The sequence below is a fragment of the Lepeophtheirus salmonis genome, chromosome 5 (genome assembly GCF_016086655.4).
Source record: "Lepeophtheirus salmonis chromosome 5, UVic_Lsal_1.4, whole genome shotgun sequence".
Taxonomy (NCBI): Eukaryota; Metazoa; Arthropoda; class Copepoda; order Siphonostomatoida; family Caligidae; genus Lepeophtheirus; species Lepeophtheirus salmonis.
This window is the reverse complement of record NC_052135.2, coordinates 54,657,385-54,729,473: the sequence shown is the minus strand read 5'-3', so window position 1 is coordinate 54,729,473 and position 72,089 is coordinate 54,657,385. Positions and strand designations below refer to the sequence as shown.

Genomic DNA, 72,089 nt, shown 5'->3' with positions numbered 1-72,089 from the left:
ATATAAAGCGTCAAAAAGTATAAATACAAAATACACACTCAATTGTTAGAAAAAACCTTTTAAATTGCTTTTCTGTTGACGGTACATATACATATCTATACTCTGAACTTATTGACATGAAACAATAATAAAGGTTTCTGGAAAATTGGATGTGAAATCTTTGGCCCTTAATATGGAACTTAAAGTCGGTCCCGTCCTTGTTTTGGTGTTCGAAATACGTTTCAAATTTTTTAGCACTCTTTCTATACGCCAATGACTAGGGGATGCGGGATTGCCCCCCCCCCACTAAAAGCTTCTTACCAATTATCTTAATTATTTTTTGCAACTGTGACAATTGTTCATTCTGAAAAAAATCATCATCGTCTAATATTTTGACTTTTTATATTTTTCCTTTTAAATTATTGAGTTGAATCGAGTTATAGGATTTTTATAAAATTTAGTATTGTAGATTATAAGTAAATTTTTTCACAATATTTCCAAAAAAATTGCTCTAATTTGCCTCACGTTATTAAGTATTTTAGTCTTTTAGGACATCACAGGTTAATCTAAATATATATACACTTTTGATACTACTTCAATCTCGTTTTTTGATACAAAAGGTCTAATATATTTTTATCAAATATACTTCGGGGTTTGTTTATTCCAAATAAGGAGTCCCATTATACATATTTATCATTTTTAACTTTAAAAAAAACAACAACAATCTTTTAACCCGTTTCTAATTATATAAAAAATTACTTTTATAATATATATTATGTATTGACATTTTTTAAAGTCACTTATTTGTGAAATTTGTCAACTTTGTTATATATTCTAAAAGAACCTCCAAAGAAGAATGATTCTCATATAATATAATATACAATCATAGAACATTTTGTTAGGTGGAGTGATTTCATTATGAAGATGTTCGTAGTTATAATAATACAAATATTAATCCATTAGAATATGAAGACCACACAAGGGTTGAAAAAAAATAAACATCATTTATGTACTATTTTTGTTATTTAAATAATAAATCTACTTCTTTTATTCAAGTTGGGAAATCTCTATTGAAAAGTTGTTATTTTTAGAAATTTTAAATGTATATACACAATATATACAGGATGGAGAGAGAAACAGAAGGAACGTACATACTCACAGACACGAAAAATAGACTCGTCTAAGACCGAACTTATTTGCTGTTTGGTTTTAAGTGATTTTTTTTGTAGACTGCGATCTAAGATCGCATAGAACTTTTTTAATTTTATTGTATCTCAATACATTTATTCCGAATAGAAATTGAAAAAAGGACCAAAATCAATTGATAGTTAGCTAATTCTTCCTAACTTATAGATCACAGTCTAGTAACAGCTAATTTGAATACAAACAATCAACGTTCAAAAGACGTATTACGAGACAAAAAGCAGAAAACTTCTACACTTGACTATCAAATGCACTGAATTTTTTTGTTGCCATGATAGACCGAAAATTTTTCAAATTGTGGATCGATTTTTCCGGTCTCAATCTATTTATTTGATTTTTGAGTTGTAAAAATATGATTTATCCAATAGATTGAACTTCACATGGCGTTATTGTAGATAGAAGTTTACAATTTTGAAACAAAACTGACGTCATCCAAAAAAAATTATCCTTAGAATAGTATTGTGTTGGTCCTTATTCATTTGGGTAGGTCTAACAGGGACGTCCGCAGGGGTAGGCTGAAAGGGCTGTAGCCCCCTTCTAAATGAAGAAATTTTTTTCTTGGAATTGGAAAAATTATCCTCTGGCTGAAAAAAATTTAATGAGAAAACATTTGTAAAATTAGTGGACACAATACTATTATAGAATAGGTACTTTGTAAAACCGATACAAACATGATTTTTATTTGGGATCAATCTCACTGCGTTAATTCACTAATACAAAAATATACTTTTTTTTCCAGTTGAAGTTTTTGCTTCTCTTCTCCTTACCAGTGTTCTAAACGTTGATTGCTTAAATTTGAATTAGGTTTCTTCCTAGCTGTGAACAATTATTGAATAACAACTTCATAGTCGTAAATAATATGCTAACTACCAACCTATTTTGGGCCTTATTTCTACTTATTTTTAGGAGGAAAAGTTGTATCATACAATAAAGGTTACAGTGTAAATTTAATATGCGATTTTTTTTCCAAAATTGAATATTTTTTTGTGAACAACTATGGATTTTTGATTTTTCCCCCAAAAATTTAATATTTGAAATTTCTTCCAAAAAATTTAACTTAATTTTTGAATTTTTTTTTTTTTGAATAGCTTTCGATTTTTGAATTTTTTTGAGAATGGCTATGGATTTTTCAAATTTGATCATAAAAATTAATTTTTGGATTTTTTTACAACAAAATCCAAAAAACCTACCCGAAATATATATATATAGATATATATAATCCAGCAGACGCCCCTGTGATATTACCAATTTTGAAACACAGCTGACGCCATCAACAATTCATCTATGGGATCGATCTAGAGGGCATTTTAAATGAGACCGATACTGGGATTCTTAGAAGGAACCCCAATAACACTAATATAAACCAACAAAGAACTACAAATTCATTAGAAGTTGATTTATTGAGTTCTATGAATATCAAGATATAATACGTATTATGTAAATATAAACTTTTGTACTAAAGGATTCAACTCTTCTTTTGTTAGATATTTACGAACATACACACATCCTTTTTATGTCGTCGAACAATTATTCAAACATTTTCACAATTTTATAATTATTTAAATAATTATTATTGATATGAATTGTACAGAAAACAAGTCAATCACTCTTCCATGACAGTCTTGTTGCACAATTCTATTGTATGCAATAGAATTGGGTTGTAAATTGTAAGCATTTTCGGTTTTGTGTAAAAAAATATAACCAAAATTAACTTGGTAATTCTGGCAATTTGAAGAATGTTTCGGAGATTAGCAACATAGCTTTAATTCATTAACGTGTAAAATAGCATTTATAAATAAAGTTGTTTTGAAAAAAAAAAAAATCATAGCTGTCATGACATTTCATTAAATTACCTTAGAACATGATGAAGGATATAAGCCCCAATTAGGGTCTTACAATTATACCGGGTGGGCCATTAAAATCTGAAAAATTACTAATTCAATGATTAATGAAGGTTGAGTGATTGAAATTAATTCATATTTCGATATATTAAAGCATAAGCAATTAGTTACCCAACAAATCAAATCAGAGCTTAGCTTACGTACAAGTTGAGAAAATAGAGCTTGAACTTGATCTACGAATTTTCATTCGCCCACTCCAAGCAGTTGGGCGTCACAAGGAACACCGTCTACTCTGTCAACAAGTCTGAAACGTTAGAGAGGAAGAAGGTCTCTGTCAAAAGGCCAAACGGGAGCCTGATGAGTTAAGGAAAACAACACAGGCCATTCCCCTCATGTCTACGAGGGGGCATGAAAGACATATCGGGATTTCACACCAGACTCTTCAGACAGCTATAAAAAAATGGGTGGAATGCGCCTTGTGAGCGCGGAGAGGCCCCTTTTGACACAAGCAATTTAAGAAACTCGTCTCTTCCGTTGTAAGACTCTTTTAAATAAGTTTTCAATGAATCTTTTGAACTCTTTTTTGACACTTTTCTTTTGGCACCTCCTAAAGCCCTGATTCTAATCCACTCGACTACACCTTTTGGATGCATTCGAGGGGAAGGACTGTAGTATTTTTCAAATACATAGGTCCTCAAAACTACTTTCAGCCAGCACTGGGACGCCATGACAGTGGACGACGTCCACAGCGGGTACAAGACCTTCCAACACCACCTGGAAGCTATCATTGCCGCTAGGAGCGGATACATTAATGATTAAGGGAGCTCAGACACACATCTATTTATAGTTTTAATTTAGTTGAAATTATGTTGTTAATTTATAAATTATGTCTTGTTGAAATTTAAAATTCAAAGTTTTCAGTCTTTCATGCCACGCAAACTAGTGATTATCTTAAATGTTTGTATAACAAAGCCCTATCTTTTGCAACTAGCTTACTTTATATTAAATTTACCAACTATTATTTCCACGCAAAAGGCCTGACTTCATAATGCGTTGTTGTTGTTTTTTATCTGATTAAACCATATAAGTCCTCATAGTTTACAAATTAGAATGGCACAAGGTGTTTCTAAATGACCTACTTTCAAGTCCATCAAACACTATTTTTACATATGTGTTTTGTGTCAACATAAAAACAATTTTGAACAAAAATTATTAAAGGAGAAACTCCCAATTTTTTTTATTACTTAATATAGATATACAGCCCCATACTTCATTGACACATTCAGGTCAATTATGGGGGCTTTGTATTCAAATTAATTTTATTATTTGAGATAAACTAGAAAATTTTAACTATAGTTTGGAATCTTTATTGGATTAAAGAGAGACTTATATTGGCCCGATATAGTCTTGTTCAAGTAAAATCCATCAACTCCTCATTCTTTTATTTTAACAATCATTTTTGGTTGGTTTAAATGCAATTTGCGACATACTTAAAGGCTCAATAAGAATAAATTATTCAAAACCTGATTGAACATTCTCATATAAGCATAAAAGACGGAAAGTAACCCCAAAGATTTGTTGTGGAGTTATAATTTCAAGTCCTTGTTAGACTCAGAGTAGAATTGGGGATTGACATCAGATACAATGTCCTTGTTTATTTCCTTTTCCCTTCCTCCCTTGTCACAGCTGATTGTGGATGATTTCTTCCAAAATATTCTTCAAATTGTCAGAGTGACCATGTTGATTTTTGGTTTTTTAACATGCCCATTATACACAGGATTTTAATTACTATACGTAATTAATCTGATATAGACACAATAGTAAAGTTCGAACCGATAATTTAAAAACATAAAAGGTGGCGAATATGTCATGTTGCAAAATCTCCTAGAGGCAAAATTACCAAAACCTTTTTTTCATCGACTACAAATTTTACGCTCCACCCTGTAGACATATTATACAGTGTAAATACACATTTTGAAAGAGTTGGAAAATGAGTTTAGCAGAGCACTGATTTTGTACGAGTCATTATTTATAGATCCACACTCCTATTTGTTTATTTTCATATCTCTATAATGTATTTAAAATTAAATGAAGATTACGTTTCTCTCATTATGTTATATTCTCTCCAGCATTAATAGGTGAAAATATACATATTGTTGTTATTTTAAACAAGGAGTAAAATACTCATCATAGTACCTATTACGACTACCATGGTTGTCGTTTCTTTTCTCCCTTTGTGTTAGCTGTATTGAATAGAAGAAGTAATTTAGCATGGATATAATGAGTTTCATTTGGTAATATTATTTGTATGTGTATGTACATTTTCTCCCTCGGTTCATCGCCTTTTAACAATGGAATAGAACACGCACACCGTCATACAAAATAAGAAGAAGAAAAAAAAGAAAGAGACCTCCTACCTCATTCACTCACTACTACTGCAAGCTACTACCATTTTACGTCTAGTGACAGTTACACGGTGGTTATAATATGATATATCAACCCACATGATGATATATATGTACAATAGTACATGAAATGGCTTCCAAATCGTTTGGAAGGGAGGAAAGAACGGGCTATGATATGCTTTGGATAATGGTTTGTCCTCCGTTTAACTCATTCAATTAGTGGTGTTAACTAGTGTTGTCCCGGTCCTTATTTAAGACTGAGGACCGTCGTCCAGGCCAGTCCTTAAAGAAAGTAAAATATATCCCTCATGAGGTCAATGAGGGTGTTTTCCTCCTTTTAATTATTCTGTTATATAATATAATAAATTATATAACCAAATATCAATATAATATGTTTGTATTACCGTTGTAGGACCGATCCCAAAGACTGGGCTCGACTGGACCGAATAAATAAGGACCGACACAACACTAGTGTTAGTACTAATATTGAAAAAAATAATACATATTTAATATTAAAAGAGACTGTCATGCTAATCGATATCATTTTGCGCATGCTAATAATAAAGAAACCCAAAATCAACAAGAGAACCTTGAGAAATTGAAAAAATGTTTTAGAAGAGAGCAGCTTAGCTGCAGGGGCATCCGCAGGGGGTGGTTCAGAGTATCTGTAGCCCCCTCCCGAAATTTAATTTTTATGTCATTTTGGCAAAATTTGCAGTAGAGGAAAAAATTTAGTATTGAATTTTTTTCCAAAAATTTAATTTTCTGTGTATAGCTATGGACTTATGAATTTTTTTTCGAAAAAATTAATCTTTTTGGTGAATAGATATTTTTTTTTATAATTTTATATTTGAAATTTAATTTATTGTGAATAGTTATGGGGTTATGAAATTTTTTTGTAAAAAAATAAATTTCAAATATTAAATTAAAAAAAAAAAAAAATTATAGCTATTCACAGAAAAATTAATTTTTTTGTGCATAAAAAAATTGAAATTTTTGGAAAAAAGTTTGAAAAAATTAAATTTTTCGAAGAAAATTCAAATCTATAGCTATTTACAGAAAAATAATTTTTTTGGAAAAAAGTTTCAAATATTAAATATTTAGTAAGAAATATCAAATATTAAATTTCTAGGAAAAAATTTCAAATATTACTCTGCAACAAATATTCAGTCTCCGTCTTTTATGAACAGACACAAATGTTCATTGCGGTTTCATGTATGTAAATGATCAGTGACGATAATCAAAAGCATTTACGAAAATGAAAATGACAACCCTAACAATTTAAAGAATGTTTGTGAGCATTTTAGCTGTCATGACGTCTCATTAGATCAGCTACAAAAAAAAATATATTAATCTGGTCGATTATCATTTACATATCAACAAATGCAAACATCCTAAGGCTTATGTCTTTTAATAGCACACACAAAATTTAATCTGGGACTAATCATTTCATTTCTCATGAATTAAATGATAATGATAACAGCAGCTTAAGAAAATAAAATAAACGCTTATGTAGACAACTTAAAAAGAAAAAAAAAATAGGACAAACTAAAAATGCAACTGATTAGCCATCATCATTCATGTGGTTATACTTTATACTTCTATATTCTCTCCTCAAGAATGAAATAATGTTAACATTATTAATCATGACAATTTTCTAGAAAATTACTGAAACTGGTTCGAAGTTTTTTTTTTGTTTTTTTGTAGAAAATTAGACTTGACTTGAAATCCAAGAACAATAATTCGAAACATTTGAGAAAGGACCATTCAAGTTTTTACTATATCACTGTTTAAAAATGCATTAAGAAATGATTTATAGATGCTTCTTTCTTATTGGAAAAAGAGTTGAAGTAATTAAATAGAAAGTATTAAACTACATATTGTGTGAAAATTCTCAAAAAATTCTTACTTCAATGAAGTCGAAAATTGATATATTGTCTTACCTTTCTCCAAATTGAATGTGTACTAGAACTTTTATAGGGATCTTTCTCAGCAGATATGTCGTCTATCAAAATTACCAACATATACTTTTCTTTTTGATTTACACTCACAAAGAGTTAGACCATTATCACATCTCTTTTAAACAAAGAACTCTTGGCTAGTACAAAAAAAATATGTTAACCTCTTCTAAGGAACGCATTCTTCCTAGAATGAGTTCATAAATGAAGCTTTATCTCCTAATTAATCTGGTTTAATCGATACCCACCCAAATGTAAATTACAGTCATATTAAGTAAATGCCTGGTTTCATGTTAATTTGTCTAATCCTGATTTTAATTGCTTTTAGAGTGAGTTTGTTAATGCAGGGGAGGCATTTTGTCTGTGGACAGTCCTCTAGATAATAATTAGGATTAAGTATTATGCCATAATATCTGCTTCTTAAGATCCGGAAAATCCCTAGGATCATGTTTATGATCCGTAAAAGTTTGGCTACCCAAGCCGGTTTGCGTATCAATACTTTTTAGGTAATATAAGTTTACTTATAGCGTACCCGAGTACTTCGGATCCAAATCCAAGACCTCTAACCTAGATATACCTAATAGATATAAATCCACAGTTTATATGAGTTTTTCTTTATCAATAACAAGAAAAGAAAGAGACAGTAGCCTCCTATCTCATCAATTAGCCATTTAGGTTCACAAATATTATTGAGTTTATTGAAAAATAGGGAAGAAAGAGATGAACAAATCTCGGCACGCTTCAGTTTTCGTTTTATTGTTATTTTTTACATGTATTTATTTCTACCACTGTTTATTGGAGTATATATACTACAATATATTGAGTTGAAAATGTGACCATTCGCCTTCTCTCTATGTCTATCTTGAATTACTTTTACTACACAGAGTTATTGTTGGAAGGGAGTGATGATGAAAAATTGGGATCATCCCCAGGGGGTATTTCAGGGAAATCCTGACGACACATGTACTTTCAAGGTGGCATGGGGGACTCACATGGATCTGTTACATACAATGAAAGTACATTATATTTTAACCCTCCCCCCCCCCATGTAATTGATATTTAAAAGGTATCCTAAATACATAAATATGTGGCCCATCAGCACAAAAGTAAGCTCTGGAATTACTTTTCTCAAAATCGACTGTGGACTCCATTTGTATTCTGCAACGAATTATCGTCAACTTTTATGTGAACAAATTGTTCTTATTCACCCTTTGGGGGGTGTGCTCTAAATTCAATTTAAAGTATTTAAAATTGATTGTCATAATAAAGAATGATAAATTAATAAATTTTATTTGAAAGGGATATATTGGGGTCAATATAAGATTTTTAAATCAATTAAAGGTTTTAAAATATAGATAAAAGTATTGAGTATCTCAAATCATTCGATAAATTTGAGTACAATGTCTATAAGTGACTCAAATATGTTTATTATATACTGGGTAGTACGTTATCTATATATGAAGTAAAAAATAAAATGGGATTATTTCTCATGATGTTTCTTTAAGATTTTTTTATGTTGACGCATCACGTATGTAATTGTTGTTCATACGTTGTAATTTTTTTAAGCATTTTGTACAAATTGTAGCCAAAAAATGAGATAAATAATAATTTAATCCATTAACAACAACGATAAATATTTTTTTAAACTTTTTAATTTAGCTGATAATGATGAAAATCGATATTTTATTCCAAAATGGACGTCTTTTGTCTAAGAAAACAAACAAACCAATGTTCTCCAGTGCCAAAAACAAAACGCCTGCGAGAGTTAATTTGTTTTTACATAGCAGCGTTTATATTTCATTCAAATCTTAACATATACTACGAATTAGTTATGAATCATGATATACATTAGTTAGCAATAGAAAAAAACCAGAAACGGTGCTCTGGATATTCAATGCTTGCACACCCAGCAATATATCATATTTGATATAATATAAATCAGGGAGCACTATATGCAGTGCATCCCGTATACACGTTCGATGCTATATTCACACTCCCGCAATATGATATTAATTTCACTACATTGTCATTTCTTATATCAAAATATGTTAATTATTTAATTTAGGGAGCTCTATGTACTGTGCACCCTGTGACTGCTTTTCATGTATTATAAACTGTTAAAATGTATGATGGATACTTTTTAAAGAATATAAAGAATGATGAGTGGGGGCCATCCTTTCCCTAATAGATTTAATTATATTCAAAACCTGATTGAACATTTGTGTGTGCTCATAAAAGAAGCAGGATTTGTTGCAGAGTTATTTTTTGTAAGTCCTTGCTGGACGCGACACCGGAGTAATTATTGTCTAAATCCTTATTTATTTTCTCGTGACAGCTGCTTGAAGCTGGCCTAATTAAATGTCAAGGCAGCTACACTGCTTTTCTATAAAACATTCTTCAAATTTTGAGGGTTATCATGTTGTTTTTGGGTTTCTTTTTTTTAACATCGCCAAAATAAACGCTATTTTCATCACTAATTTTAACATACAGAGAACATTGTATAAAATGCATTAAATCTCGCAAATGTTTAGTTCAACTCATATTAAAAAAGGAAAGTACTTCAAATAAAATTTTACAGGCATAAGTAAGATTTTCCATGAGGTTTAGCAACGAGCTAAAATACTTGAATTATATTATTTTTTTTTTCTGAAGCTGTTATTATTTTTTTTTTCTTGAGGAGATAATGTCTAAGTGTGGACAAAGCTGCTACGTGAGGGTAACCCCAACATTTGTTTGGGGGTGTTATCTTCAATATTATTAAAGCAAAATGTATGTGTTTGTCGACACCTAATATCACCTGGCAACTACTGCGAGTCTCTTATAATATACTACGTCATTATAAAAATCCTGAAAAAATAAAAGCACCTTGATAAAAATATCATTTAATCTCAATTTTGTATTTTATTTTCATGGTTATCCGCAGGGGGTGGGCTAAAAGGACTGTAACCTCCTAAAATTGGTCAAATTATGCAGCAAAAGAAAGAATTTCATATTTGAAATGTAATTATTGAATTTTGTTTATACAAAAAATTTAATATTTTGAATTTTTTTTCAAAAAAATATATATTATTAGAAATTTTTTTCCTTAAAATTTTATTTTCCGTGAATAGCTATGAATTTTTGAAATTTTTAAAACCAAGCGTTTGCCCCTGATTTTTTTTCTTTTTTTTAAACCTTTATTTAGATGGCAAATAATTTATAAAAATTAGAATTATCTAAAAATTTTGGGTGAAGATGCAATTACAAAAATATATTTAAACATTATAGTTTAAAATTTCTTCACTAGATTAAGGCCTACAAACATAAAATATTCATATATCTGAACTAAAAACATTAGCATCTAAAATCAATAAAATACAAACATAATATTAATAGAAAATTTGCTTCTAAACCAACAACTACTTCGTTTTTTTTTTTTTTTTTTTTTGCTCTTTCTAAAAAGTTTGAGTATCTTCTGCAAAGTCCGAAAATATCTTGATGTGTTTTATGAATGATATTTTCTGTGAGTAGCTATGAATTTTTGAAATTTTTAAAACCAAGCCTCCCCCCCCCCAAAAAAAAAAAAAAAAAAATATATATATATATCTAATACTGCGTGTTTCCTGATTTTCATTAATTTTCTTTCAACATTGAATAATAAATATTTCTTATTTCCTACACCTATGGACATAATAACATAAAGAACCCAAGGATACGAATCAAAGACGTTCCCAATATTACATCATCTCACATTAAATTTATTGACCCAAACTAATCCTTTTTTGATGATGACTCTGTACGATAATTGATATTATAAAAAGTACCCTAAAGTGTATAATATTAAGAGAATGACTTTTACTCTATTGTATTGTTTGCTATATTGTCGGCCTTATTCTATCTCTGATTTTTCATTTACCCAAAAATAAGTACTTTGAATGTCGAGAAGATAGTCTACCTAAAAAGAAAAATTTACTATCAAAAAGGAAGAAATAAATGAAAAGGAGAAGAGGAAAAAAAGGAAAAGATGAAGGGAAAAAAAGGAGGAGCCAAGTCACACGGCCACTTGCTTCCCTCTCTTTCTCATTATTCTCTTGTTATATGCCTAGATCCAAGTTGTTTCGGCGTCTTCTTTAAAAATACAAATAAAAGACAATGCATCAATTTTTTTATTGCTTAAAAATATCAATATTCAGATTCAAAAAGAAAAAGAAAAGAAAAAAGAGTGGATTTTATATTTTATTGATCCAATTTGATTTTAATCACTAAATCTCATCAAATGTTTTGAGATTCGTGACGCTGTGTCAAACAGCGGTGTCGGGATGCATTTGCAAATTATATAATGTTGATGCTACCTGATAATTTTATTATATAACAGTTAGTCTAAAGAAATTGGAGGCCAATGGTTTCAATGTATCCCGCACCCGTTTGTCATTCACTAAGGGATTTTATAACCAATTACAATTCATCTTATTTATACGCTCAAATTAGATTATACAAATGTTTCTCAAGGATTTATATGACATTTTATATCAATTTTAAGGATTTCAACCAGAGATGTAAAAAAACATAGAGCGATGATGAGAAGAAGCTAGGGATTCCACATGGGGATGGGCTGTAGGGCTGTAACTCCTCTCCAAATTAAAGAATTTTAGTTTTTTCATAGAAAATCTAATATTTGAAAAAAAAAAATCAAAAAAATTTAATTTTTAATTAAAAAAAAAAAAAAATCCTCATTTTTGAAACAACGCAATTGAAAGCTTTTTTGGAGAAATTAGAAACATTTTTTGAAATAAAAACATAGATTTTTGGATTTTTTGTGAAAAATATGCTACCCCCAAATATAATCCAGTGACCGTCCCTGAAAAGAATTTGACACCGTTGTACTTGACAAAACAATTGTAGTAGTAATAAATAGGTATGTTAACAACTTAGAGAGCGCTTCAAATATTTTGATCTTCGATCCTTAATGTATTTTAAATTTGATTATATATTTTCAGCAAAGAATTTTATAAAATGAAGAGACAATCACATTCCTGAACAATTATTTTACAGAGAAAAAGGACATATACTATTTGGACGGGTTATAAAGATGGAAGCATCATTTGGAGAAGCGTGTACAGTTACAAGGAGACTATGTTAAAAAATAAAAATTCAGAAAATATGTCTTGAATCTTTGTTAGGTCGGAAACTTTTCAGACTACCATTGTATAAGTATAGAATGACTTTAATACAAGATCTGGAGTGATTGATGTATAAATAGCTAGTTTTTCAATCCTTGTTGATTCTTGAATTGAGTTATAGTCGGAGTAATCTCCCAAATTCATAATTAATTCTATACGAGACTAAATAAAATTAAACTTCAATTTAAAAATTGGAACTTCATAAATTAATCTCTTTAAATAAATTATATTAACCTATTAACATCTCTAAATTCATATAGTTATGGTGATAGAGAATGAAATAGATCTCTATGCTTATGGCAATATACATATTAATATTATTATAGTTGAAACACCCTGTATTTTTTTTATCATACTTAACTATTCCAATGTTTCTAATATTTCATTTTTTTGACGGCAAGAACTACTAATTCACATCAAAACTTTATTTATTTAATCTCTATGCTTATTAGTTAGTACCTATGTATATTCGGATTGTGAGGAGAGGTAAAGGAGTGAAAAAGGTATCAAATTCAGTGTTTTGAGCGTTTATTGTTTTAATTCGAATTAGTTTTTTTAAAGCTGTGAACAATTACCAAGAGTTATTGAATAATAATTCCATAGTTGGCAAGACTTGGCTGACTATCAAGTGAATTTTGGGCCTTTTTTCTCATTATTTTCAAAGAAATACAAAAAGGTAGCGATGTCCACAAGGAAATAAGAGGAAATATCGACAGCTGACAACACAATGCAGAGTACATTTTTGTGTTAGTGAATAGAATTCGTGTCAGGAGATGATTATTCCTTTTTCAGTTGGCATTACTGCGTGTGATTCTACTTATTAAGTAGGATTTTTTGATGTTGTCATCCATCCATTAAGTAAAACGTGTATAAATATATTATATTATATTTTAATGTATGTAGTAGAATACACAATAGGCAGACTATTATTTAATCAATAAAAGCAGTCTCTCTGTCTTCACTTTCCCCTCTTCCGAACCATTTTAGAACTCGCTTTCTCTCTCTCTCTTTATTACTAACAACAATTGAATAATAAAAAAAACACATATTAATTATGATAATGTCAACAATGATGAAGTTGGTGATGAAATAGGGGGAAAATTGAATAGCGATAACAATAATAAATATATGTGTACTCCCTGACTTCCAGGATTGTTTGTTTAGTCCTTTCCCACAATAAAAGATAGGGAGACGATAAAAGCATGCAAAGGAATCTAACTCAAATAAACTCTACGTATAGAAGATTTTCACGCGACTTGTTTGTTGAGGTATTAGTTACTTATTACATATTACTCTGTGGAAAAGTAATTTAGTTACATAACTTATTCCTTATAATCAAGAGTCATAACATTACTTTTCTTTAAATGTATATCTTATAATATCTCCTGAAATGATGAAAAATGCTGCATACAATCAATTCGTAGAGTTTTTTAATTTGAATAATGATGTAGTGAATATTTGTCAATTAATATACGGTCCTACCCTTCAAAAACTAATTAATACACCATTATTTTTCTAATTAGCATTGTTTATTTTTGTCACAGAATACGACTAAAAAGTATAGTTTCGGCCTCCAGGTAATTTTGCTACAGGACATTTTGTCTAAGACCATTTTGCATTAGGACATTTTGCCACAAGGATAAATAAATCAGATTTATAAGTCGTTTTTTGTTATTTTTGGTTAAAATGGATTTTCAATTTGGATTTCTTAAACAAATTATGTAATGTATCAGTATAAAATGCATAGAATTGTTGTTTTTTGTTGGAAAAATGATAGAGCAATTTCAATACATATACCACAAAAATCTCACTTTATAATGAATTCGAAACAGGAATAAAATTGGCAATAAAATTAGTACAACAAAAAAAAAGCAATAAACAAGGCCACGATTCGTACAGAACAATTGCTTATCACTTCTCTGTTATGTCATGGATAGACAAAGAATCATATTATGAGGGAAAAACATAATTCAATAATTATTCAAATAGAAAAAACAACAACTATTTAATGCATTTTAAAGTAATCTATATTACATATTTTGATTTAAAAAATTCAAAGGGAAATAAATTTCAAACAAAAATAGATAATAAAGACGTATAAACTTCATTTATCTATATATTAAGGCCAAATGGCTTAAAGTATACATGGTTTAAGGCAAAATGTACTATGAAAAAATAGTTTAATGCAAAATTACAGGCCCCTATAGTTTTGTACAAAATAACATTAATGAAGTGGTGGTTTCTAACTTTGCATCGTTGGATTTACAATTCTAACTCATTCTTCACCAAAATTCTAAGAGATACTTATCTTTCTCAATCACATACACTTTATAGTTTAGTTTTTGTAATAATATTAAAGCATAAAAACATGGTTTTTTTATTTTAACTTTTTTAGTTGAAAGAAAAACTCAAGACTTTCCAATAACCCCTAAATAGTAACGGTACTTGAATTTATGTTGCTTGAATTCCGATCGGAGTAAGACATTTTATTGATTAATTAAGTAGTGAAAGATTCAATGAAGTAATATAAAACAAATTATAAGATAATGATCAATTATGAAGTAATTTTGTTAAATTACTTAATAAATATATTTTTATCTAAGAAATATCGTTATACTATTGGTTACTAGAAAAGTAATATTATTATAGTAATAAATGTATTAGTAACTAATACGTTTTGACATAACACTGTATCTACTTTGAAGTCTAGGGCTGGTTTTAGGGTGAACAGATCATTTCTTTTTTAAATTTGATTTAAAAAATAAAAAAATTAAATGTGGGATGGTATTTTTCAAATGGTTTTTTTTTTTTTTTTGGTTACTTTGCTAGAAATAAAAAGAGATAACTCTTCTTCAGCCTTTTTTAATAATTGATGTCCATTATCCATATTTCATTTTTTTATTGGTCGTTTTAGAAATAGGCTAATTTTTTGAACAGTATCTATTTTTATATCCTTTTTATAAAGATTTATTCTTTGTGGATATATTTAAGAGTTCTATTTAGCCTGGGGTATGAAACAAGTGGCTTTAAACTGGTCCGGACTCATTTCAAAATAGCTTAAATGTAGGGATTGTAAAGTTTTAGTACTGTTAAAGTTAAAAAGTACATATCATATGTTGTTAAAAGGCATTATTTATTTGCTTTATTAATATGGAAAATAACTCATCAACAAATCATCCGTATTATTCATCAGGCCACTAAGAGTTACTTAATACTTAAAATTAAAGCCAACTACAACAAAATTCGCTCACTAATAAATGCTTTGGATTTACAAACCTACTCTAATATTAAAAACGGGATTAAGAAAATTCTTTAGCCAAGAAAAGAAAAAAAATTCTTAAAGAGGATTAGAGCATAAATAATTACCATTATTTAAAGATTGAGCTGCAAAGAAAAGATTGAGGGATACTGCAGATGTGTGCCTGTTTGTGTAAAGAACTTCTTAATTATTCAATTGACTTCTATTCCCTCTGTCAAAACTTAAGAAGGTTACAATACATTCGGTATATATTTTGGTATAAATAGAAACATAAATTGGTGGAATGAGGTGTAAAGGAATGCGTTTAATGAGGCATGATACTGGGCTCTTTATTTGCTCCTGGGAAATCTCCTTACTTGGGGATTTCAAGAAAAATGTCATCTTTTGTATAACTTAATAATTGGGTTAGCAATAGGGTGACCGTATTTTGATTTCTTAAAAAGATGATATATGGACCAATAAGTGTCAACAGGACTGGTGCTACAGGGTAAAACTATCAGAGTTTGAAAGTTTATTATAGTTTAATCATTTAAAAAAGGGTTATAACATTGAGGTGCATTGAAAAAAAAAAAAAATTGACAAAAAAGGCTCAATAGAAATTTTTACTATATTAAAAAAATTGTTATGAAAAGAAGTATTGACACTATTGATCAAAAAGTTCCAATAAATGCCTCAAAAATAGAATAGAATATTCCTATTTAAAGTAGATAGAGAAAATAAAGGGTCAAATTCTATTTTCCAAAAAAAAAAAGAAGTTATTTTATAAATCGAAAAATTTTAATTAAGAAAATCAACATTCCCTCCCACTCTCTAAAAATAACTAATTCCTTGCAGCGGTCCAGTGTCATTTTTAGGGAGAATTTAATATTTAAAAAATAAAAATATCTTATTTTATATTCATTTTAAGTGGATTTTTCAAAAATAACTATTCATTTTTTATAGCAATTTCTTTATATCGTATCTCCAAATACCGTGGTAGACAACATGACTCTGGGGATTTATTGTACTGTTCTCTCCATGAATGCCACTTAAGCTCACAAAGTTGATATGAAAGTTATTATTCAAATTTTTCTCCAGAAACTTTAATTTTTGGATATATTTTGCGGATACATCCCTACAAAATCAACTCCCTCAACCCAAGTCATTCCTTCCCTTTCAAAGTGTAACTATCCATTCATCCATAGAGATACGACCATTATGTCGTGGGTACATCATATTTGTACCTATAAAAGATATCTGGAGCAGGCGTAAGAACTCATCATATTTATATATATATATATATCTTATCACTTGAATGTTTGCACTAAATATATATGTAAGCGCCACGAAACATCAATTATATATTGTATGTCCAAAAGATGCCACAGAGTTATAACAATATCTACCTATCTATAAGACATTTTTCATAATCGTCATCTTCGTTGACAGGGAAAAGATTCATTTATGTGTATATATATATATATATACACACGTTCTCTTCACACGCATTTTCTTATCGACTTTATGCTTGAATGAACAAGTATATCGAATATATTTAATAGATATATACAAAGAAGAAATGGTAAAATAAATATAAGAAGATTAAAACACTATCAAAACGCTGTTTTTTGGGATGCTTGTGCTAAAACTAATGGCAGAGGGCTACGGGCCACTCGATAAATAAAGGGCTAGTGTTGATTTGGTTAGGAGGAGGGTTTTAAATTACATCATGTTCATTTATTGATGTACATAATTGTAGATATAAATATCACCTTAGGAAATGAAAAAAAAGCAAACCACATTTATAAAGAAGAAATGTGATGTGTTAAAATCCCCACCCTTTTGTGCATAAAGGGTGAGGATTTTAAACCCGGAACAAGTTTAGACCTCATTATATTGGCAAACCCTGAGATCTTTGTTTTTGAAAGTGTGCTCATTAGATTTAGCCGACAAAACTCTAAATGCAAAAATACAAAATTCTTGAGATTTCTTCTGAATAGATACGACGTGCAAGCATTATTGCATGCCTCCGCTCGACCATTATTGTGTACTTCTGTGTAGTTAACACACCCAAGGAGATTATTGAAGCTACCCAAATAAATGTTTACGATGTTGCCAAGGCTTTCAATGTGTCTGATGGATAGGGAACACCTGCGAGGAAGACTTATGCTCATTCTGAGGGGAAAACAGACTCCAGACTTCCTGAATGCCCTGCACGACAAATGGGTTCTTTTATATCGCCAGATCTGAAAACTTTGGCATATTATGCTTGGGACTTCTTGGAGAGAGTGTGTCCAATAAACTTGTATATAACACTGTTGACCCCTGGCTGGCCTCCATTATCGAAACAGTAGGAAAAATGGCTAAGGAGTATCTCATCAAGTCCTGTGTTAGGTTCAGGCTCAGTTTGGACGCTGTGGTTGTACTTCGCTATGGATCCCTTAGTACAGGAATGTCAACCATTTAATATAATGGGTTGCATTGCCACTTGAAATATTTTAATGGACCACAGAACCTATTACATTTAAATTCATGAAAAATGTCTTCATAAAAAAAAATCATTAAATAAATATTCATTTCAAGTTTAGGTCAAATATAAAAGTGGCCTTATCTAATTTTTCAATCCCATACTGCTTCTAAAAAGTTCAATCTGGCAACCCTGTTCAGGGACGTCCGCAGTATTATATATATATAGGGTATGGCAGCAAAACGCGGACTCGAGAGTATGATTAGAAGTACATCAATAATTTTATATTTTCAATAATAGGCTAATAAATAATATAAACAAAACATGTCGACAAATATTTTTTCACTCAAAATGGCCACCTTCATTATCTATTACAGCCTTTACACGTCGCCTGAAGGCTATCCAGGATTTGATGACAAACTCCTCTGACAACTTGTCCCATGCATCCACTATGAAGGACTTTAGTGAGTCTATATTTGGGTAATAGGTCCTGTTGGTTTCCCTCTCCAAAGTACCCCATATAAAAAATTCCAGTGGGATCAAATCTGATGAAGAAGGGGCCCATATATTTTTGGACCAGAATTGAGCCATGTTATCTGCACAGAACTTTTGGAACTTGGCGGACGTGTGAGGAGGTGAACCTTCCTGGGTCCACAGGTAGTTACCCTCCGGGTAGTTAATCTTCAGCCATAGCAAAGATGGTGTACCTAAGTACCTTATAACAGGCCTTCTGGCCGATTTTCTGTCAGCCTTGAAAAAAAACTCAGGCCTCTTCTTTCCATCAGAGGCCACAAAGCTGAGGACCATTGTTTGGGCCCGATATTTAGTGTGGTAAACTGCTTGAACCTCTTATTTCGTTTCTACAAGACAGCGGTCGTTCTGGTGGTTGTGAAATGCATCAACTGTGAAAATTTTCTTGTCCACGTTCTACGTGTTTTGATGATGCTGTGACAATTTTGCTAAAAAACGACTTGAAGTGAGAATGAGTAGTGGGCCGTAGGTTGGACATCCCTGCCTTAGTCCGTATAGATTTTATATTGTAATATACATTACCATTTAATTATAATGATTTAAAATCCTCACCCTGTACATATATATTTAAAGATCCCTCATTATGACCCTTTTATGTATATGTGTTTTCTTTTTGTTCTTTGAATATATTCATAGTGATACCATGTTAGTAAGTACCTAAAACCATAATATGTAATGTGTGTGAGTAAATCCATTTTTTCCCACAGGACATTTCCAAAGAAAAGAGGTGGAGTCTTTGGGACTTTACAAGAAGGAAGGAAGGAAAATACTAAGCATGGGAGCAGATGACCATTTGAGTATGGAAAATATGTATTCATAAATCATGAGGAGTTAAGGGAGAACCACAAGTAAGTTACGTACACGTAGAACCATCACAACCAAAAAATCCTTTTGCTTCTTCTTCTTTTATATACACATCCTTCTTTGTGAAAACCAAAAAAACCAAAAAAGACTATTAATCACAAATGTGTGTTATGTGTGTATTTATATATCTTTTTATTCATCACCTGCTTTTTAAAAAGAATATGAGAGAAAAAGTTATGAATTTTCCGGTGAGAAGAAGTTGGAGGAAAAAGATGAATGAGAAGAAGAAGAAGATATTCTCAAGAAAGATGACGACAAAATACTTATTCTTTCATCGCCTTCTTTTTTAGATCATTCATTGTTGGTTTTTCGTCGATGCTTTGTCTATGGTCACATCATGCCAAAAAAGACCACCACCGATGGAAGAAGGCACGACATAAAAACATACTTCTAGCGTCTCAAAATAGATCATTGAATGACACACATATTATACTGGTGTATTGACTCGAAACAATTATCAACTCGATGCATTTTTACATTCGATTGTCAAGTTTGAAGATCGACTCCGAGTTCATTCTGGACCGATCTGTATGGAAAATTCGGTCTAGATCGGTCCCAAGGAAAAAGAATATGTTATCCATGACATCAATACTTATTTATTTTGCAGGCGTATTATATTTGAACTTGGGTTTTGGAATCCTCAATTTGAGGAATTTGATAATTTTTGTGCTCAAAAACTTCATGGATACAATTGAAAATTCCGGGTACTCCATTGAAATCTGAACACTTATTAATTCAATAATTAATGAAGATTGAGAGATTGAAATTAATTCATATTTCCATATATTAAAGCATAAACAATTAGTTACAAAACAAAACGAACTTGAGCTCCTTAGCTTAGTTATAAGTAGGGAAAATTACATTTGAAGGTGATATAAGAATTCCCTTTCGGCGTCTCCAGGACAACTGGCTAAGCCGTCAGCAAGTCTGAAACATTGGGGAGGAAAAAGGGCTCTGTTAAAAAGGCCAAACTGGACACGTCCGACTTAAAGGAAACAGCCCAGGCCAATCCCCTCAAGTCCATGAGGATACATGGAAGAGATCTCGGGATTTATCACCAGACTGTCCAGAGAGCTATACAAAAAGTGGGTGGAAAAATTATTGTGAGGGCGGAGAGGCCACCATTTTTGACACCTGCAATTTAAGAAACCCATTTCATCCGTTGTCAGACTCTTTTAAATGAGTTTTGAATGAATCTTTTGAGTTCTTTTGAACTCTTTTTTTACACTTTTAGCCCCCCTACAGGCCTGATACTATCCCCATCGACTTCACCTTTTGGTTGCATGTCAAGGTCCGTCATTCAAACACCGAGGCCCTCAAAGCCAGTGGTACACCATGACAGGTTAGTACATCAGCAGTGGGTACCCGGACTTCCACTAATGATATATTAATGATTATGAGAGCTCAGACACACATCTATTTCTAGTACTCATTATGTGGAAATTCTATTGTTAATTAACAAATTATATCTTGTTGAAGTTGAAAATTTACAGAGTTAAGATTATAATGGACCACTCGGATTTAGAAAAGAACAATTCCTGTTTTGTGTTTCAAAATTGGGAACATTGCTTCAAAAGTATCCTATGTGTTGTATTAATCAATTTTGTAACACTCATAACTCAGGACAAGGGAGAAAATCCTAAAAAAATTGTGTCTTGGTCCGAGTCTCAATACTAACTTACTAGATACAAAGGTGGGCTATTAATACCATTTTCTTTAAATGAAGGTTGATAATAATAATCCAAAATTTATTTTGCGAAGAGTTGCAAATAAGACTTCATTATCCATTTAATCTCATTGGTCATAATGGGTTGATGATCGGATTAGTGATTTAAATTTGAATTATAAAAATGAAAGGGATTTGTATGTGTATGTGTGTTGATCGTCAAGGAACTGGGAGAATTCAATTCAAGTTGTTGTTCTGTACAACTCATTAACATATTGATCCATATGACATCTATGTACATAGTTCTTTTATCCGAAAAGGTGTGTGTGTCTCTGACTCTTTAACCCTAACCATACATAGAAGGAATAAAATAATAATATTTACTAGGGTAGACTGGGGACAATTGCAACAAGGGACGGTTGCAACAACCCCTTTTTTCTAAGATTAAAATATCTATAGCCAGAAAATTGACATTACCATTCTATAAAATAATGTAAATTATTATAAATAAATAGTCAATAATTTTTGTCTACTTTTGATCCAGAAATGGAAAAAAAAACCTGTTTTTGAGACGTCAGTTTTTTTTAAGAACATTATTTTTGTAATTCAGCAGTCAGTTTTTAAGTGATTTTCCACTACATGATATCAAATGATATGATTTCAAGTTTGAGATATGTGGTGGGTCAACGTAAAAACAATCTTGACCTAGAATTCTTCCTTTCCTTTCAATTAAATTAAGTTATGTATCTCAATTTGATAAATGGTTATTCACGATTATGCATTTTTTACATTTAGTCTTACTTTGACATTGACCTCTCAAAATGTGATAACCTCTTACTGAGACCCTCCATGATCTTTGTACCAAGTTTGATTAAAATCGATCCGTGACTTTTGGTGTAATCCTGGTGACTAATAAACCAACAGGGGAAAGACATCTTTGTTGGGGGAGGTAATAAAAAAAGGATTTTGTTTGAATAAATTTTGTTATTTCATATAAACACAAAGCTCAATATTTCTTAAACATATTTGAGTCAATTATACAGAGGCTTTGTAATCAAATTTGTTGAGTGAGCTAATATATCCAAGAATTTTATCTATAGTTGCAAACCTTATTTTACATTTAAAAAACTTATTTTGAACTAGATACCGTCCTTTTCAAATAAAATATAGCAATCTTTCATTATTTTATTGAGACAACTAATTTTAGTTACTTAAAGTGCGATGTGTGGGACCTTCAAAGGGTTAATAAGAATAATTTCAAGACATAAATTGACGATAATTCGTCAAAGCGTACAAATATAACCCACACTGCAGAAAGAAACATCATTCTAGCTTGATTTTGTGTTGATGGGTCACTTATTGTAACCCTAAGTACAATGAAGACAGTTGCAACAAGTACTGCATTGTTTATTCATTTATAAATTACATAGAGTATGTTTTTTAGACAGAATAGGACCCTAATTATACATATATATATATTTTAAATGTTTGAACCTTTTTTGCTATGAAGATAATTGCAAAACTTGACGAGTCTCTTTCAAAAGTAGTTTGGCGGTAAATTATGAATCGGTATTTTAATGGATATAAAGAATAACAGAAATATGTACGTATTATTGTCGAGTTTCGATCTAAAAATCATGGATCGGTCTGACACCCTTATGATTTTTAGTGTACTAAACTAATTTGGTCTTTAAAAGAAGTTCGGTCTGGACTTATTCCAAAGAAACAAAAACAAAACGGTCTTAAAAAAGAATTGGCCAATATATTGAGACTAAAAAAATCGTTCCATGATTTGAAAACGATTAAATTGCAGTTCCGGTTTGAGATTGCAATATAGACCGAAATATCCGTTCAAATCGGTTTAGAAAAAAATTTATTAAAACCAAACAAGGGGGGTACAAAAAGGATAGGCTGGAAGGACTGTAGCCTCCCCCAAAGTTAAGGAATTTTAACTTTTTACTCGAAAATTTATATTTGAATTTTTTTTTTTTCAAAAAATTTAATATTTGAGATTTAATTTAATTTTTGAAATTTTTTTTCGAAAAAATTAAATTTTCTTTGAATAGCTATATGGATTTTTGAAAATTTTTCCCCAAAAAATTTATTATTTGAAATTTTTTTTCCAAGCATCGAATATAATCCTGTGGACGCGCCTACAAACCGAAAACAAATCTACCTTGAACCGAGCCTCAACACAAGAAAGTATTTTGTGTCAAAACTAAGTGAGTCTAAGTGAAACTACCTCTGAGTAATTGAGCTTAAAACCGAATGTGTTCCAACTCTTCCAGGTCTACCCTACTAAATCGATGACAGAGAGGAACAAAAGCTTTGATAAAGTTGAATATATAAGTATACATAATATATGAATGTATCGTTTCTGAAAGAAGGAAATCCCTGCTAATATGTAAAGGATTTAACCCATATTTATCTTGATTAGTTATCCATAAAAAAATCCATTCACGCACGATGGTTGAAACGACTTGATCTCTCTCTCTCTCTTCTCCTCCTCCCCCAGTTTTCTTGATATAATCATTAGTGAACACTATCGTTGAACAGCTATATTATGAAAAATAAACTTTACTAATAATTATGTAACTAAACACTAGACGGACGGCTTTGTGTATACCTCCTTTAAGTACAGAGAGGTCATATTGAAATAAAATTACCTAATTTATAACTGGCAAACAAATAAGTTTTAAAACATTTGCACTGGGAAAATTCTCTATAACTAACTGTACGAATATATAGCCTAGCCATTTTTATCGATGATATATATTCAATATTTCCTTTTGTTATATACTGAGTCCGGTATTTTCTTTTGAGTGTAGACAATTTGTAAGTTTCTGTGAATAGTCCTCAGAATATATATTTTTTTAGAAAGGTTTCCATGATAAACTGTATGAGTCATGTCCCAAAATCATTTGGTGGCCAAGCTTTAGAATTATGACTTAATTGCATAAAACATGATTTTTATGAAATTAAGAAAAAACAACTCAAAACCAATTTGTGATATGTTTAAATAGGGTATTTGTCCTTATTTTTTTATTCAATATGCCCTCCTTTACATGGAATAACAGTCCGATACGCTGGCAAATAGATATTCAACTTTGGACAATGAAGACCGTATACATGGTGTAGCACACTGTCATGATTGCAGCTCTGAGTGAATCCAAATTTGGATGATAGTTGTGGCAGGGATTCTTCTTCAAGACAGCCTAACCTGCAAAGTCGAGGGGGTTGAGGTCAGGACTGGATGAGGGCCACCTGGATGTAGGTCAGGAGTCAGCCATATTGTTGTAGCAGAAGTTTTTTTTCTTCTTAGCTGTACGGACTGCCATGGATTTTTTGATGTTAAAGACAGTCGGGATGGAGATGCCAACTGTCTCTGCAGCCTTCTCGGTACTGACACCGGGGCTAGAGGAGATAGCACACGTGTCGTCTTGTTTGTTGCTGCTCCGTCATTTTTACACTTAGGCACATGGGATAAAAACAAAACTTGTTTCAGGTGTCGTTTGGGGGTGTAATGACACCAGTTATTCAAAACAACTGGGATAAAATCGTAATTAAATGTTACTGCATGTTTTCTGCACATTTTTTTGTGCAACAAGGTAAACCCTCCCACTAAATACATGTAGAAATGACTCTGGGCAGCTTTTTTTCTTTCTCTGTTTCTGAAAGTGGAAAGGTTGGGAGATAATGGGTAATTTAAGGTGTTATATATTATTTTCCATTCCTATCACCTACTTTCCTTTATTGTATGTACACATGTACTCTCCCTTAAGAGAGATTTTGTTTTTCATTAGTAGCAATGGGGTCCCTGGATAATAAGCACAATCCAAATAATATCTGGCTAATGGTTTTTTAGTAGTCTCATTTGGGTCTTCAAAAAGGGAGAAGAATGAGGTAGAACTATAGAAGGGAATGTGAATAAATGTAAGAGCATAAAAGAGAGTAAATAATATTTTTTCCTTCATGTAACACATGAACTGAAAAGTCACGGCCTTAATAACTCCCCAAAAATCCTCAGTGTTACTCTTCGTTTTTCAAAAGCCCACTCACACATAATTTCAAAATATTGAATCAATATATTTATAATATTATATCTAATTATGTCAATCCGGTGTTTTTTTAGCTGGTCCGTTAATTTGTAATTAGTATTATAAAGAAGGAATTTTCTTTTCCTGAGCAGTTGTCATTATTATTTGCTTCCTGAGTAGTAAGCTTACTTTCCTAAATAGATTCAATTATATTCAAAACCCGATTAAACATTTATATGTGCCCATAAAAGACGGAGTGTAACTCTGAAGATTTGCTGCTGAGATATAATTGTAAGTCCTTGAACTTGTTAGACTCAGAATAGAATTGGGGATCAACATCGGAGTAATTCTAGCAAAATGTTATTATTTATATCCTTTTTTACTTCCTCTCTTGTCATAGGTGATTGTAGCTGATCTAATAAAACTTCATGTCTATTTTTCAAATAGTAATGGTCACCATGTTGATTTTCAGTTTCTTTTTCTTTTATTTCATTCCCATTTTAAACTGGATTTTATCATAAATTATATCAATTCACATATATTCTCGCCCTATAAGCCTGAAAGAATAATAATAAGAGTTTAAGTGAAAAAACATTTGTTGAGAAGACTGATGAGTACTTCAGTCTTTAGAGCGTTTATTAACAAATACAATTTTTTTTTTTTTTTTAAATATTTACTTTTATATTTTATTCAAATCATAAATAGACAGAGAATGCACATGCATATAATTAAAGAGGGGATGGGATGTGTGTAAAGAAAAAACTAAGTTTAGGGATTAGAAAAGGAAAACGGTTGATGTGCGTGCACTTTTTTTCTTTTTTTTCTTCAATATTTATTTAGTCCTGGTCTGTTAATATCCCCCTCTTAAATAACAATTCTTACTTATCTTTAGTATAAACTGATTTCAAAATGAATAATAAAATAAATATATTTACAGTAAACTAATTCCCTAAACTAATGCTATTTTAAATGTTTAAAGTTCCTCTCTTTATAGGAGCAATTCATTTTCTCTTTTCAAAATCATAAAACAGGCAGTTGATATTAACAAGGGACTTAATTCAGGCGTACGATATGCTTCACTCCCGCGTTTTCCTCGTATTCTTACAAAAAACATTCTCTAATTTTCATATACCAATAAGAAAAACTACAATATTACAAATATTTTCTTTTGAAACTTGTTTTATCTAGACTATTTAGATCATGCTAAAAAACATTTTGATGCCAAAATCATGTCTCTAGTTTCAATATTAAGGAAGTTATGAGCAATTTATTACGGGAGTTTTATTTCCTTTTTTTCTACTGTTTATGTTATAACTAAAGTTGATAATATTGTAGAGAAAAACGCGTGCAAGGAGAAGGGGGGAAAAATACATATGGTATCATTGTTTAAAATACTGATGTGATTATCATCTGCCTGCTTTATTATGATTTTTGAGGGTATAACGAAAGTATTTATTAGCAAAATGTTTAATGAAGATATACAACGTATAATTGACTTAGACGTTTTTTATCCGTTACAGTAATTTTATAACGTCACACATCATGATTTTGTAATTCATTATGAACCTTATTCTCAGAATAATAGCTAATGAAACAACAAAGTAGAGTATTTCGAAATATATTTGAAGTTTCAAGTTTAAAAAAGAAGCCTTTAATTCAATATAATCTACATACTAAAAAATATCCCATCAAACATTTATGTTAAATATACAAAATTAAACAATCGGAAACATAACTAATAATAATAAATTATAAAATACAGAATATTGAAATAATAGATTGATCCAAATAATATTTTCTTGTTTTGACACCGGAATCCAATTAAATATGTCATAACTTTAGGTTGCAAAACACAAGCAAGACGTGGAGTTTAATCAAAAAAGATAATAACCCCTCTTCTTAATTTGGAAGTTGCTATATACAATTGTACACAGGATATATATATCTCTACCGATGAAATCTAACTAATAATTAATAATAAAGTAAATGTAAAAATCATAAAATTAGACAATAAATATACTAATAAAAAAATATTAGAAATAAATCCATCTTAAAGATTTAGAGCAAAAGCTAATTACGTAGTAATATCCGGCGATATTACTCCTTATTAAGAGCATCAAAAAAGATATTTTCCCGTTATTTATTCTTATATAACAACATACTATTATCATGAAGGATATACACAATTGCTAATTATAATGCTACACCCAATGTAACTACCCCCGTTGTTGTGACCATTTAAGCAGTTGTTTTTGCCTTTTATGAGTTTTCTGAACACCATTTCTTGGAGCCTATCAACCATAGCTAAGCCTTAAGTGAGAAAAAAAGTAAGTAATATTTATTGACTATGTAATATTGGAAAACCTAATTATCATACCCAAGTCTTTAAGTGAAGAAACTAGTCTCAGACAAACTAGTTGCAAACCATCCAAAGCTACTACCCTCGTTGTTGTGACCATTTAAGCAGTTGTTTTTGCTATTTAATGAGTTGTGCATCAGAATTCTTGATATATTTAGCTAAAATAGAATCATATTTTAGGGTTAGATTTAAAAAAATTGAATACTTACTGTTAGATAGTACAAAATTCAGAGTTCCATTTCGAAATTAGTAAATATTTTATACTTTTTACTGATAACTTGATCGTCATTTGGTGTGGATGACTCAAAACATTTTTATATGTATTTCTATAAATGACATCAGTACCAAAATCCTCCATTAATTTAATGATGGTTCCTCGGGAATGACCGGTTTAACCGTGTATTTCTCCATAAATTTTTTGAACGTAGATGATTAGCAATGGATAAGGTTATATTACATGCAATAAGCATCTTTGTGAGATCAGAGTTAAAGTTTGACTTGATGTATTCATCATTAACTTGATTTTTTAGATGAATATCCATGCTCTTGATATGGGATGAGGATAATGAGTGGCGTGTAATTCTAGACAGGGGACCAAAGGCACATTTATTTTTACAAATCCGACAAGCCATATGTTTCTCGTCCGGTAAGTATTTCCAAATTCCTGGGCCTCCATTTTTAGAAATCCAGACAGAAGGCGACGTTATTTTAGTTCTCTATCGACTATCAGCATCTAATATAATATTAATATTGAATAATAAAGGCGGGAATGATAACGTTCTTGATTGACAGAAGAAGATGTATATTCAATGATGACATAAGTATTTCTTCTCTTCTCCTCGCACGCTTTTCTATTCTTACCAAAATTATCACCCTTGATTATAACTTACACCAAAATCTGTGAGCTAATATGATATTTCAATAAAACAGTACAACTTTCTTAAATATCCGGAGAATTGAATAAAAAATTCAGGAATGTCAGAATACAGTTTTTTCATTAAGATGTTCCTCTTACATATCAGAATTGAAAATAAATAAATAATTATAATAAGACCAAGTACTTTCATATTGTACAGATTGAAGGGGCTAATGTCGGGTTAAAATTTATGTACTTTACATCAACAAATTGGTAATAAAAACATGATAAGATGCTAGATAAGTTAATGTTTTAATGCCCATTATACCTTTTATTTGATGCATAATACCTTATTTAGGATTTTGAAGGATATCTTGAGGTGTCTTATTTTCCAGCTAATGGTGTGGTTAAACGAGACAACGAATTGAAAAATTCCTTAAACTGGGTAAAAGATTAAGAATTTACCTAAATTAAGTATAAAAGACATCAAATTAATTTCCCCTATTTAAATAATGAAAATACAGAATTTCTATGAGGATTTCCAAACCCCTTCTAGAATCCCGCGTACGCCTCCTGCTAGTTTTTTCACAACGTAAATCGCTATATTACAACATACTAAATATTATTTCTTATATCAATAATATATTTATGATTTAGATTAGGGAGCACTATATACAGTGCACCCTCTATACACACTCGATGCTATATCCATGCGTCTGCAATGTTTCATTAATACGACTACACGGTTATTTATTCGATCAAAATATGTGTATGATATACATCATGGAGCAGTAACTGTTTTTCAGACGTTCAGATTCCTTTATTAATATAGACAACTCCCAAGCAAGCCCTCATATCTGTCTTTCATGTACACAATCACTAGGTATTACTTTATACTTGGATTTTCCCCTCACGTGATTTACATAATAATGATAATCGGTTCCTGGTTTCTATGACATTTTTTATACAACTTGAGCATTTCTTCACTTTGTTTGAGTAACAGTCTCTTCGATCAGGGAAAATGTTCCCTTTTCTCTTGAGAGAGAGAAAGAAAGAAAGTAAAAGACAGCCATGAGAATATGTTTCTTTCTATATAAATAATAAGTAAATAACATGAGTTAACACGTGTGACTTGGGGTGATGTACTTAGTATGTAGCAAAAACGTTCTTACTACTCTTAGTAATAATAATAAAAGAAAAATAATCAAATTGACTTTTCATTCTCAACATGACATCAGAGGAAATCGTTATGGGATTATGAGTCTGCACTAAATGAAGAAGGAAGGAAAGAAAGAATTACATGTTATTGTTATGATTACATTTCCCTACTTTTTCAGTCATTAATTCCGACATCACGACGAGGATGAGAGAAAAAAAAAGAAGAGAAAAGTAGGGATTTGCATAATATGTAACATGGATTTTTTTTGATTTTTTTTTCAAACAACTAAACATGTTATATAAATTTATATATTGAAAAAGTTGTCAGGGAAGGATTTTCTAAAAATAAGTGAAATGTTATAATATATTATGTACCCACAAATATACATATGTATCATCATGTACATCATGTGGTTGAAGATTTAACATAGGAGGGATTGTATCAGTTGTATAAGTACAAAGTAATCACAGCCACGCACATGTGTTGGAGTGTATTTATAAGTGGGATGGGCAAATTATATATTGGTGACGTCATCAGGAAGCTTTTGGCATAATATATATTTTTTAAATATAGAAATGCGCGATTTGATAAAGAAGTTTAATTTTTTTTGAGCAAAACAAAGAATACTTATTTACAAAACTAATAAAATCCCCAAAAGTTGAGGGACAGTGACCCTTGACTACATTGATTCCAGCGCCTCTGTTAGTGTGTTTGCTCATGAAAGAGTAAAAGTGAGGATTAGAGGTGAATCTGGTTAGAAATATCGGGCTTCAGGCTAAGGCGGACTACAAGGTGTCGGGGTTTGGGCCAGCTTGTGGGCCAAAATATGATAATCTATACAATAAAAGTATTACAATATATACTCATGAGAGCTAAATATATTTAAAAATCCAGCCCTTCCATCCCTCATTCCAAGGTCGCAATTTATGTACCGATTTTCTCTCATATTCTGATTTAAGAGTTGAAAAAATATAATTAATACAACACATCTTTCATATGACATTATTGTGCCGATGTGGAAAATTTTGAAACAAACATGACGTCATCGACAATTCATTTAGAATCGGTCTGTACCGAATTTTTCTTTGGAGATCGATCTAGACTGAATTTTCCTTTGAGACAGGTTCAGACCACACATCATTAAAGAACCGAATTAGTTCGGTCCACTAAAAATACTATCGGTCTCAAACCGGTCTCGGATTTTTATACCGAAACCCATCACTAGAAAATACTCAACTATACTTTCAAGACTGCATGGTGATTTTAAAATCTATGGGAAAAACTTTTTCTCTAAGATCATCAAGTATTCGGCATCCTTTATCAAACTAAATTTAAAGGAAACTTCTAGAATCATTATTGATACAGGATATGTCGTCCTTTATAAAGGGCAAATTTTATTATGACTAAATTTGGCCAAATTATTTAGCCAATTTATGACTTGATCAATTTCGAATGTCTTCTCATTCAAGAAAAAGTAAATAACATTTATACGATACTCTAGATTATTCAATAGGCACCGAACACGTTCTAATGAAATTTCCTGTACCTTCGAGAAAGAAGGACTACCCTTAATATCTTAACTTTTGCAACTTCGAAAAAATTGTTCACAATGGTGGGGAATACGGCATTAGTGCTGGAATCATGGGGTCAATTGGCCCCACTATTGTACAATTTTGCTAACTGTCGCTATAAAAAAAATCGTCCTGTATGAAAAAATGAAATTTCATAATTTTGTAGAAAAAAAAGTTCATATTAAAGGCAACTTTTGGAAGAAGTACGTGTCTCAATTTCTTTTCATTTGGGTCAAGCTATTGTCTTTTACTTTTTATGTAGGAATTTTCTTTTTGTTGACTCTAAGTATTACAAGGAAGTCGCTCAGTTTTTCTCTCTTTCATATAAGAGAGTCAGTGATGTGTAGTAATGCGTTACAATATTGTAATAATATTACTTTTCAAGTAACAAATAATATATTTGATATAACTTTAAAAAACAAGTTATAAGTAATTTAAGGAAATTAATTTTTACTTAAATAAGGATATGTAATAACGTATCTAAATCCCTCATGACTTAAATTATTAATAGAATGTCTTAAACCAATCAGGAGACATGCAACAAAAGTACTGTCACTATGTTGTTTTTATGAGGTTTAAGTTTTCGTTTGATTTGATTTGAAAGCCTTTAGTTATAATTTTAGACTAAAAAAAAACCTGGGGATATGTTTTATTATTTGTAAAAATAGTAAAGCATAAACTATGTATGAATGAGAGAAATGGTAGATTGTATAAGTTGGCCCACACGTCATAACTTATTTGTCTATATCAAAATTAGATATTGAAGTTCAATTATGTGAAACTTTTCATCCTTTTTCCTTGTATCTACCATGAACCATTACAGAATAATTACAGGATGAACGTAATAGTCTCATGGAGAGGAACTTCTTTGTTATCAAATCCATTAACTCCTGAAACATAAAATTACTATAAACATTCACAAATAGAAATATGGAGCACAAACTCTAATGATTTTATAATCCATCGTGGAAACATATTTGAGAAATTGTGATCGATTGAGTCGGGATCCCTCGATTTTATTCACTTGCAAAATTAAGCAAAGTATCTCCCTTATTATTATAAGGTTACGATGATTTAATTTCAACGATCTGCTGTCTCCAATTTTGGGATAAAGAGATAAAATATGACTTGCGGAGAAAACTTTTACAAATGTACCCTCACAGAGTAAATATTTTTGGAAGTATTAGTGAAGAATAACTAAGGATTACGGTGCAAATTTCGAAAGTGATACTTCCTTATTGTTAATTAGCTTTATCCAGAGGATCCAGGACCAAAAATAATCAAGGATGTTTAAAATAGAGGAAATGTAATAGAAATGAGATTTTTGAAGGGCAGGACTGTATATTGATTTACAAAATCATTATTGAATGTAAGAAACTCGCCGAATTGATTGTAGGTAGGTAGGATTGTTTATAGAATATCAAAGAATAAGTTCTATAAAATCAAGCAATAATATATCTTGATCCCTGATCACTTACATATTTTTGATCTAAGAAGTGTCAATGTAATCCTATTAATTGAATATTGCAGGCGTGTGCGTGTAGCATCGAATATGCAGAATTGCTTCTGTTTGTATTTGATATTGCTCTCTGTAAATGTATATCATAATTCATATGTATTTACAGTATATGTTACAATTTGAATAAAATATGAACCTTGGTATGTAAAAATCAGTTAACTCTTGGAAGTGTTTAATATTTAGGATATGCGGATCACAGGTTTCTTTGTTTTTGTTAGTGAGCGCTCGGGAGACTATAGTTTTCATCATTCATCTTGCGTTGGATCGGTCTGAAAAGACTGACATCCTATCAGTCTGGTCCATATACAATTTGTTAGTTCTCATGGTTCTTTTATTGTAACAACAATTGCTCAAAAGACGTGGTTACTAAGTTTGTTCTTTCAGCTGCTCAAAATAACCTCTTTCAAGAAACATGCTGCCTCAAGTTAAAAGTTGGAGGTGTGTGGCTAGAACTTATGATTATACGCTCTATCTGTCATCCATTATTTTCTTCCGGTTTACTCATATTAAATCCCAGGTATGAGTAAAGAATAGCTATTGTATTAGAACTGCTGATTTTTAAATGGCAAAAAGATCGGCAATAGATTTAAAGGGGACTTATTAGGTCCTAGGATTGATCCAACACTACAGTTGTCCAATCCCATTATTTATTTAATTACTATTTTATTTTTGAGGACAGAACACTGATGCATTACAAGTATTGAGTAGGTACGTGTGACTCTATGTACTCATGAAAACGGAGAGTTGCAAGAAGGATTTCTCGGGGAGTTATCTTCTATATCGTTAAAGCAAAATTTGTCTTCCAACTGACCCCTAATTACTCGGGACAATACTTGTTTTGTAAGTGTCAATTGAACTAAAATTAGAATTGGATTAATTAACCCCCTATATGTCTTTTAAACTGTACCTTATTGACAAAAGGTAGGAATTTGAAGTTGCAAGATATTTTTTATTTTGCATTTTATTCACGTAACAATTCAAGAAAATGTAATTGCTGTGAAATGGACCAGTTTCGAATTAAAAATCTGTCAAATATCGAAAATATATTTTTTTAATGTGTTCCCATATCCAGTTAAATAGAGATACATGATTTTTATAAAATAAAGTATTGTAGGTTATGAATATATCTTTCAACATTATTTATCCTACATTGTTTAATTTGCCTCTAATTGGGAGTATTTTAGTCCTCAAGATGTCTTTAGTAAATAAATATAATTTTTGTTTCTTCATTTGTATTAATCCAATCTCATTTTTTGATTTTTGAGAAAAAAAGTTGGGATCTCAATTAAATCTACCGTATAATTGGAAAGTGTCATATTTGCTAATTAGGTAAATTCCTTATTTTTCTGGTGAAAGAAAAAAGGTTATTAAACTTTTTATACTATGCAAAAGCAATACTTTTGATAATATGTAATAAGTAACGTATTACTCAATTAAACAGTAATATTATCTAATACTACAGATGAAGGAATATATACATAGGTACAAGAAAAGTGTGAAGGCTTTAAAAGATGTTTCTTCACAAAGGGTTCCTCCATAACCAGGTGGTCTATAAATATTAACATTAAAATACTAACATAACGCTGATAATAGTAAAAAGGATTTTCTTCTTTTCTTTTCTGTTTAAACAATGCCGTTGGTTGTGTTTTTGAGTCGTTCTTTTTCTTCTTCTCCAACATGGTACATATAGTATTAAGTACAGGCAGGGAGGGAGAAGTGAGAGAAGGAAAAGGAACAGAACCCGATAAATGTATTAAAAATCGGCAGATGGATTCTTTCTCCTCTCCTGTGTTAATAAAATAAAAACCTAGAAAAGGGAGATGAAAACGGGAAGGAAAAAAGTGCGGCTTTGGATGTTTTAAATTATTTATTAATATTTAATAATATAATAATATTCATTTTAATAATAGTAATTAAAGACTAGAAAAACACTTAATGGAAATGAAAGATTACAATAATATATTAAATTTAAATATATCTGTTTATGTATGTATGCTTTTTATTATTATTCTTTATTAATAAATGTATTTCTTGGAGTCAGAATCATCCTCCTCACCATAGCTTTGAAACAGCGGCAGCTTGAGTGTAGGCTGAGAGAACAGAGTTTGCAGAGGAAGCGGCAACTGCGGCCGCCGCTGCTGCTGCGGCGCTGTTGCTGAAGTTATTTTTATCAAGATTTGAAATAAGAGGGAAATGAAAGGGTCCATACGGTGCCACCGCGGCAACAGCAGCCATATGGGATAACTGCGAAGCAGCAAACTCCTGTGGGCTGGGCAGTGGCTTACCACCACCTCCGGAAGAGGGACACGGCCGTCCATCTCGAACGAGTACTGGAACAGCCACACGTTTTGGGTTATTGCTTGTAGAGGATGGGGAAGCGTTTACGGAAGAGCGAAGTCCTACAGGTGGTGGCTGTTGATGATGAGGATTGGATCCTGTAGGAATGAGGCAATCCAATGCCTTGTCGGATATGGCCTTCTTGGTTTTGTAGCGGTGATTCTGGAACCAGATTTTGACTTGTGTGGGCGTCAAGTTGAGTATTGTGGCAAGATGTTCTCTCTCAGGAGCGGATAAGTAGCGTTGTTGCCGGAATCTTCTCTCCAGTTCATAGGTTTGTGCTTTGGAGAAGAGAACACGTCGTTTTTTCTTTTTATGAAGACATGGAGGTGCTCCTGGGAGTCCCTTCCCTGGAGGGTCCTCATCGTCATCATCCTCCATTTCAATGTATGAATTGGAATCATCCATGAGTGATGATATATCTCTGGATGGATGATGAAGCACTCCACTTGGAGGAGAAGGAGAAGAGCCGGGCTGCTTTCCTAGGGAACTTAAATGGTTTCCAAAGGATAGGAACTCTGGCGGATATTTTGAGAGGGCTTGATGATCAAAGAAGATTGGAGGAGGTGCATGCTTTCGAAGGAAATTGTCATCCCCTGGAAGATAACATCATAATATTTACAATAACAACTCACTACCATTATGGTGTGTGGGATCACTTACCCGCGTGATGGAATATATTGGTTTTAGAAGGATCATGTCCAAGGGAAGAGGGATGTGGTGGTGGTGGCGGAGGGGTCAAACCTACATTTGAAGAAGATGATAAAAAAGGGGCGAGTGGATGAAGAACATGGGCTCCAGAGTCTGAACATGTATAAATATTTGATATTATTCAACTATACAAGGTAAGTTAAATTACAAACAAACTTACGGATATTATTATTGTTATGTAGGGGTGAAATGAGATCGGATGAAATGGGTGAATGTGTGGAAGACAATGCGGGGCTTTTGGGATGTGATGGTTCTCTTGGTTCTGTATCATTGTTATTACTACTCCCGTTATTATTATTGTTTTTAATTTGTGGAAGATCCAGGATGTCACGAACCGAAAAACTCGAGGCACGCGGCATTCTCATTTCCAGGAGTCTGGAACAATAGTAAAGCATTAAATTAAATTTTTTTTTTTCCGCAAAAATTATAAACGGTAATTTAAAAAAAAAAATGTCATGTATGAAAAGATGAATATAAACAAATAATTGGTGTAGACTCCTTACTTTTGTACCATAATCAATCCACGGGCATACTGATTGAGACGAGAAAGAGGGGTTGTTAGTTCATGATGACCTTCAGTCACTAATTGTCCTGGGTTATCACCGCTATTACCGCCGCCGCCGTCACTTTTTTGATTTTCAGATATTGAGGACGTGGAGGATGGAGAGTCTTCTTGTTCTTCTGTGTTCGCGAGGGAATTATTACTTCTAGGCAAATTGCGCTTACTCATATAGAAACACGGTTTTGGGGAGCACTTCTCTCGTCTAATAAAGTTCTCAGTGAACCCTAGAGATAGCAGTAACAGCAGCTTTGCTGTGTATGGTTCTAGGTGGGTAATGTATATGGTTGCACAAGACCCTTGAATCTCTCTCTCTCTTTTTTCGAAAAAAACACTTGAGAATTTGTTCAAGAGACTCTGGTAAACTGTTTGGTTGATGATTGGAGAACCCACTTATGAATACTGAGAGACTATGAACTTGGAGAGGGGAAAAACGTACAGTAAAGAAGAAGAATAATAAAAATGACAAGAGGAGGAGAAGAAGCAGAGGAAGAGGCAGAGGGGGAAGGGGGGTTGTAGACAGAGTAAGTAAGTAAGTAAGTAAGTTAGAGAAGGATCTTATGAAGGGTTCTTCAAATAACTCCCTTCTTTTTTCATTTGTCCGATTTTCCCTCCTCGACGACACACTCAAAAGTCTGCGTGCCTCCTCTCTAAGGCCGGGAAGAGTGTCTCACTCCTATTCCTGTGCCTTCTCGACCAATAAAAAGCAACCATCTTCTCCGCAGACCCACGCAGAGAGTGTGTGTCTCATAATCATATTCTTAACAACCATTTCGAGAGGGAGCGAGCAGCGCAGATGGAGAAGAGTTCTTGTCCAGGGTCATTATTATGTAGAGAGGAATACCAAGTGGCAGATGGTTTTTTTTTCGACACTCTACTTTTATGTAATGGATGAATTATCAAAGTTTTTATGGGACTGACTCTGAGCTAACGGTTATATGTAGGCTGGTTTATTTTTCAACTTTTTATGAATTTCAAATACGGCTAATTCGAAAAAGTTTGGATATATTAAGGAAATATAACCTATCCAAAATTTCATTCATTTTTTACATAATTACATCTAATTCAATGTTTCAAAAGAGACAAAAGTTCTTTACGTCGTCAATAAAGATAAAATACAGCATAAACCCTTCTTTTACATTTATAGATGATGATAGACATTATTCTAACCTATAATAAATATTAGTAAAGTAGTTATTTTCCCTTAAGCTACCCTCTGAAGCAAAAAGAGAGAGTGAATAATGACATATCAAAATTTGATCTTTTCTGTCTGATAATGTAAATAAAATGATGCGCGTTATACATGGATCTTTTTTTTTTTTTTTTTTTTTTTTTTTTTTTTTTTTGGCTCAATAAGACAATTTAGAAAATAAACTTCAAAATATTTTTTATAGATTAGAAAAATGTCCATCAAAACTATTTTATTCAAAATAACTAAAAAGGTATTTTTAGTATCTTTATTGAGAAAGTAAAAAGTTTTTGCCTTTTCCTATAATATGATTGCGATGCTCGACCTAAAGATGACCTCGTATAACAATTTAATTTTGCATATATATAATTTTCATTCCTTATGATAACTTCTCCACTCTACCGTACTTGAAATTCGAGAAAAGTCGAAAATCAAACTGTACACATCTATATACAGATAGAAAAAAACCAAAAAAAACATCGGGGTAGAATTAATAATATACATACGGGAGAGTAAAGTCAGTCTGTCTTTCCTAGAATAATAATATTTGAATAATATGGAAAATAAATTATGGGAAATCACTTTCAGAGATAAATATATATTTTTTTAGTGTAATTCTAGATATATTTACTTAATCTATTATGCAAAATACTGCTCTGTACAATGGTACTCTATGGATTTGTTCATCTAATATATTTATAAGTACATTTATAAATGTTGAAAATACTTTGAAAAAGAAACATCTTGTTCATTTCTCCTTTTTTCTTTTTTTTCTTTTGTTAGGAAACGTCATAGCTCGAGCTGTAGGAATGTTTTCCTAACCTGCTTTTAGGAGGGCAAGTGGGAGATGGTTGAGGGGAGGAGCCTAGATATTGTTGCTGAAGGGATGGCTCTGGAAGGAAGTCCCCTCCTCTATGTGTTTTTTCATCGGTCCGCAGCGTTGGAAAAGAACGTGCTCCTGGAATAATGAAAGGACTATCAGGTGGTGCAAGCGTTTTTTTAGTGAGGACCGGTTCATTCGAGTCACTCTCAAAAAAAGTGTTTTCAGAGATGGGAGAATGATTATTGTCTCCGTTATGTGAGGGAAGTGCTTGGGGTCTTTTGGATTTTGGTAATCGAGCTGAGGAGGAGGAGGGGAGGGTGCTTTCGAGCTCTTTGGAGAAACGGATGATGAAGTTGTCAAATATTTCTGGATCTACATTTTTGGCAATTTGGTACATGAGGAACCAGGTGTGGTAGTTGGTTCGGTGAATGATGATATGAGCGTTCTTGACAGGGAGAGACGGAGACGTGAAACGAGAGAGTGTTAGTCTAAATATATGTATATAAAAAATAATAATTGTAAATAATTTTCCCTTTCCTCTTAACTCCAGCACAAATTAATTACCTTCGCATAGTTCGACTCAGAATCGTGAGAGATCTAAAGACAAGAGCGAGTGCCGTGATGCATGAAAGGATGAGAAACCAAAACCAAAGGATCAAAAACACGCGATCATTAATAATATTCAGGGGTAAAGTGCAAATAGCGTCCTTTTTCTGAATTCCTCCTTCTCCAGCTATTTGTCTATAACTACACTTGGCCATTTTGGGAAACACTTTGTCCATCGGATTGAAGCCATGTGGACCTCCCATGATCCCTGACTCAAAGTAGTACTGAAGATAATCCGCTCCATAGGTCAGGAAACGCCCCTCCAGGAATGAGTTAAAGAAGAACCATTGCCAAAGAAGATTAAGGAAATTGAGTAGTTCACAAAAAGCAAATCTCTGGGCATAAAGGTAATTGCTTCGATGATCCATAAATAGGATAAGATGCTGAACGTGAGAGTCTAGAGTTTCCAAATCGATAGAAGAGATAGGCTCCTTCATTCCTTTAGTGATCATTGACATCCGGCCCCGCTCCTCAGATTTCCAAAGATAGCGTGGAATATAAAAGCAGACTGCACTCAGGAGAAGAACGACTGGGATCCATTGATAGTAGCTATGATTCACCTTTTTGAAGGAAGGTTCAAAATATCCGACTCCAGGATGTGCAACCTGAAGTTTGTTTAGTTTTCAAATGAAATCATTCATATCCAAGGTCTCTTTACTGGATTAATAATTGAATTAGGATGCAAAGAATCCTTGGATATGAGGCTCAGAAGAGATATTTGCCTGCTCCTGATACACACGACGAAATAGCTCATCAATCGTCCACGTTCCGTGAATCCAGCAATATACATCCATAACACGATCTTCTCCTGTTTTATTACAGAGGATCGGCTCTCCAAAGTACTGTTTGGCGCCTAAGAGACACATGAAAGCAATATGAAGAAGGACTGTTGCTTTGTAATGGAGACGAAAGACAATGTTGTCCGTTGTCACTTTCTCTACATGTTTTAAAAAGGTCTTTGCTTCGTTGAAGAGAGCAAACATTTTTTTTCTACACTTATGTTTCTTTTGTTCAAATGAGCTATCAAATCCTGTTCTCAGTTCTCTCTTTTCCGCACTCAAAGTGAATCAATATTTCACATTTAATCTATTTTAGCACAATAACTTTTTTTTTTAAATAAAATCAAATATCACACTCTTCAAATTTCTTGATCATTTCAATTGCATTCTGATATTTACAGCGTCTATTATTTCAAGACATGGGCTGGAACAGAGGGGAGTAGAAGAATGAAAAACGCAAGCCCAATAAGGAATAATAATCAAATCAAGGCCTGAAGAAACACAACAAAGGGAAGAATGCCTGAAAATCATCTCTCTTTTTACTCCAAGTCTTTATTTATTTCAAATCATTTGTATGTTCAAAAAGAAGGTAGATGGACACATTAATTAACACTTTCTTTTATCTTTTTTAAATTGTGGGCCGTCAAGACAAAAGCAAGATAGAAATATTTTCTGAAAATGGTGTAAGGATTAAATTTGTATTCGTTCGAAATTATATTTAATTTCTATCGACTAACTATTCTGCTTAAACCTTTAGAAAGACTGCAAATTACATTAATTAAATTAAGTAGGGAAAATTCATAGTTACATTAATAAAATAATTAGAAATGAATGGATTTTATTTGAAAGACAATATCGGGCTCAAACTAAATCGTATAGATGTAATAAAGTTTATAAACTATAGTTAACTCTTAATTGGTAATTTAGTTGTAAATAAAATAAACTTTTTCATTATATTTGTAATCAAGATTGTTTTTATCTTACTCACAACATATTTAAAAAAAGAAATCAAACTTGTCACTCACCCTCCAGATACTACATGCCCATTCTCAGGGTGATATTGCTGCTCAAAGGACGAAGAAAAATCACCATAAAAAGCCTCATCCTCATAGTAATAGGGATTATCAAGACCTTCAGCCCAGTAGAATCCGGGATCCTCCATATTGTGAGCCCCATTATAAGGATCTGAAGTGAGTGATTGGCAGTTTTTACACTGCCAATCAGTACATTTGGATTGGATCATGATTTGTTCACAATAACTACATCAACTTTTCCTCTAGGCCTCACCATCATTCTATATAATATATTGTTAAATCTAATGCAGGGCGCACCACTCGGGGCTTGGGCAATTTAAACTCGAAGGACTTGCACGTTTTCTTTAGAGCTCTCATTTGTATACTGAATTTTTATGTAGGTTGATGTCATTTTTGTTGCTAATTAGTTATTTGCTTTAGATATGCGTTCCTTAGTGTTGAGACTCCGTCCAAGATCTATTTTTTTCCGGTTTTCCCCATAAGTTACTTTTTTTGTACTGACTTGTACAGATATTTTGATGTTCCAGAACACGATTTCAAACCTCAGACTAAAATTCAATCGTTTTCAGATAGTGGATAGTCCTTGTGTTGAATGAAATAAACAACATCCCACTACAGGGGCGTTTGCAGCGGGTGCCCTGGAGGGATGTAACCCCTTCCAAAATTGTAAAATTCTTGCTTTTTAATAAAATAAAATTTTTGGTCGGATGAAAATTTTTTAAGCGAGATGAGGGGTAAAAATTAAATTTTTTGTGTAAAGCTAAGGATTTTTGATTTTTTTTCCAAAAATTTAACTTTTTATGAATAGCTGTCGATTTTTGAAATTTTTTTTTTTTTGAAATTTAACTTTTTATGAATAGCTGTGAATTTTGAAATTTTCTTCTAAATTATTAAATTTTTCAATTTTTTTAATATTTTTTGTGAATAGCTACGGATTATAGAAGTTTTTAACATTTGATTTTTTTTTTTCATAAATTAAATATATGAAACCTAATTTTTGATTTTTTTCTAAAACTTACTTTGATAAATTAAATCTTTTCAAAAAAATTGCAAAAAACGACCGACCCCCCCCCTCCCCCTCAAAATATAATCCTGCAGACGCCCTTACACTAGTTAGGGGTAAATTAATATTACTGCAACTGATCTATACCTAATTATTATTTGATACCGTTGCAGATCGATCTTCTTTAATGGACAGAATTAATTGGATTCACTAAAAATCAAAACGGTTTCAGACCGATCTAGGATTTCAAGCCGAAATCCAACACTACTATTCATGTACTTATTTTCTCTGATAAATACTTACAGATAGATACAGAGTAAAATATTATTTACATAATGTTGCAACAGATTGTATAAGTTAAAAAAAGTAGATAAGATAATAAAAATTAATTAATTGTTAAAGAGTGAAAATGTTATGCAGTTTTGGAATTGGATATCCCTATAAACTCATTCCTCCTTTGATATAAGTCATTAAGTCTTTACTTATTATGGGAATCTGAATTCTTAATGATTTACTATCCATTGATTCAATGCATTTATTATTTATAAATAGGTCATTCCATGAGGAAACAGATTTGATTAACATTTATTATGTGGTATTATTAATAACAATCCTACTTAGAAGTGAAATAATGGATCCGTAGTTCAATCCAACTCAGAGTTCTGACGTCTTAAAGATGAAGCAATATAGCATTTATTGTACACTGATTCTATTTTACTATTAATACTAATGTTGAGACTTGATCCAAGACCAATTTTTTTCCAGACCGGTCTTAAGTAATTTTTTCTGAACCGATGTAAAACAATATTACGTTCCGGAATACGATTTGTGACCGTCGAACGTAATTTAATCATTTTCAATTCGTATGCCGATTTTTTCGGTCACAAGATATATACTGATTTTTTTCGGTCTCTATCTATGTTTGAATTTCTCCCCCTTCCTAATTTATGAGTTGAACAAATATGATTTATGCAACATCCAAGGCGTCATCAATAATTTATCTATATAATCGATTTTGACTCATATATTTGTAAGACCGTTTCAAACGGAATTTTAAATGAGAGCGAGTTATTTTTAAGACCGTTCTTTGAATTTTTCTTTGAGACGGATCTAGACCAATTTTTTGTAGACCAGTTTTTTAAAAGAACCGAATTAGTTCGGTCCAATAAAAATCATAACCGTCTTAGAAAGGGCCCTTCTTTTCACGCTCATACCCATAAAATCTAAGGCCATTATTATTTTTTTTTTTTAAATAAAAAGAAATATATATCATAAGTTTTGTATAGCTAACAGACAGTTTTTCAATTGACGTATTATACTTACTTAACATTGCTTTGGTTAACAATATAATATTAATCCAATATATAACACAGAGTTGGATTAATAACTATTTCACTTCTGAGTAGAATAACTATTAATAATGCCAAATGTTGCCTAGTTAAAATTTATCGTGAAATTATTTATAGTGTATATTGTAATGTATGGGCTTGACTCGACAAATTTCTTTAGGAATACTCTAATATTTTTTTAAATTTTCAATAAACAAAAAAAATAACAAAACTTAAACTTATAAACTATAATAAACATTTCGTCATCTCGTGTGAGATCTTGAGTGAGCATACAGGAAGCACATCTCACACCTCTTCGATACTGAAGTCGAGGTGGCAAGGATTATGAACATAATGAAGTCCACCAGGATCCTGATTTTCAAAGTAGATAATGTGAAGAATGATGGAGAAGACCTTTTAAAGGAAGCAAAAAGTGGAGGTATAATTTAAAGAGGGTTCCGGAGTTCAAGCTTAGAGAAGAAGATCATACCGATAAATGAATCGTCTCACCAAATAATTTTCCGTCACTGTCAAGGCCATCAAAAGGCATTGAAGGATGACATGGGATTGTCTTGATACTCAAGGACTCAACACCATCTTCCGACAGAGGTCATGAAGACCAAGAGGCTCCAGAGTCCACGTTTTGCTTTCCAACTCTTTATATTTAATATATATATATAGATTGGGGTTGAGATTGCGTGAGGAAATGAAGGACTAATAAAAATATGTATATATAAACCTCCCTTTACCAAATAAGTAAATAAATCGGGAGAAAAGGAGGGAGGGAAAAAACGATTTCCGCACGACACGTGTAAGGATTTGGGTCTTATTTCTTTTCTCTCCCCTTCTAATAATTTATTTGTACACGTTTATCTTGCACACAAAATTGAAAAGTTATGAGGTGCTCTTCTCAACCCTTCTTCTTTCTAGGTTAGGGAATTATCCTCCACAAAAGTGTATACATGGGGTACGTCAACATAAAAACAATCTTAAATACAAATCATTTTTGAAAATCCCAATTCATTTTTTTGGTTCTAGGAAAATTTGCCCTAAAAAAATTGCAATTGAGAAAGTTGCCAGTGTTGGCATTGGGAAAATTTCCTGTCATTTACAAAGAAAATCAAAAATACATCAAAATGAACCCCGAGCCCAAGAGTAGTTTAAGACTACGGCAGGGACACTGTACAGATTAAAACGCCAGTCGTCACTTCCCAAATCATTTACGTCCCCTCCAAATACTTCAAAATGAACCTTGGATTGATTAAGGATAAGGCAAATACATGAAATGGGTAATAACCACCAAGGCTACATCATAAAACGTATAGACCCCCTCCAAATGGTCCAAAATAAACACCAGAATCATGGGTTGATTGAAACCACGGCAAGGCCACCAAGCAAGTTAAAAATATTTGCCAGTACTACACAAAGTATTTAGGGCCACTCCAAATATTTATAAATAAATTTCAGGCTATCGTAAATTCTACATATGTTAAGTTATAAAAGGTTAATGGTATGCTGACTAGATGTCCCGATTTATCGTGACTCTCTCATTTAAAAATAATGCACCACATCAATAATTAGTTTTTTTTGTTGGTCGTACAGTGTTCATTATAAGTAATCAGAGGGGGCCTAAAGGCTCTGTGAAGTTGCGGCCTTGGTTTTTAATCTGATTGGTGAGCCTACCATTGCAAAAAACAAGTTTTGGGGCGTATTATTCTGATTTTGTTGGTAAATAATGGGAAATTTTCGGAATGACAATTTTCTTCAGTGCAATTTTCCTTCTTTGCATTTTTTTTATTTATTATATACACGCAATAAAATATTTCCATGAACAGACAATAGACCGAAAACATTTGCTTCGATGGACTATTTGGTATAATGCCTGATATTATGTTTGTTCGTCCATTTATGAGTATTTTCCAATATTAATAATCCATCATGTTGAATGATAATTAATGGGTAAAGGAGAATCGATTAGCTATCCTTTCATTTAAATTGTGTTTTCTTATTATTTAATTGTATGAAAACTACTACACCGGTAAAGATTTGAAATACATTCGAACCAAATGCTACCGTGTTATGTTTATACAATGATCATTAATGAATGAATAAAAATTGTGCAAAATAACACTAGTTAGTTTACTTATATGACAAATATAGGATATGAACAGTACCTATTTATCATACTATCATTTGAAATTGACTTAAAATATGGAATCGTATATATCAATATATTAAACATCATTTTTCGGCCAAATGTCCCAATTGGTCTTTCAGAAAAATGTTCGCTCGGAAAAATGTTTATGCAGGAAATTTTCTTTTGGCGAAATGTACGCTTTGCAAAAATATTTCCGACCAATTGTCCTAAAAACCAATATTTATAGATATATTTGAGTAGTGGCAGCAGAACTCTAGGGCCAAGGTGCCATTTTATATATTTAGCAATAAAAATTTATATATGTAAAATTTTTCCTAATTTGTCTTAAAAAAAAGAATATTCGATCAAATTTTATCCTTTCCAAAAAATTTAAACTCTAAGATTTTTCAAAAATATAATTTTTTTTATCAAATTTGGCATTTATTTATATATATATATATATATAATTAGTCAAACAGCCCCTACTAAGAAAACGCCCCTAATGACGTCACCATTATATAATTCATTTTCCCACCCGCAAATATGTACATTCCGGCGCCGGTGATTTTTGTAAATTATAGACTTGATATTTAAGTTTGTGGGATGAGTTAAGATACCCAAGAGAGTTTATAATCTTTATTTGATTTAATAGACTTATATTGACTTCGATATGAACCCTTTCAAATAATACCCATCAATTTCTCATTTTTATTGCTAAAAATAAGTTTTACATACTTTTAATGGAATTTACGGGTGCTTGAACGGGTTTATAAGAATAATTTGTTTATAGAAATTGACAAATATTTGTCGACAAAATCAAATGTAGTTCGAACTCTATTTTGAGAAAAATCATTCAAGCTTACTTTTGTGTTGATAGGATACATAATTAGCTTAAAAGAGGTTTAGAGATTTATTAAGAAATTGTCAATAATGCATTCACTCATAATGAAATTACCTTCTAAATTATTTATTTTTAGTCTGATATAATACTTTTAATTGGAATCTAATACCTCCCTACTATTTATATAATAACTTGTCACAGATATGGTTAAACTTACCAAAATCAACTGTTACGTTTAATTTATTTTTTAGCCTTTTTTGAGTGTCTTGAGAATGAGAATTACATAGGCACAACTTTGCTTTATAAAAATTATGACTATTAATTGATGAACAAACTGATTTTTTTTCGGAACTTTGGCTTATAAATATACAACCAGACTCACGAGTTATCATCAACCAGTGCCTCCAAGGATGGTTAAAACTTCTGATAAAGTTTCCTTCTTTTCCTATTTAAAATTTGATTTTTTAAAGATATTTTGTAAAAAAATAGTGTTCTGTTTTATTAATCATTTTTTATAAAATGCTTCTTTGGTTTTTTGTTATAATTTATGTGAATAACTTATTAGGGTTTTTTTTTATCGAAAATAATATTTCTTTCTATTTTTGAAACAACATTTAAAAAAATATGTTCTGTCCTTTTGCTATTTTTATAGTATTTTTTAAAAAAATTTACCTTTGTGCTTATATGTATTTATCCAAATTGGTCTCAATCAAAAGTTTAATAAAGAAAGTGTTAAATTTTTTTAAGAAGATTTAGTTTTTTTTAGAAACGACAAATTATAGAAAATAAAATAAAAAGACAGTTAAAATAACTATAACTATTTTGAATATAGAAAATTGTTAATATGAAAATTGTGACAGGAAGTGTTATAATTTGGAAAAAACTTTTTCTTTTAGACAAATTTGACGGCTATTTTTTAGTCAGGGGCTTCCAATCCTGCGTGTATCCATAAAAAAGCATAGGTTTTATACGTTCTCACCATTTAGAGGCTTTTATAGTTCTTATTGAGCTATTACGTATGTAGAAATATTAAGAACATGATTCTTGGGATATCCAACTGTGAGGGAATGTGAATTTTGATCTCTTTTGTTGTTTGGATATGAAGTTATTCCTATTTCTTTTTCTATTCTTTATTATTATTATTTTTATTAGAAGGAAGAAAAGAAATCCACATAGAAAAGAAGAAAAAAGAGAAACTCAATTTCCCATATTAAAGGTAGAATTTTTCTTCAGATTTGATTTGATAGTAAAACATCATTGTGAAAAACACAATTACATTTGTGGTCCGTCAAACAAAACCTAGCTGGGATACTTTTTTCGAAATTGAGTTTGGATTTCTTCGACTAATTTATATCAACTAATTATTCTTATTACCCCTTGGGTACGTTGCAAATTGCACTTATTGTAGCCAAAATTTATCCCACAGATAATCCTTTTTTTTCATTTTTATTCTAGATTGCTTTTATATTGACTCAGCACATTTGTGACGTATTAATAAATAATTTGGGAAATAAGGTTTTTTCTTTTTCTGGCTATTTTACTCCATAAAAAGAGTCATACGATTTTTAAAGACTATTGTGTACCCATATAGAATGGAAATATTATTTGTCAGTATTAGGTTATTCAGGGGCGTCCACAGGGGGGTGGGGGGCTATAGAAATGGAGAGATTTAAAAAAACAACAACACTTTTATGGAAAAAGGAATTAGCCCCGAAAAAAATGCTCAATAGACTTTAATGTTTAACATTGTATATTGAATTTTAGTCACAAGTAATAAAGCAGTAAAACCAAGATTTCCACACAGCCAATCAAAATTTGTCATCATAATCTAAGGAACATAAATTAATTGATTAGTATGACTTACCGATCGATTATTATATTTAAACATTCCACCTTACGTTTATGTTAACAAGTCACATTTATAAGAATGCGTAGCAGGTCAAACAAAAAAATAATTCTCAAGATATTCGCTGATGTTTAAAGGTTACAACACTACAAAGTTGTTGTGGTGTTTGCAAATATTTTTTTGATTGCAGACATTAAAGAGAGTGAGCAATAATCTCTTTGAGTCAACACTATTTCTTGGTAATATTCAGCAGACCTTATTATTCATTCTTAAATTTTACACTCTTGAATAGTTATTTGTAAATATATAACGGGAAAAACAAAAAAATTAATAATAGGCCTTGTATTCAAATTTGTAGAATGAGTTAAGATACTTCATAATTTTAGCTATACAAGTTAAAAAGATTTCAGTGACTTATATTGGCCACGATATGATCCCTTTCAAATAAAAAATCTCATTTTTTTGAGACAATCTATTTAACCTACTTTATGTACAATTTGCAGCAGATCCAAAGGATTAGAAAAAATAATTTGTTAATAGAAATTGAATATAGTTAGTTGAAGAATACAAATGTAATCCAGACTCTTAATTTTGAGAAAAATCATAGTAACTTACTTTTGTGTTCACGGGCCACATCTATCCAAAAAATAAGTAAAAGTGATATCAGCTACAAAACAACAAAAATATTTTGGAGCAGCTCATGCTTGCTGGGAAGGGCTCATCTATAATATCCCTACTTACAATAGGAAGCAAATGAAATTACCTAAAACTATAACATATATAGCCCTAGCTTTGATTGAAGCCAACCCTTTAACGTCAACCAGGAGACTCTTAAGGAAGTTGGAAGTTCCTGAGGTGAGCACGAGGGAGTTGCTGAAGAAGGACTTGACCCACATCCGTGGGTTTCGACGCATCCGGTTTCGACCAAGTTTTAATTGAGATCGAACCAGACCAAGTTTATTTTGAGGCTGATTTAGATCAAACTTTTTTGAGATTGAACCAGACCAAACCCCACCCTTCATATTTAATGTATAGTATTGATTACCCAATACAGGATTTGTTTGTGTACACGTCTTGTGTGTTGTTGTAACTGATGACACTATTTATCCTATTTTGGACCTTTGAATGATAAACGGTGTTGTTTTGATGGTTTGGGTGTTTTTGTATCCATTCATTTATATTCAACCCTTTTTGATGGATTGAATGGAGATTAAGATATCATTTGTATACATACGTATATGCATTGGGGATGTAGCAGTTCCCAATATGATACTTACAATCCCGTCTCTATTTTCGGATCATGAAAAATGTCCCCAATTTTAATCCACCATCAATAATATTTAAAGTACAGCGTGTTGCGTCACCGTTTTTCTTTATTACTACATGGCTTAAAGCTAGGTAGACGGGATAACCATCTCCCCTAAAGCTACGAAAATCCAAATTATATGTAGCAACCCGGTTAACATATATTCCTAAGACTGGGATATATTTTCATTTATTAAAATCCCATATGTTAAAATAATAATTTATCAAACCAAAACAAGACTCTAAAATAGTATTTTAAAATAACATCACTGATTTAAAAATCGTCATTAAAACAGCCACTCTTCTTTACGATATCCATGAGTAATTAAAGAATAATTATCCAATTATTGCTGATAATTTTTATAGACGAGATGACAATAATGATATTATATTATAAATACTGATATACTCAAGAAGGGAGATATACTTATATCTAATATTTGAACATTGCAAAGGGACATGGTGCTGCCACCTTATGGTACATCACATGCCCCTTCTTTCGGGATAGTAATTGTATAGCCAACTCTGTCAGACCCCTACAAGCTACTCAAACCTAACCGATTTACAGGGCTTTATAAATCTCCGGTTTCTTAGAAGAACTTTTCCATACCTAACCTCAATTAATAAGCTCTTTAATTAACTCTCCCAATTACTGTCCAATTCAAACTCTGTCTTGTACTTGAACTTCGGTATTTTTCTCAGTATCATTGAAATTCTTGGTTTTATAATCATCATATTCATTCCTTCTGCTTATTTGTATATCTTTTCTCTCCTTCCAGGATGCTACACAGGTGATATTTGATGCAATTTTCTAACCATAATCAGACATTGGATGATTTTTAGAAGAAAGTCCGAATTCCTTTTTTTTTAAACATTATTATTATCCTTCCATATATACACAATTCTTACTAAAGATCAATAATTTAAATTATAAAAACAGAGTTTTCTCATTTTATTGAAAAAAGCGTCAAAGATTCCAAAGTTATTACTAGGATGGGCTAACAGTCCCCTTTATAAACTAAAATATATAACTATTAGTCACTAATACACGGGTTAAAGTTGAGTTGTTTATCAGGACCTAAGTCAATGAGAGTACCAACGACGGTGCTTTCCCAAGAAACTACCCTTCTATACCAGTAATTACCCAAGGTATTTTTTATTTTTAAAACTTTGTTTGGTCCAGAAAATTGTGAATTCATATCCAGTTTATCTTTCGAATGCATATTTGATTCTTTTTGCCCAAACGTCTACCCCTTTCATAAGTCTTTTTAGCCAACTAAGGTTTAGATTTTTCGAAAATACTTATGCGTCGACTGAACCCAGTACCCAGCTATTGAGCTAGGTAATAAGGCGGTCGTTGGAGATAAACTGTCATCTGTCTCCCCTGACAAGGTATTTGTTGGAACAGTCTATTATCTTGCATTTTTTTTTTTTTTGAAAATTTGTAAGAAAGTCCGAATTCTTTTCACTACTTACCAAGGCATTAATCTACTAGTGGCACCTGGGTATATAAACATATAGCCTTGAAAATATCAACCATTGAACCCAAACCTTACATTTAATTTTCCAATACACAAAATATATTTATAATTTACTTGATAAAACTTCCACCAAATAACCTTCAACTCCAAGGTTTTTAACGAAATCTTCTCCACAGATAAACAACTCATATCTAGTATCCGGGATTTTTTTTAAATATTCTTGTCTTAGACCCAAATTTAAGTTGAACATCGATGTCTAGCATAATATGAGGAGCGTTATGTTTTATGAAGCCTACAACATTTGATATTACATTACAAGTGTTATCCATTTTTGTCCTTACTTCAATAATTTTTCTTGACTTCTATTTGGGTTGTGCTGACATCATAAATTGCTTCATAATTGAAGGCAACACCATTATAGGGGTCATATTTGGTAGTTTTACAACATAAAATAACAAATTTCCAATAATTTATAGATAAAACTTTAACAAATGGCTTTAAGAATAGAAAAAATATGTACTTAACAACTGCATTGAATACCACTTGATTCGAAAGGCAACCAATTATAAGGTGCTTGCATCCAATAAAACAACATGATAGCTAAGCAATCAAGTCATATTATTAACAACAATGGTTTAAGGTTAAGTCCTTGTTGTACACAGAATAAGAATTGAGAATTGAAAACCGAGAACTTTTGCCTATGGTCTTCCTATACACAGAATTTATTTCCTTCCTCTTACAGCTGATCTAATGAAACGTCATGTCAGCTAAGCTGCTCTTTTCCCAAACACTCTTTAAATTGTCAAGATTACCATGTTCATTTTTGGTTTTTTAACAAAAGGACAGCTCATATTCTTTACAATTTGTAAATATACCGACAGTAAATTTTGGTTTATTACTATAGAGGTTTTGAGTTGTATAAAATATGACCTTTACCCGTGCGAGTTTTTTTTTTTTTTACTTCCCCAAGCTGTTATGATCATTCTTTCATGGTTAAGGAGAGAACATATATGTAATAATAGTAACCACCACGAATGACTGAGGATTTGTTTGGGAGTTATAACTGTAAGCAGTGTTGGCAGGTGGGTTTAAGTAATAAAGGCTATATTTACTTCCAAAATCGGCTAAAAATCAAATGCTTCCACAACAAATGTGTACATAATTGGCTAAATATATTAAATGGTTTATAGCTGGAGGGATGTAATTTTTTTGAGCTCCTTATTATATTCAATCTTCAAAGTTTCAGGGTGACAGTTATGATTTACCAAAAAGATAAAAGGTTTATATATACCTATATTTAATCTAGTAAACATATTTTGTTATTGGCCTATAATCTGAAATAAATGTTTCCCAAAATTCTTTAAAAATCATTTTGACCATAAAGGGTAACATAAATAAATTCAATTCATTTTTAATTTTAATAATATATCAAACAAAAAATACCTCAATACATTCATTGATTATATTATTTTAAAATCCATTTTTCTTATGATAACTATTCCACTGTAAAAATTGGTTATAATTTTTAATCCTTTTTTACTCTTAAGTAACTTATATCTTAACTTTTATAAATATAAGTGTGCGTTTCACGTATAAAGTAATCCTTGTTTTATTATGGAACCTAGACTAAATAAGCTTACTATAATGTTGGTCCGACCCTGGATGTGTCGTGAAGCTTTTTATTTGCAAATATTATAAATTTACACATCCAAAATTGAACCCATAATTTTTTATGTATATTTTTGAAATTACTAAAAATCACCTAAAAGTCGTGTAAACTGTTGCAAAGATCCGCCAAGATTTACAGCTAGTAGCTAAATGATATTTTTTCCAGCTGTAGAAGTGGAATATCAGAGTACTGATTATAAGTCGATGGTAATTTAATGAAACGTCATGACAGCTAAGTTAAAAAAAAACAAAAAAAAAAAACATATTTCAAATTGTCAGGATTAGGGCGACTTGGAATTGTCCTCAAACTCAAGGACACCTTCTACTAGAGGTCATGATGGCCATTAGGCTAGAACGGTAAAGAGGCAAAGAGATGTGCTCTCTTCCTTACCATATTTGAACCCACTGGACTTTGCTGTGTGGGGCAAAGAGAGGGAAACTAAAAAAACTCCACTCCCAAATGTGAAAGCCGCCATAGTGACTGCGTGGGAGAACTTGTCTGAGGAGTTTCTCATCAACTCCTGCAAGGCCTTTTGGCCACGTGTAAAGGCTGTGATTGATGCTGAAGTTGGTCCTATTGAGTAACCAAGTTTCCAAAGTCCTTGTTTACAATTTTTGTTATATATATTTCTTGTTATTTTTGAAAATATAAGAAATATTGAAGCAATTTTTCGAGTTAACGTTTTGCTTTCTACTCTATAGTATTGACGATCTTTAGGGACGGCTATGAAAACTGATATCCCCGTTCCTAAGACTGGGATGAATTGGACCGACATCCCCACTAGTCCTTACAATGTACGGAGTGAGACTTTCGTGCTCTTATAGCTTCTTACAGCTGATCAAATGAAACATAATGACGGCTCTCTCTCAAACATTCTCCTTCAAATTGTCAGGATTACCATGTTCATTTTTCTTTATTTTAAAGACATACTGATAGATCATATTCTCCTACAACTATGGATATGTATATGCTGAGAAGGAGTTCGTCAGTCAATCAGTGAGTGAGGAAGGAAGGAAATTCTTGTGTTTAAAAATTAAAAAAGAATAGAAGAAAATTGAACTAACTCCCAACGTTTATGAATGACAAAGAGAAAATAATGAAAGAGGAGAATCAATTGTTCGATAAAACGTCTTATTCTTTTCCCTTTTTTTATGTCCATAGACCATACATTACAATATTATATGGATAAAAAAATATACAAATATTTATACATACTGGAATAAGAGAAAGAAAAAAGGATTTTCTCTTTCTTTATATAAATTTCATTTTTCCTCTTCTCCTTCTCCCTTTTTGACTTCCGGTATCTTTCTTCCTCTTTTTCTCTCTCTTGCATCAACAATAGCTCTATAATGGCTATACAAATTGTCATAAACCCATAAAACTATTATGCTCCAATAAACAGAGAACTCTCCCCTTTTTTTCCCCTTCTTATAGAAATGTCTCATAGGAATATATCTAGGAGTAATAATAATGATCTGAAGAAAAAAAAATACAAAAATAAGACATAAAAAAGAGGGTTCGTTCTCAATATGTTGAAAGAAAGATGGATCTCACATTGTTTTTATTTCTTATTATTAATAAATCTAAGTAGAAAGGAGTTGCTTACACGGGGTGGGGTGTCAGTAGGGTTTTAAATTTTGAAAATTAATTTGGCGTGAGATTTGACGTCCTATAAATGGGCTCTCAAATGTTTAAATAAGTTTGTACTGAAATACATAAAAGATGCACGAATGATTGAGTAAAGGTATTTTTGGAGCACAAGGGGTATAAAATGACGTTAAAAATCCCCAAATTAAGGAATTTATCCTTTTTACTGGATAATTAAATATTTGAATTTTTTTTCCAAAAAATTTAATTTTGCAAAAAAAGTTAGTTTTTCAAATTTTATTCCTAAATTTTTTTAATTTTTAGATTCTTTTTTCCAAAGATCAAAAACAAGATTTTTGTGTAAATAGTCTTGGGATTTGTGTAAGAGAGCGAAGGGATCACTTCTGACCACAGACGGTCATTGACCATGGCGGTATAATATGACGTTACAAGTTTAAACTAGAGAAATGACCAGGGGCCATGGCAGGGGCTGGGCTGGAGGTGCTGTAACTCCCAAAGTTAAGTAATTCTTGCTTAAAACTAGAAAATTTAATTTTTTTTTCTCAAAAAATAAGTTTTATAAATTTTTTTAAACAAAAATTTTGAATTTTTTGACTTTTTTTTCAAAAATCAAAAAACCATCCCCCCAATATAAAAATATAATCCTACGAATGTTCCTGAGGAGGATCATGATTTTTAAATAAATAGTGATGGTATTTGTGTAAGTGGACAAGAATAAGGCTGTAGTAGGCCTTATGGTAAATGCTCTTCTGTCTAAAATGTAACACCTTTTGCAAATCACAAAAATGTTATATATCAAAAAATATTTTAAATTTGGAAAATTTGATTCATAAATATATACAATCAAGGAATACCTTATTTACATTCTCAATCAATAAAGCTCTCCTTTGCCGTAATGGCCAGTACCAGTCTGTTGTGGAATTTTGAGCATCAGTTCTTTACGAAGCTCGGCTCTAGGTTGGCTCAAACAGTGATTATGGCAGCCTGTAGTTCGTCCTTTGTATTTTTGTCCTAAAACATTAATACAAATTACAACAATATCATTAATCTGTAGCACAGTATAAATTTCAAATGCCCACAGCCACGTTATCACCTATAGATACATAGTAACCATATAATTTGAATAGATCAAAATCAAATGATATTATTAATTTATAGTTTTTTTATTAGAATAAAAAATGTTGTTATTAAATAATACATATAAGGGTGGAGAAATTTCAACTTGTACAATGTGCTGATACAAGTTATAACTTGTACAGACATCGCATCTTGTATACAATATATATAAAGATTTTTTTTTTTTTTTGAGCCCCCAAAAACGACTTTAATTAATACTTTTCACATTATATGAATGTACGAGAGGAAGAGAGGGATGGGGAGGGTCAAACCCCCTTCTAATCTCATTACACTCATAAATTATGATGAGAAAAATATTTGTATGTTTCCCTCCACGTCTCTTTTTTTTCCTCTCAATATATCTTTCTCCCTTCCTTTCATTGATATCAAGTTCCTTAGAATAACTCTGCATAAATTATATATTAAATCATGTAAAAAATTGAAAAAGTGTGTTTGTCCTTATATGCCACTAAACCCCGCGGAAAGGGAACACAATAGGAATTATGCCTCACTAAGTTTTAAGTTTGGGAATTTAAAAAGATACAATTAGAGGGCATCATTGAAAGTATGTAGAAAAAGAGATATATCTGGGATCGAGATACCACAAAAATTACACAAAATAAAATGAGTATAGTATACGGACTGAAAAGTCCAGGGGTTCCCACATAAATGGCGATTTTTATAAAATTCACCTCGTTTGAGTTAGTACCGCCCTTCAAAAGACAGCTGTCAAAATTTCAAGACAATCTGTTCTTTAGTTTATGAGTTATTGTCCTAAGATTGACACGGCTTTTGTTATTTCTAAAACAATGGATCGAAAACATTTCGGGTTTTAATTTTCCATTACTTTTTGATGGTAAAAAATAGCGTTCAAGCTATAAGCTATGCGCATGGCATAATATTCATGTACTACCTTGAGAAGGGAAATACCATTAAAAGTGAAGATGATATGGTGTTATTAGATCAAGGACGAAATCACAGAAAAAACAGGTCGATTTGAAGAAGAAGAATGTGTTGCTCCTCCAGGATAATGTACCGTGCCACAATTCAATTAAAAAAAAAGCAAAAATACATGAATTTAACTTTGAATTGCTTCAACATTTACCAGACTCTCCATATTTGGCTCCCAGTGACTACTAGCTCTTCAAAGACCTAAGAAAAAATGCCTACCACTAAGAAATTTCACTCCAATAAAAAGTGATCGCTCAAACTGAGGACTATTTTGATGCACAATCTCCATTTTGACCGCAACGTTGTTTTTTCAAAAGTAAAACTTGTAATATCATATTTATTTATCTATGGAATATTAACATTTTGCTTAAAAACCATTTTTCTGGAAGAACACGAAAAGCATTCATGCCACGCTTCTCTTTTTCCCAAGAAATTGAGTAGTCTATAGGGATATTTTTCCCAAAATAAAACTTGACGTCCCGGCCAAAATCTTATAGACGCGTCCAAATTGGATGTACAAGTAGTCCCATGGAGCAATCATTATTAAATGACATCATCATACTTATGAGTTAATACCACGCCATCATCAATCAATCTCAGTCAAGAAGAATTTAATGTTAATATCAATACTACATACTCTAATTAGTCCTAAATTAAAAACAAACAAACACAAAAAATCCGACAAACTATTCTCGTGCATGAAATATATCTAAAATTTTACTATACTAATTTAATTGGTAAACTATGGTATTTTCTATACTATTAGTAAAAGTGAAACATTTTAAAGAGTTATTACAAATTTAGAACGTTTTTTGAGGACCAATTACAAGGATAGGACTTGAATTCAATTGTTTTAACGTGAAGGGGGCTTGGGGCAGAGATAAATTTGCTGAGCCCTTTTCTATAATTAAGAGTGTTGGTCTGAAAACCTAGATCGGTCTTACATCATTATGATTTTCAGTGGACCAAAATAAATTCGTTCCCTCAAATAAGTTCTGTCTTGAATGTTGTCAAAGAAAATTTTTGGCTGGATTATTTTTACAAAAGATATCGGCCTCATTTAAATAATTGTTTTGATCCCTTACATAGATAAATATTTGATGATGACAGTTTTGTTTAAAATGGTGAACATCGGAACAATAAAGGCATATGAAGCTAAAGTGATTCTTAAATCGTACTTGTACAACTCAAAAATCAAAGAGAGGAAGAAAATCAGTTTACTTTTTTACAACGATTATATTTCAGTCAACAGTCTAGACCAAAATATTAGTCCAAATCGAATTACAAAAAATCACTTATTACCGAAGCGAAAAAAAAACTTCCGGTTTCTGACCAAGTCTCGACACTCATATTTAATATATATATATATATATCCAACGCTGGGCCTCCAATCAATAATGGAGTTCCACTTTAAACCAGCCTTGGCTATAACAACGAAAGATACTAAAAGTTTTATAAAAAAAAGTATACTGATACATTGAATTTATTTATTATAATATTAGTGATATCTGATAAATATGCCTTGTCAAGAAATTAATTAAGAACGTTTTTTTAAAGAACTGCAATGGTTTTAAGTCTCAAATTAAGAAGTGATACCACCAGGGACGGTTTTAGAAGTGCAATTATCCAAGGCCCAACTCAGTTTTATGACTGGATACAAAACAGGTTTGACCTATTTCTTTTAAAAAAGGTTATTCTCAAAATAAAATATAAATATTTAAAAAAAAAGAAGAAGAACCATCATTTATTGAAACATGGACACAATGTTCTTTAAAAAAAATTATAAGAAGGCTTTACCTTGTTTAAAAAAGAAAAAAGAGGTCCTGCATTTATATTTTGTAAAAAAATACAAATATGTAGGTATAAAAATCAAATTTTCCTGAAGAAAAGAATGGAAAGAGCCCGCAGATTGATCTTTTGCATCGGTCCCTCTGACACTAAAACCGGCGTGGATACAACCCTAGTGTTTAGATTTGATTAATTATTTTCAAACTTTATGGAAACATACATATGACTAATTTATCAATATACTTTTTATTTATCATTATTTCATTAATTATAACTAAATAGAACTCTACTCCTCCAAACATGATCCAATTTCTTTAATTTGTAATTAATTGTCGTTTCAGCAATTCCCATACTTCTTCCTTTTTGCTGTGTGAAGGCATTGAAGAAGCCATGTAATTATCATGAATATAAGATAATTGTTGTAGCTAATAAAATTTATATTGTCTTAGTGGACAGGGGTACCTCTTGTAACGAATACCTCCTCTTCTTTTTTACATAGTTTTATAATAAATTCGGAAATGACAAAAATATTCATTTTCAACAAAGAGACAAATAGTTTTAGGTAACTTTGGCGCGAACTTCTTTGCCTCGGGTAATTTTGCCTCTTGCACATTTTGCTTTATGACTATAGATTAGGCTGGGTCGTACTTTCCATTTTTTCAAAAATCAAAAACCGGTAGTGTTTTTTTGCTGTGTTTTTTCACCTAATTTTCAAAAAGATAGAATGTCCTAAGCTACATCAATTTCACTTTGAAAATGAGAGAAAATACAGTTTTTTCTATATTTTCCAGTGCTGGGTTTCTTTATGTACTTAATAGATATTCATATTAAGGGATGTATATGTATTGCCCTTGAGGGAAGAGTTCAAATATGAAGAAATTTTAATCATAACTTAACATTAAGGTAAGTAAATTTCCGATTTGAGGATGCTATATTTAGTGTAGATATCAGAGTCTTAATTGAGCCCAATGGGTAATTTAAGTTAACTTTTAAGTATTCTATTATTCCATAGCCAAAATGTACTTCTACATAATTTACATCGACTTTATATTAGCTAACACACATAGTAACAGAGTCATGAATTTATTTAATTAAACGATAACGTCAATCATTGACAAAAATAAGAGTAGAAAAGTGCAGAAGTTGATGAAAGAAATGAGATACGAGTTTGAGAAGATGTGTAGAGAGGGGAGCCAATCTCCTGTAGTCTCTTTGATGGAATAATCGACTTGTCTAATGTGGTGATGGAAGGAAAGGGCTGTGAACAGCTTTTAGGGATTGGATCAAACAAGAGCACTATAGCGTTTTATTGAACCTGGGAGTAATTATATTTTTCACTTTATAACAGAGAAAGAAAACAAGGTAGACTCACACGCAAAACAAATTACAAAGCTTATATTTAAATGCTTAAAGGAGAGAAGTTTTAATAAAATAGTCATGACGATCAGAGGGGACTCAACAAATGTGAGTACTGGTGTAAATACTTGAGTTATATCAAAACTTGAAATGAAGTCTGGGAGAAAACTGATCTGGTGGTGTGTAGTCTGCATACTAATTAATTTCTACCACACCCTATAATTCTTGAGCTTGATAGCCCAAATCTCTCAGATAATTATTTGACATTATCCGGCTAGACTCGGATACAGCCTTGGATATCAATTCAAACTTTTCCCGAATCTCTATTGGCTCACTACTTGTCAAACTTTGTGATGAAGTTATTTATTATTTGTCTACAGATTAACGCATTGGTTATATGATAGTTTTGTCTAGAAGGATGACTTTCTTGGAGATCGGACCTGTTTACCAGAGCCCCTGCCTCACTACTGGTAACATACTTTTAAGACTCATAGTTAAGTTTATAATTCGTGTGTATTATCCATCTTGGTTCAATACCAGGGTGAAGGAATAGTGGATTGAATTGCCAAGGCACCTCATATTTCAACTTAATAGTCTCAAGTCCCAGAAAAAATAGGTGCGTGAACTCGTGATGCCAACAGTGAAAGGATCTGCTCGGTATGCTCACAGTTAATGATCTTACAAACTCTAGTTTGCTTTGATGACTAGAACGACATAATCATAGGGGTAGAACGAATCTTGAGTATTAGGGGAGAGAGTGGACACAAACAGAAAACCGGATAGCCTATCTGTCAGCATAAGAAAAACGCCTCCTATAAACAGTGGGACTTCTGGTATCATTGACCTGATCAACTGGTCAGAAGGAGTGTTAGAGCCACCTCTTAACTGCTCCTTAACAACTTTCGAGTTGAAGAACTCTATCCAAACACCAATGAAAGTGTTAAAATGACCATGCCACACGCAAAGTTGTAAGATGATTTTTAAAATGGTCACACCAGCTTCTTCCCAGTACTTCTCAAAAGAAAAGAGAGATTAGGAAACAGGAGGCAAGCAGGAGAGAGATGTCAAAGAGTGACACCGAGCAAGAGCTCTATAACCTTCTAAAATTAAATATACTGAAAGAAGGATATACTGAAAGAAAAAATTGAAACTCTTTAATTGATTGAAATGTAATTTAAATATTTGCATCATTTAATGAAACAAACTTTTTGTAAATAATTTATTCTGAATTCTGATATTTCTTTTCCCTTATTATATATTTTGATTTTAAATATGAATAACTGTTATAAAGAAGAAAACCTTCTACATTTAAAATAGCATAGGTATAATGAAAATATTAAAATTATATTTATTAATTAAGTTAACTAAATCCTGTAGTATTCCTTAAGCCCAGCATCATATACAAAACATGTAACCTAAGATGTTCTGACTGAAATTAATTATTAAGCATGTATAGCCTTTGTAACATATACTGCAGAAATAGTAGAATAGATTTGGACTGTAGCCCCCCCCAATTAAGGAATTTTTTCTTTTTAATATAATTTTTTTGTTATTTGCTGCATTTATGCAGCAGAGCAAAAAATTGCATATTTGAATTTATTTTTTCTAATAAATTTATTTTTTTGTGAATAGATACAGATTTAGATTTTTTTTTTCAAAAATTTAATATTTGGAAATTTCATTTTGAAATCTTTTTTGTCAAAAATTAAATTTTTTGTGAGTGTAGATTGAATTTTTGAAATTTAAAAAAAAATTAACTTCTCAATTTCTTTATTTTTGTTTTTGTTTTGTGAATAGCTTTTTTTGAAATTTTTTACTTAAAATTTAATATTTGAAATTTTTACTTTTATTTTGGAAATGTTTTTAAAAAATTTAATATTTGAAATTTTTTACTTTTTTGTGAATGTATTTTTGAAATTTTTTCCAAAATTTTTTTTTTTGTAAATAGCAATGGATTTTTGAAACTTTAATGAAGGAAATTACAAAACCCTAGCACCTCCACAAAAAAGTATAATCCTGCAGACGCCCCTGGCATATGACTGAATCTACTCGTATATACGCTTGAATCATATAAGAAAATAAAACAACAAATATTGTAATTGTGCTTTGTTAGCTTTTTATGCCTGAAAAATCCAAGATTATATTCATCTAAACTAAAACCCAAGAACCCAAGATGATATGTAAAATCCAAGTACTGGCAGTCCTGCTCTCAAATCCTTTGTTTTTATAAGCCCTGTTCCTTCTATGTTTCCTCAATATTTTTTGTATCTATAGCGTAGATACAAATCAAAATGCTAAAAAGTAAAGTTCTAACCTGTAATATAAAATGAATACAAAAAAAGTGGTCGTGATTCAATCATCCCTCTTTTCCTACGAGTTTGTTGTGTCGACTTGAATCGAATCAAACATAACCGAGGAGATAAATTAAACAAGGAAATAAAATCCAAGTCAATTAACTACGCAATGCCCATACCACTCCTATTTATATAATTTGAAAGAATAGTCTTGATATTTTTTTTCACATTTAGTCTCTTCCCAAAAATTTTAACTCTAAACTTTTTTCGAAAAAGTTTTTTGTCTAATTTGGCATCCTTTATAGTATTAAAACTATTTGTGTGTGTATGTGATGTACATCCTGGGTAGAAAAACAATGATAAAAACGCCTCTATTTCATAAACGGAGACAAAATTTTGAGTTTTGTAACCAATGCCATGTTTTACTCTGATCAGACCAGATTCCTGGGCTTCGGGGGACAAGGTTTATTTATTCGCTAATAAGTTGATATTTTCATAAAACAAGATCGATTTGGCGTGTTTCATTTATTAAATTTTTATTAATTATTTATTAAAACAATCAGCCTGACTTCTGGTGGTGATGAGTTTCCATTTTCATTTACGATGAAACAGTTCCAAATTAATTTAGCAATGACAATGACAATAAATAAATCACAAGGTCAAACATTTGAAATTTTTTTTTATATTTACCAAAATCATTATTTTCATGTGGTCATTTCATATGTTGCATTTTCAAGAGTGTCAAAAGGGCGAGCAGATTTAATTATTTTTAAATAAAATGGACAGGAAACAACAAAAAATATTGAATACAAGGAGGTTTTACAATATAAATTTACCTAATTTATATTTACAGTTGATCGTCTTAGTGTAGAATTTTAGCATAAACAAACAAATATAAATAAAATCTTTTTTACTTATCTTTGGCTATCTTTAAGATAGCCAAAGATAAGTAAAAAAGATTTAGTTTATAGGAAAAAAATTATCAAAATTTCATTGTTGTAAACGGATTTTTTCCTGGAATCTTCTTTCTAAGGAAGGAGTCGACTCTACTCTCTTATGAGCTCGGTAGTTTTCCTCGGATGAATTTTTATCCGGTTGCACCTTGTAAAATATGGAATCCAAATTCGAAAATCTCTTGAAATGGATGTTCAAGTTAGAAGTATCTTCCTTCGATTCTTGCTTTGGTCCTAACTCTTGAAAAACACAGAAGTTCATTTCTTCTGGTCTTAATGAAAGAATACTAATCTTAATGCTGAGGAATGATTAAATTAAAAGCAAATCCAAATTTTAAATTTGTCTCGGTTAGAAATATTCAATTCCTTTAATGTGTTGCTTCTATATATTTGTGTTTGATGGTTATAACTTTATATTATGTATAGTAAAACTAAATTTAATTATCTTTTTTTTTATATTTCACTTCAAAAGCCATTTAATATAATCTGAAAGCAAATGGATCCATTCATAGTTTCAACCATTGTATATATTCATTTATATATTTATGGATGAATAGATTCCCGCCCTAGCACGGAGTCTTAAGAGGCTTAGTTTGCTTTGTTTTTCTTCCTGGGACAAAATATCTTCGACCTCTAATTTTATTCCTAATTTTTGATGAACATGGAAGTATTTCCGTCTTTAATTAATAAAGATTGACCTAAATAAATGAAAGGCATATTTAAATTTTAAATTTGTCACTCCATGTATCACTTTTATCATTTTGTAAATCATGTTAAGAAAAATACTTGATATTCACGGATCTCGTAATTGAATTACTATCTGCTCATCGTCCATATCGGTCCTACTTTTTAATGATGATTCATTTATTAATAGTATATCTAAAGAGATTATTTTTTAAAGAAATCAGTAACGGATTCAATATAAAATTATATTTCATACATAATTGAAATTATATAAATTTTCTAAACAATAACTTGTAATATTATGAGGTGGAATTGATCAATCATTTGAAGTTAAGGTTATATTTCAATACAATTTCTGAAACACTATAACTAATTATGATTTATATTCATAATAGTTATTTAATTGCAACTATACTTTTAGTGTGGGAACATAAAAAATATTTAAATTTTCAAGTAGAAACCCCAAATTCCTTAATTGGTGGGGGGGAGAGTTCAGCCCTTCTAGCCCGGCCTTTGCAGACACTCTGTTTAATTTTATAAATGTGGAGGATTAGTCTGTTATATAATTAGTTATTGGGGATTCTGCCAAGGTCTTACAAATGTTGCTTTTCCCAAAATAATTTATGTTCCTCTAATCTGATTTAAAGAAACTACATTAAATTAAAATTACTGCATGAAACCGCGTCTGAAATTACCCATTTTAACTATCTAGTATTATTATCCGTAGAGTTAGAAATGGAGGTAAGTAACTGATTTTCATTAATTGATTTAATAAAACTTAGGAGTTAAATCACATTAGTTCAATTTTATAATTTACTTGGACGTAACTGTAGTTTATATTTTATTTCGAATGATTTTATTAATGCTTTAAATAGCTCCAGAATTTTGTGAAGTTTCTCGATAGACAACATAATAATTAGAAATATATTCCTCTTTCAACCATAATGAAGATACATTCCAAGACTAAGTCACTACTCCTCTTCATAATTCCCTTTCTTTAATTCATATTCAATATACGTTCTTCATTTATGTGTTTGTACAATAATTCGTTTTTTGGATTTTTAATCGTTTCGGTGCATTTTCGAATCGACAATCTATACCTTAAAAAAACTTTAACACAATGGATATGGATCTTGTTTATGAAAAAAAAATAAATCAACTTATTAGCGAAATAACAATCTTGCCCTCCAGAGTCAGGAATCTGGTCTGAATAAAACATAGTCGTAGATATGTAACTCAGAATTAGGAACAACTTTTATTTCAATGCCTATACGTTTTTATCAGGGACATACAACTAGATATATATTTTTTAAGTACCCTGTATATTTAGTCTGTCTCCCAAGATATTATAAGTAGAACCTCATTTGAAATTGTGATTTATATAAAAATTATTTAGAGACTCCCTACAAAACTATAATAATTTATGGGGGTTTGAGTCAAATCGAACCCGAGAGAATAATTTTTTGCGTCGATTAAATAGTCAATTTGATCGCTGGTATCGGATTTCTCCAATCACTTCATATCTATAGTGAAATCTTTATTTTTGTTTTAAAAAAATGATAAATAGGATTAATGAATGCAGACTTTGAAGTGAGGTGAATCACATTAGAGATAGGGTTGCTTGTGGAACTGGATCTGAAGTACCTGGGTAAGGTATCAGGAGCGTCTGCAGAGGGTGGGCTGGAGAGGCTGTAGCACCCTCCCAAATTGAGGTCTTTTTCTTTTTACTAGCAAATTTAATATTTAAATTTTTTTTTAAACCCCCTCCCCCAAATATAATTCTGCGGACCCCTCTAGATATAAGTAATCTTGTATTAATCTCCGAAAAGATCTGAGACTCCATACGGCTTTGAGTACTTGCACTTTTTACAGATCTTAGAAAAGATCCGAGGGATTTCTCGGATTTTGATAGCTTATAGTGTTGTTCAATTCTAGTTTAAAAAGAAAGATTTTTCTCCAAAAAGAAACAAACAGAGGCCCAAAATCAGCTATGTCTTCCCAACTATGGAATTATTATTCAATTTATTAGTTGAAAAGAAGCAGAGAGATAAACAGCTGGAAACAAAATACACTTTATATTTTTGTGTTAGTGAAGTTCTTCGGTAACGACAGTAATTTAACATAGCGATACCTTGCTAACACAAAAATTTACGATATATTTGGTTGTCAGCTGTCGAGGTGTCCTTTAATTGTCCTATAATGAGAGTTTTTTATATTGGTTCTTATTAAGCTGTGAACAATCATGAACTTTTATTGAATAATGATTCCATAGTTGGAAGAATAAGTTCACTGCCAACTGATTTAGGGTTGTTTTGTTTCGGAGAAGAGGTTACGAGATACATTAAAAGTGTTCAATATTATTATAATAATATTTCTAATAATTACTAATAATTTTGTGCTTTTAGTAATAACATTAGATTTAGACGCAAAAGTTCGGATACCTGAAATTTAGAAAAATGCATAAAGATCCAAACTGACCCAGATTTGAGAAAAAGTAGATCCGTCGTATCTTTAAATCACATTTACTCTCTAGTTAAAATGTTATAGAGGTACTTACTGCATATTTATCTAACTTGGCAAACGAGCATGCATAGAGTATTATGCATTCACCTAAGTGAGTCCACTTAATTGACATTCAAAATTTTGTATACAAACTGTGAGTATTGGGACCTGGGAGTGGCTCAACTATGTCATTCCTTATCCTATTGTATTACTGGCGTGTCAACACAAAAAGTAATTTTGAACATAAATCAGAAAATTGAGTAAATCCCAATTCTCTAAGTATGAAGTGTAACCACAAGGGTGTATGCCCGCCCACTAAAGGCAGAGAGTAACACAGAGGATTTGTTGATAAGTTATCTTCTATATTAATCAAGCAAATCTATATTATTAGAGCAAAGTTTGTATGTTTGTCGGCGTCTATTGCAGAATACTACTGCTAGCTAATATTAATATCATAGTATGTGCTTTTAAAAATTCATATTTCAATTTCCTTGTGAGAATCCTTGAAAAGTAGTAACCCATTTTAAATATGTACATATTTGTAATAGAGAGATTAATTACAACGCATATAAATCAAGTTAGACTTCAAAAAGATTTACATAATTCATTTGAAAACACAAATCAATACATTATTGTTAGCAAAAATATAAATAATACTCTAAGTATTGGAAAGATTTTGCAACAAGTACAAAAAATACTCTCTAATCATCCAAGTCAGCTATTTTGCACCTTTTCCTAAGATTCCAAGAATAATTGATAAGTAATAGTTATTATATTGTTACTTAATATAGTTGGACAAATAAAAAGATAAGTTTTGTTTAAAAAATATATGATATGCTTGTTGATATCCACCATTTTCGGCCTCTAAATAACCTATTTTTATAACGATAAAAACCCATTATTTCATAAATATTAAGAAAACTATTGGACAAACAAATAAAATGACTTAAACCTAAGTGTCCATCATAAATATATCCCTATACTTACCCTAGTTATATTATATTTTATACCTCAATATGTATTACAAATATGTTGACACCTACTTATACAATCTTGTTTCTATATTGTAGACAAAATGGAAAATTAAAAAAAACTTTACTCGTATTTTATCAAAATATTTTTTTTATTTTTTTGTTAAAATCTAACCAATTTTAGGGATTTTTAGTACATATACTTGAATTGAATTCAAATACAGGCCTGTAATAATTTTAACAGTTGAAGGATTATTCGGTCTATAAAATACCTCCAATCAGATCCCCAATATTAAAACTGTGACTACGGCAGTGAAATTTTACTGTTTATTATTGTAATCAAGTAGTATTCAAAGCCAATGTTAAGTCTTGTTTTCTTCTTAAATGTAGTTTCATCAAGATTTATTGGAAATTTGTCCGTTTTATGAAGTAAAAATACCAACTATAATTTCCTGAGATGGCATCTCCTTCAATTATGATACGGTCTAGACCGATTTTATTGATAAATTGTTTGTAACATAACATCATATGTTTTTCAAGTACAATGACGTTATACGAAGTTTAAACAGAGATAGCTCGGAATAATTTTGATCCCACCGTTTCTTATATTATACAGTATTTGTTCTAGAACTTATCGTTTACTTTTGAGATTTTTTGAAAAAATAAATGACAATTGATATAGAAAAAAAAAAAATTAGTCTCTCATAATTTTATGAGGACGAAAAAAATCGGTCCTAAATCGAGACTGAAAAATAATCGGTCCATAAAGTGAGAATGAATCAAAGTCGGTTTACAAAGTTAGACCGAAAAAAATGTGTCTACGGTCTGAGTCGGCAGTTTAGAAGGAAAAATTGGTCCGAATTGGTCTAGAAAAAATCACTTAAGACCGAACCGGAAAAAAAAAATCGGTGCTGGACCGAGTATCAACAATACCTATAACCTTGTTTATTTATCAAAAATAATAAATTATGAAATAGCCAATATTTGGGATAAATGGTTACGTTTGTGAACCTTCTCCTCCTCCTATTTTTCCTTCTTCCTTTTACTTATATGTATATGTAAAAGAGATATTGCCTGTGTAAGTGTGCGTACATGTCCTTTATACGTTCCCACACCGTTGAACCTAGGAGGCTGAAGTTTTGCATGGGTCCCTCTTTTGAGATTGGACAGGCTAAACGGGGGGGGGGCGATTTTGGGGAGTCATGCTATAACCAAACAAAACCAATACATAAAAACTGTTCTCTCATCTAGACACATTTTTTGGATACATATATTGTTATAACACATTATTTTTTTATATTCATAATTTTTTCGGTCTCACTTTTAGACCGATTTTGATTCGATCTCATATATTATGAGAGATCATTTTTTTTCTAGATCAACTGTCATTCATTTTTTTGGAAAAAATCTCAAAAGTACACAGTAAGTTCTACAATCCGAGCTATCTCTTTTTAAACTTCGTATAACATCATTGTACTTGAAAAAACATATAATGTAATGTTATAAACAGTTTATCTGTAAAATCGGAGCTTATTTGTTGAACCGAACTAATTCGGTTCAACAAAAAATATAAAGGTCTCAGACCAGTCTAGGATTTCCCGACCGAAACCCAACACTAATTAGTATATGGGGCATTCCATGTCAAGCGTACACACTTTTTTTGCAATTTACGGCATGATCATCTCCGATTTTGATGATTTTTGGTGAGCTACCTTTTCTATATAAAATAAGAGAGTGTGTGGAATATTAGGGTTCTTTGACTCACCTGGGCCGTTCTAGGCCTGCTCAAAGTTGGACCTAATGCGTTGGACCAGTGTTGTTTAGAAGACCATAATTCCGCTTGCAGTTGCTCGATTTAAAAAAATACGGCAAAAGATGCACAAGAACACAAACTTTAACTTATATTCATTCATAATCTTATTTTAATCAAAAATAAAAGTTTTTGGGCTCTGGTGCAGTTTTCAAAATGGCTCCCCTGCCAAGTTGCAAAACCAATTTTGTTTTAATATTCGTAGAACATGTATCAGTATATGTTTTCATAGATATCCAAAATTCAGAGTGGGATCTTAATGGGATCACTTCCAACAAGATCATTATTTAGAGTATATACAGATGCTTTTATAGGATATTGGTATTATTGTTCTATATTTAAACTCGTATTATATATTATATATGTATGTACATATTTTCTGTTGATTAATGATACAAAATAGGATCCTTATTCAAGTATAATAGAATTGAAAATTTATATATTTTATAAAATAACAATTTGATTGAGTCAATCATTTTTATTTTAAACTTTAAATTATATAACAGATTCAACTTTTGACTCCTCTGATTCACTATACAAGCGAACTCTTAGTTATCGGTCTAATTCGGAAACAAATAACCATTCTCGATCCTATCATCATAAGTTTAATGTTTTGATGAAAAGTAATGACACATAAAGAGTGTGTACCACTAGTATCAGCAAGAACACATTCTGGTTGTCGAAGGGAAGCAAATTTTGAAAATCCAATGCTTAAATTTGGGCTTGTATCTTTAGATCTCTGATGAAGTTCTCTTAAATCGTTCAAAATTAATCGTTTTTGTATGTATTTCTTGCCAGTAGGCTCTCGTATTACAACATAATCTTTTTTTACCAGGTAACACTCTACTTGAATTCTCAGAACGATAAAATTCAACCACTTTGTTTATAAAATCAGTTGCCAGTGGCAATATATAAATTTTCAATTATATTATACTTAAATAAGAATCCTATTTTATTTTATTAATCAACAGAAAATATATATATTATATATAATACGAGTTTAAGAACAATAATACGAATATGCTAAAAAAGCGGTTCTATATACTCTGAATAATACTCTTGTTGGAAGTGATCCCATTAAGATCCCACTATGAATTTTAAACATGTTTGAAAACATATACTAATACATGTTCTACGAAAATTAAAACAAAATCGGGGTTGCTGCTTGGCAGAGGCGCCATTTTGAATGCTACACCACAGTCCCAAACGTTTATTTTTTATTGAAATAAGATTATGATTGAATATAAGTTAAAGTTTGTGTTCTTGTGCATCTTTTGACTTAATTTGTGTTAAAATAGAGCCACTATGAGCGGAATTATGGCCTTCTAAACAACACAGGTCCAACGCATCAGGTCCAACTTTGAGCGGGACTAGAACGGCCCAGGTGAGTCACAGAACCCAAATATTTCACAGACTCTCTTAGTTCATATAGAAAAACCAGCTCACCAAAAATCATCGAAATCGGAGATGGTCATGCCGTGAGGGTGTGTACACTTGACGTGACCCATACAGAAGAAGTATTTTCTGAATATTATTTAAATTTTCTCAATTAATTTGACCATTCCCTCTCCCTCCTTATCTTTTACATGGCCCCAAAGGAAGAATTTGCAAGGTGTTAAATCACAAGGTCTCAGTGGCCAATTGCAATCACCTCTTCGAGAGATAACACGGCCCCGAAACTTTTCCCGTAAAAGAACGATGGTTTCAATACTTTTGTGGTACGTAGCGCCATTTTGTTGAAAGTAAACGTTGTGCAGATTCAAAACTATCCAATTCCGGACATAAACATTATTAATACGATTTGGTGATGGAACATTTCATGTTGAATAAGTAAATACATTATAGAATAGCCATGACGTATCAAATCAGACAAGGGAATTGACAGAGGACAACCAAATACATAATAGGGTATTTTTCCAGTAGGGAGGTAACGCCATGGAAATAGTTCCTATTGATAGTTATGTAAATCGTATGCATTTATTAGCTGGCCCTTATTTTTGGAATTGGTTATCTGAAGAATGACTTTCTTTTCTGTCGTGTATTGACAAGGTCATCTGACTCAAACTAAATGTAGAGGAATCCAAGGGGCAGAGAGGAATGAAGAGGATTATGTATACACATAAATATTAAATTACTCAAAAGGTTACAAGTTTGTCGTCCTTATGAATATGAAGGTAGTACTTTACATATATACATATGTGTAAATCGGGTGTTTTTTTAGCTGTCCACTTAATTTGCAATTTGTAATATAAAGAACAAATTTTCTTTTCTTTAGCAGTTGTCATTATTATTTAATACCTGATTAGTGATCATCTTTTCCTAAATAGATTCAGTTATATTCAAACCTGTTTGAACATTCATGCGTGCTCATAAAAGACGGAGCGTAACCCTGAGAATTTGCTGCTGAGATATATTTGTAAGTCCTTTGGCTTGTTGGAGTTAGAGTAGAATCGGGGATAGACATCGGAGTAATACTAGTAAATGTCATTGTTTATATCCTTTTTTCCTTCCTATCTTGTCACAGCTGGTTGTAGCTGATCTAATGAAAGGTCATGAGTATAATTCTTTCTATCCTCCAAAATATTTTCAAATTGTTAGGGTTCCAATGTTGATTTTCGGTTGTTTTTTAACATGCCCATTCCACACTGGATTTTCATCCTTGTAGATACATATATATATATATACATCTTAAATAATCATAATAAGAAGAAGAGGTTAAAAAGAAGGGAAAAATATCGATAGGGTATTTTGTACATGCACAACATTTTCCTTAGCATTTGTCTTTATTATTTAAATCCTGAGTTCTAAACTCCCTTTTCTAATAGATTCATTTTTCATGTAAGACCTCATTGGTCTTTGAACATTCGTGAGTGCTCATAAAAGATGGAGATTCAACATGATAATTTTTTGTGGAGTTATAACCAGGGTAAATAAAATTGAGGGTATGCTCTTCTGAACACTCAAGGTGTATCTAGTAAGTTGATGCTGTGACGTAACTGGATAATGCTTATCAGTGGTAGTAGGCGATGTTTTGTCTAATTTATAGAGTAATTTGATAATGAAATGATAAAATGTCTATTTTTATTTAATTTAACTTAGTATTAAAAATCATCTGTATAAAAAAGTTTAACATATTGTAAATTAATTATTAACCAATTACAAGAAATTTAATATAATTTTTAGGAACTAATGTTATATCATGTGATAATTTATCTCATTTTCCGTCAATTTCTTTTTTTTTTTGTACATTTAGTCTATAATTTAGTTCCCTAACTCTAATGAAGAGTCGTAATCGAGCAATTGTTTTTATAACATATTGAGGGAAATTTGGAGGTAACAATTGGAAAACAGATAATAACTTGAAGTTGGTTTGAAATTTTTGGTGCATGATAAGCCTCAAAGATTGCCTCGAATTGTTTTTTTTTTTTTTTTGAGTAAAAAATGAACTTTCTGGCTTAGTCAACCCTCCTCTGGATAAGGCTGATATCCAAGGTGTTATATTTGCAGTAAAAAAGTATGATCTCGTGTCTTGCATCCATATTGAGGGTATTTAGCTTCAAAAATTTTATCCAGGTATCCTGGTATGTAACCAATTC

At 31.3% G+C, this 72,089-nt stretch overlaps 2 protein-coding genes and 2 long non-coding RNA genes across 5 annotated transcripts; 1 reads left to right on the top strand and 3 right to left on the bottom strand.

Moving 5' to 3' along the window:
• Positions 1 to 26,950: 26,950 nt before the first annotated feature.
• Positions 26,951 to 28,741, bottom strand: LOC139905594 (uncharacterized). The gene is made up of 3 exons (XR_011780477.1): positions 27,917 to 28,741; positions 27,726 to 27,865; positions 26,951 to 27,658 (listed from the first exon to the last, which is right to left on the bottom strand). It is a non-coding gene; the product is annotated as an uncharacterized lncRNA (long non-coding RNA).
• A 5,919-nt stretch (positions 28,742 to 34,660) lies between these two features.
• LOC121117919 (uncharacterized) lies at positions 34,661 to 41,227 on the bottom strand. 2 transcript variants are annotated; one of them, XM_040712446.2, is made up of 4 exons: positions 40,842 to 41,227; positions 36,021 to 36,235; positions 35,813 to 35,953; positions 34,661 to 35,745 (listed from the first exon to the last, which is right to left on the bottom strand). In XM_040712446.2, the coding sequence occupies exons 1-4, from the start codon at positions 41,057 to 41,059 to the stop codon at positions 34,865 to 34,867; spliced, it is 1,455 nt and encodes a 484-aa protein (XP_040568380.1). In that variant the 5' UTR covers positions 41,060 to 41,227; the 3' UTR covers positions 34,661 to 34,864. The 2 variants fall into 2 exon arrangements, with proteins under 2 accessions (XP_040568380.1, XP_040568379.1); XM_040712445.2 differs by lacking the exon at positions 40,842 to 41,227 and adding an exon at positions 36,364 to 38,052.
• On the bottom strand, positions 38,191 to 40,217 carry LOC121117920 (innexin inx2). Its single transcript, XM_040712447.2, has 3 exons — positions 39,760 to 40,217; positions 38,996 to 39,642; positions 38,191 to 38,919 (listed from the first exon to the last, which is right to left on the bottom strand). Exons 1-3 carry the CDS (start codon positions 40,018 to 40,020, stop codon positions 38,388 to 38,390), a joined length of 1,440 nt encoding a protein of 479 aa, XP_040568381.1. The 5' UTR covers positions 40,021 to 40,217; the 3' UTR covers positions 38,191 to 38,387.
• LOC121117921 (uncharacterized) lies at positions 39,246 to 40,779 on the top strand. Its single transcript, XR_005864276.2, has 3 exons — positions 39,246 to 39,384; positions 40,218 to 40,388; positions 40,465 to 40,779. It is a non-coding gene; the product is annotated as an uncharacterized lncRNA (long non-coding RNA).
• Positions 41,228 to 72,089: the final 30,862 nt, after the last annotated feature.

What these genes read in the sequence shown, in the direction of transcription:
- LOC121117919 (XM_040712445.2), bottom strand. Translation starts at nt 36,590, where the DNA reads ATGAGTAAGCGCAATTTGCCTAGAAGTAATAATTCCCTCGCGAACACA. An exon ending in GGATTGATTATGGTACAAAA is followed by an intron (nt 36,236 to 36,363) that starts GTAAGGAGTCTA and finishes CTATTGTTCCAG; the next exon opens with ACTCCTGGAAATGAGAATGC. An exon ending in CAATATATTCCATCACGCGG is followed by an intron (nt 35,746 to 35,812) that starts GTAAGTGATCCC and finishes GTTATCTTCCAG; the next exon opens with GGGATGACAATTTCCTTCGA.
- LOC121117920 (XM_040712447.2), bottom strand. Translation starts at nt 40,020, where the DNA reads ATGTTTGCTCTCTTCAACGAAGCAAAGACCTTTTTAAAACATGTAGAG. An exon ending in GTCGTGTGTATCAGGAGCAG is followed by an intron (nt 39,643 to 39,759) that starts GCAAATATCTCT and finishes AACAAACTTCAG; the next exon opens with GTTGCACATCCTGGAGTCGG. An exon ending in CTGAGTCGAACTATGCGAAG is followed by an intron (nt 38,920 to 38,995) that starts GTAATTAATTTG and finishes ACATATATTTAG; the next exon opens with ACTAACACTCTCTCGTTTCA.